General features: G+C 38.2%; 1 protein-coding gene, 1 long non-coding RNA gene and 1 other non-coding gene across 5 annotated transcripts; 2 read left to right on the top strand and 1 right to left on the bottom strand.

Annotated features, from left to right (window-relative positions):
- Positions 1 to 19,712: 19,712 nt before the first annotated feature.
- On the bottom strand, positions 19,713 to 24,786 carry LOC112696578 (serine/threonine protein phosphatase 2A 57 kDa regulatory subunit B' beta isoform). Of its 2 annotated transcripts, XR_011862295.1 has the most exons (3): positions 23,163 to 24,780; positions 20,624 to 21,037; positions 19,713 to 20,192 (listed from the first exon to the last, which is right to left on the bottom strand). XR_011862295.1 is itself a non-coding variant. In XM_025749400.3 (2 exons), exons 1-2 carry the CDS (start codon positions 24,300 to 24,302, stop codon positions 20,714 to 20,716), a joined length of 1,464 nt encoding a protein of 487 aa, XP_025605185.1. In that variant the 5' UTR covers positions 24,303 to 24,786; the 3' UTR covers positions 20,395 to 20,713. The 2 variants fall into 2 exon arrangements, 1 of the variants encoding a protein (XP_025605185.1); XM_025749400.3 differs by lacking the exon at positions 19,713 to 20,192 and having other exon boundaries at positions 20,395 to 21,037; positions 23,163 to 24,786.
- Positions 24,787 to 24,955: 169 nt separating this feature from the next.
- On the top strand, positions 24,956 to 28,270 carry LOC112696579 (uncharacterized). Of its 2 annotated transcripts, XR_011862297.1 has the most exons (3): positions 24,956 to 25,275; positions 25,375 to 25,534; positions 26,891 to 28,270. It is a non-coding gene; the product is annotated as an uncharacterized lncRNA (long non-coding RNA). The 2 variants fall into 2 exon arrangements; XR_011862296.1 differs by lacking the exon at positions 24,956 to 25,275 and having other exon boundaries at positions 25,329 to 25,534.
- A 19,769-nt stretch (positions 28,271 to 48,039) lies between these two features.
- LOC112700559 (small nucleolar RNA R71) lies at positions 48,040 to 48,147 on the top strand. The gene has a single exon (XR_003153465.1). It is a non-coding gene; the product is annotated as a small nucleolar RNA R71 (small nucleolar RNA).
- Positions 48,148 to 72,089: the final 23,942 nt, after the last annotated feature.

The raw sequence follows: 72,089 nt of genomic DNA, 5'->3' as shown, positions 1-72,089 counted from the left end.
TTGAGGAGGATAAAATCTCGCCAAGAACTTGTTTACCACATCTTCCCAAGTTGTCAGACTCTCTGGTGCGTGGAATTACAATCACACTTTTGCAACTCTGTACAACTAACCAGCAAGTGCACTGGGTCGTCCAAGTAATACCTTACAAAAGTAAGGGTCAATCCCATGGAGATTGCCGGCTTGAAGCAAGCTATGGTTATCTTGTAACTCTTAGTCAGAAGATTAATAATAAAAAGGATTTTGTTTGTGAAAAGTAAAAGAGCATGAAAAGAATGGTACTTGTTATTCAATAATAGAGAGCAGGTTGAGGTTTCAGAGTTGCTCTGTCTTCTGAATTTCTGCTTTTATACTGTCTTCTTCTTCCAAAAATGTATGTCCCTTCCATGGCAGGCTGTATGTTGGTGGATCACCGTTGTCAATGGCTACCATCCGTCCTCTACGGTTTCCCGCATGGCTAATCATCTGTCGGTTCTCACTTGTGTCGGAATAGGATACATTTATCCTTTTGTACACTGTCACTGTGCCCAACATTCGCGAGTTTGAAGCTCGTCACAGTCATCCCATCCCAAATCCTACTCGGAATACCACAGACAAGGTTTAGACTTTTTAGATCTCAGGAATGCTGCCAATTGGTTCTAGCCTCTACCATGAAGGTTCTGATGAGTTTGAGTGCTCTGTTGTCAGGAGATGTAGGTCAAACTCGTGGATTAGAAACCCAAGAGATACGCACTCAAGTTGTCGCCCAAGGACTACGTTGAGCTCATGTAGAACGGAAGTGGTTGTCAGGCACGCATTCATAAGTTAGGGAATGAAGATGAGTGTCATGGATCATCACATTCTCCATGTTGAAATACGAGTGAGTATCTTAGAATAGAAACAAACGTGATTGAATAGAAAACAGTAGTAATTGCATTAATCCATGGAAACGCAACAGAGCTCCTCACCCCCACCTATAGGGTTTAGAGGTTCATAATGTAGAAGATACAATAGGATTTGTCAAAATGTCATAAGTTACAAAATAAATATCTAAAAGTAGTTTTTATACTAAACTAGTAACCTAGGTTTACAGAGAATGAGTAACTAGATGCAGAGAGTGCAGAAATCCACTTCCGGAGCCCACTTGGTGAGTGTTTGGGCTGAACTTCCTAGCTTTCACGTGCATGTGCCATTTCTGGAGTTAAATGCCAGCTTGGATGCCAGTTTGGGCGTTTAACTCCAGCTTTGGTGCCCATTCTGGCATTTTACGCCAGAAAAGGGTCGCTGGTGGGCGTTTAAACGCCATTTTGACCCATCAAATCTCGGGCAAAGTCTGGACTATCATATATTGCTGGAAAGCTCAAGATGTCTACTTTCCAACGGAGTTTAGAGCTTGCCAATTCATTTTTTGTAGCTCTTGAAAATTCACTTCGAGTACAGGAGGGTCAGAATCCAACAGCATATGCAGTCCTTTCTTAGCCTCTGAATCAGATTTTTGCTCAAGTCCCTCAATTTCAGCCAGAAAATACCTGAAATTACAGAAAAATACAAACTCATAGTAAAGTCCAGAAATGTGATTTTTGCATAAAACCTAATAAAAATATACTAAAAAGTAACTAAAACTTACTAAAAACTACCTAAAAACATTGCCAAAAAGCATATAAATTATCCGCTTATCACAACACCAAACTTAAATTGTTGCTTGTCCCCAAGCAACCAAAAACAAAATAGGATAAAAAGAAGAGAATATACAATAAATATCAAAATATCAATGAAGCTTAGTTCCAATTAGATGAGCGGGACTAGTAGCTTTTTGCTTCTAAGCAGTTTTGGCATCTCACTTTATCCTTTGAAGTTCAAAATGATTGGCATCCATACCAAGTCAGAATTCAGATAGTGTTATTGATTCTCCTAGTTTAGTATGTTGATTCTTGAACACATCTACTTTATGAGTCTTGGCCGTGACCCTAAGCATTTTGTTTTCCAGTATTACCACCAGATACAGAAATGCCACAGACACATAATTGGGTGAACCTTTTCAGATTGTGACTTAGCTTTGCTAAAGTCCCCAGTTAGAGGTGCCCAGAGTTCTTAAGCACACTCTTTTTGCTTTAGATCATGACTTTAACTATTCAGTCTCAAGGTTTTCACTTGTACCTTTATGACACAAACACATGGTTAGGGACAGCTTGATTTAGCCGCTTAGGCCAGGCTTTTTTTCCTTTGGGCCCTTCTATCCATTAATGCTCAAAGCCTTGGATCCTTTTTACCCTTGCCTTTTAGTTTAAAGGGTTATTGACTTTTTCTACTTGCTTTTTCTTTTTCTTTCTTTTTCTTTATTTTGGCCAAAATTTTTTATTTTTTGTGTTTTTCACTGCTTTTTCTTGCTTGAAGAATCAATTTTATGATTTTTTAGATTATCAATAACATTTATCTTTTTTTTCATTATTCTTTCAAGAGCCAACAATTTTAACATTCATCAACTTCACTATAAAAAATATGCACTGTTCAAGCATTCATTCAGAAGATAAAAAGTATTGCCACCACCTCAAAATAATTAAACTAATTTCAAGATCAATTTCAAAATTATGCACTTCATGTTCTTTTGCAATTAAAAACAATTTTCATTTAAGAAAGGTGAGAGATTCATGGAATCATTCATAGCTTTAACACATAGACACTAAATACTAATGATCATGTAATGAAGACACAAACATAAAGCATAAAAAACGAAAACAGAAAAGAAAATAAACAAGGAGATTAAAGAATGGGTCCACCTTAGTGATGGTGGCTTCCTCTTCCTCTTGAAGAACCAATGGAGTTCTTGAGCTCCTCTATGTCTCTTCCTTGTCTTTGTTGCTCCTCCCTCCTGGCTCTTTGGTGCTCCATGTTGGAACTCAAATCTCTTAAAGAGGTGTTGAGTCGCTCCCAATAGTTGTGTGGAGAAAAATGCATCCCTTGAGGCATCTCAGGAATTTCTTTATGAGGGACTTCCTCATCTTCTTGTTTGCTCCATCCTTTTTTTAGTGATAGGCTCTTGCGATGAATCTCTCCATCTCCCATGACTCGGAGGTGAAAGCCACTGCCTTCCCTTTCCTCTTTCTAGATGTTTCTCCGGCCTTAGGTGCCATTAATGGTTATGGAAAAACAAAAAGAAACGCTTTTTTCACACCAAACTTAAAAGGTTTGCTCATCCTCGAGCAAAAGAAGAAAGAAATGAGGAGAAGAAGAAGAAATAGAGGAGATAGAGGTGTGTGGGAATTCGGCCAAGGGGGTTAAGTGTTGGAGATGTGTGAAATGGAAGGTGGTAAGGAGGGAAATGGTTTGAATGTGAATGGTAAGGTAGGTGGGTGTTGGGAAATAGTGTTATGGAAAGGTGTGGAGAAGAGGGAGAGTGAGGTGGGGTAGGTGGGGATTCTATGGGATCCACAGATCCTAAAGTGTCAAGAAATTCTCATCCCTGCACCTTCCTGGCGTTTAAACGCCCATTGTGTTCCAAATCTGGCGTTAAATGCCAGTTCTACTACCTTTCCTGGCGTTAAATGCCAGGCTGGTGCCCCCTTTCTGGCATTTAATGCTAGCAAGATACCAGACATCCCTTTTTGGCATTAAACGCCACTTTGGCTGCCAATTCTGGCGTTTAACACCCAGAATGCTACTAGACTGGGGGTGTTAAACGCCCATTCTGCTATCCTTACTGGCGTTTAAATGTCAGTAAGCCTGTCCTCCAGGCTGTGCTATTTTTTTATGCTGTTTTTTATTCCACTTTAATTCTGCAGCTGTTTTTATGACTCCACATGATCATCAACATAAGGAAAACATAAAATAACAATGGAAAATGAAATGAAAAAGTAATTAACATAGATAAATAAGATTGGGTTGCCTCCCAATAAGCGCTTCTTTACTGTCAATAGCTTGACATTACTGAGCTTTATAGTTTGCAATGTCTGCAAACCATGGAGCTTCCTGAATGGAAAACAATTGCTCATCCAGAAAGGTTTCAGAGATCTCAGTAGGAGGGAGGGAAGCTCCTGCTACTGGTTCTATCCGGGACAAGTGATCAGCTACTTGGTTCTCTGTCCCTTTTCTGTCTCTTATTTCTATATCAAACTCTTGCAGAAGCAACACCCATCTTATGAGTCTGGGTTTTGAATCTTACTTTGTGAGGAGATATTTTAGAGCAGCATGGTCAGTGTACACAATCACTTTTGATCCTACTAAATAGGATCTGAACTTGTCAATGGCAAAAACCACTGCAAGTAGCAAGCAACTCCTTTTCTGTGGTTGTGTAATTCTTTTGTGCATCATTTTAAACACGGCTAGCATAATAAATGACATGCAGAAGTTTGTCATGCCTCTGTTCTAATACTGCACCAATGGCATGGTCACTGGCATCACACATTAGTTCGAATGGTAATGTCCAGTCTGGTACAGAAATGACTGGTGCTGTGACCAGTTTAGCTTTCAAAGTCTCAAAGGCCTGCAAACACTCTGTGTCAAAGACAAATGGTGTGTCAGCGGCTAGCAGATTGCTCAGAGGTTTTGCAATTTTCGAAAGATCCTTTATAAACCTCCTATAGTATCCTGCATGTCCCAGAAAGCTTTTGATTGGCTTAACATTGGCAGGTGGTGGTAATTTTTCAATTACCTTTACCTTAGCTTGATCCACCTCTATTCCCTTGTTCAAAATTTTGTGCCCAAGGACAGTTCCTTCAGTCACTATAAGGTGACATTTTTCCCAATTTAAAACCAGGTTAGTCTCTTGGCACCTCTTCAGAACAAGTGCTAGATGGTCAAGACAAGAGCTGAATGAGTCTCCAAATACTGAGAAGTCATCCATGAAGACTTCCAGAAATTTTTCTACCATATCAGAGAAGATAGAGAGCATGCATCTCTGAAAGGTTGCAGGTGCATTGCATAGTCCAAATGGCATCCTTCTATAGACGAATACTCCAGATGGACATGTGAATGCTGTTTTCTCTTAGTCTTGAGGATCTACTGTAATTTGGTTGTAACCGGAATAGCCATCCAAAAAGAAGTAGTAATCATGACCTTCTATTCTCTCTAGCATCTGGTCTATGAATGTTAAAGGAAAATGCTCATTTTTTGTGGTTGTATTGAGCCTTCTATAGTCAATATACATATGCCACCCTGTAACTGTTCTTGTAGGAACCAGTTCATTCTTTTCATTATGAACCATTGTCATGCCTCCCTTCTTGGGGACAACTTGGACAAGGCTCACCCTGTGGCTATCAGAAATAAGATAAATAATCCCAGTCTCTAGTAACTTAGTGACCTCTTTCTACACCACTTCCTTCATGGCTGGATTTAGCCGCCTCTGTGGTTGAACCACTGGCTTAGCATCATCCTCCAATAGGATCTTGTGCATGCATCTGGCTAGGCTAATGTCCTTAAGATCACTTATGAACCACCCAAGAGCTGTCTTGTGTGTCCTTAGCACTTGAATTAGTGCTTTCTCTTCTTGTGGCTCTAAAGTAGAGCTTATGATCACGGGAAAAGTGTCATCCTCTCCTAGAAATGCATATTTCAGGGATGGTGGTAGTGGTCGAGCTCAGATTTAGGAGGCTTCTCCTCTTCCTGAGGAGTTTTCAGAGGTTCTTTTGTTTCCTCTGGTTCTTCCAGATCAGGCTGAACATCTTTAAAATTTTCCTCTAGCTCTGATTCGAGACTCTCATACATATTGAACTCTTTCACCAGAGAGTCAATAATATCAATGCTCATGCAGTCGTTTGGGGTGTCTGGATGCTGCATAGCTTTGACAACATTCAACTTAAACTCATCCTCATTGACTCTCAGGGTCACCTCCCCTTTTTGGACATCAATGAGGGTTCATCCAGTTGCTAGGAAATGTCTTCCAAGAATGAGAGTTGCACTCTTGTGCTCCTCCATTTCCAGCACCACAAAGTCAGTGGGAAAGGCAAATGGCCCAACGTTGACAATCATGTCCTCAATTACGCTTGATGGAATTTTAGTGGAGCCATCAGCAAGTTGGAGGCATATCCGGGTTGGTTTGACTTCTTCAGTCAAGCCATGCTTTTTGATAGTGGATGCTGGTATCAGGTTGATACTTGCCCCAAGATCACATAGAGCTGTCTTGGTACAAGCATCCTCTAATGTGCATGGTATCATAAAGCTTTCAGGATCTTTAAGCTTCTCTGGTAAGCTTTTCAGAATGATTGCACTGCATTCTTCAGTAAGGAAAACTTTTTCAGTTTCTCTCCAATCCTTCTTAATACTTAAGATCCCTTTCATGAACTTAGCATAAGAGGGTATTTGCTTAAGTGCCTCTGTAAATGGGATCTTTATTGCAAGAGTCCTGAGATAATCTACAAAGCGGAAAAATTGTTTATCCTGTTCTGTTTGGCGGACTTTTTGCGGATAAGGCATGTTGGCTTTATATTCTTCAACCTTAGTTGCTGCAGGTTTATTCCCTACAGAGGTGGTTGGAAAAGCCTGCTTAAGGGGGTTGTTATCAGCACTTGCAAGTGTGTGACCCCTCATTGGCTTTTGAACGCCAGGATTGGGGCTGGATGGGCGTTTAACGCCAATTTTCCACTCTTTTCTGGCGTTTGGATGCCAGAATTGGGCATCCACTGGGCGTTTAATGCCAATTTTTGCACCATTTTCTGGCGTTTGAATGCCAGAATCATTCCTCTCTGGGCTATTACGGTCCTCAGATAGATTTTGGGTAGTGGCTTGGTCATTCTCTGTCAGTTGTCCCTTTCTTGGCTTCCTACTACTTTAAGTTGAGGTATTCAATGTCTTTCTACTCCTCAAATGAACAACTTGACACTCTTCTGTTATTTGTTTAGATAATTACTGTCTTGTCTGATCCAATTGTGCTTTCATATTCTCGTTAGCATTTTGAGTGTCTTGTATCATCTCTTTAAATTCTGCTAGCTGTTTTGTTAGAGAAAGTAATTGTTGATTGAGTTCAGCAACTTGTTGTATGGGACTAGGTTCAGTGGATACTGCTTTAGCCTCTTCTTTCATGGAAGACTCACTACTTAAGTATAGATGCTGATTTCTAGCAACTATATCAATGAGCTCTTCAGCCTCTTCAATTGTCTTTCTCATGTGTATAGATCCACCAGCTGAGTGGTCTAGAGATATCTGGGCCTTTTTTGTAAGCACGTAGTAGAAGATGTCTAACTGCACCCATTCTGAAAACATTTCAGAGGGGCATTTCCTTAGCATCTCTCTGTACCTCTCCCAGGCATCATAAAGAGATTCGTTATCCACTTGTTTAAAGCCGTGGATGTCCAACCTTAGTTGTGTTATCCTTTTTGGAGGAAAATATTGATTCAGGAATTTGTCTAATAGCTGTTTCCATGTTCTTATGCTGGCCTTGGGATGGTTATTTAACCACCTCTTAGCTTGGTCATTTACAGCAAATGAAAATAGCAATAATCTGTAGACATCCTAATCCACTTTCTTATCACGTACTGTGTCAGTAATTTGTAAGAACTGTGCCAGAAAATCAGTAGGTTCTTCCTATGGAAGACCGGAATACTGGCAATTTTGCTGCACCGTGATAATGAACTGAGGATTTAACTCAAAACTACTGGCTCTGATGGAGGGTATACGGATACTACTTCCATATGAGGCAGTAGTGGGGTTGGCATATGTCCCCAGAGTCCTTCTGGACTGTTCATTTTCACTTTGGTCCATGATGGAGAAAGGGAGATGATGTGAATTGTAAATAAACAATAAATATTTTATATATTTCTCTTTTTTTTAAATACCGAAGTTAAAAGAAAAAAATAAAATAAAATAAACAAAAAATTTAATGTAAGTTTTGAAAATTAGAGAGAGAAAATGGTTAGGAAGTTTTGAAAAAGATATTTGAAAATTAGTACTTGTAAGAAAATAAATAAAAGAAAATATTTGAAAAATATATAATTTTAAAATTTCAAAGATTGAGATTTTCTTAACAAGAAAATACCAAACTTAAAAATTTTCAATCAAATTAAGAAAGTGGAACAAGGAATTTGTAAAAAGAAAAAAGGATTTTGAAAAATTTTATCAAAGATTTTCGAAAAAATATAAAAAGAAATTTTTTTAAAAAATAATTTATTTTGAAAAAAAAATATTTAAAAAGATAGGATAAGATTTTGAAAAAGATATAATTTTTGAAAATGATTTGAATTTTGAAATTTAAAACTAAGTAAGAAAAAATAAAAATTTTAAAATAAAAATCTGAATTTTTTTAAAGGAAAATTCAAAAATTCAGTTAAAATAAAGAGAAAATATATTTTTGAATTTAATGAGGAAAGAGAAAAATGATAAAATGACACCAAACTTAGAATTTTTAGATCAAAACAAAGAAAACAAACAACAAAACTTTGAATGTCAAGATGAACACCAAGAAAAATTTTTGAAAATCTTTAGGAAAATAAAAACACAAATGACACCAAACTTAAAAAATTTTTATACTTTGGACACTAATAATTCGAAAATACATAAGAAAAACAAGGAAAGACGCAAAACAAAAAAACTAGAGATCAAACAAGGAAAATAAAGAAGAACAACTTGAAGATCAAGAAAGAACACAATGTATATATTTTCAAAAAAAAATTTTAAGAAAAACTAAAACATGCAATTGACACAAGACTCAAACAAGAAACAAAAAAAATTTTTTTGAAAAGAAAATAAAGGACTCAAAGTTAGTGACTCTAAACCAAAAAGATAAATTCTTCCTAATCTAAGCAACAAGATGAAATGTCAGTTGTCCAAACTCGAACAATCCCTGGCAACGGCGCCAAAAACTTGGTGCGCAGAATTGCAATCACACTTTTGCAACTCCGCACAACGAACCAGCAAGTGCACTGGGTCGTCCAAGTAATACCTTACGTAAGTAAGGGTCGATCCTACGGAGATTGTCGGCTTGAAGCAAGCTATGGTTATTGATGAGCGGATAATTTATACGCTTTTTGGCATTGTTTTTAGTATGTTTTAGTTAGTTTTTATTATATTTTTATTAGTTTTTAGTTAAAATTCACTTTTCTGGACTTTACTATGAGTTTGTGTGTTTTTCTGTGATTTTAGGTATTTTCTGGCTGAAATTGAGGGACTTGAGCAAAAATCTGATTCAGAGACTGAAAAGAACTGTAGATGTTGTTGGATTCTGACCTCCCTGCACTCGAAGTGGATTTTCTGGAGCTACAGAAGCCCAATTGGCGCGCTCTCAACGGCGTTGGAAAGTAGACATCCTGGGTTTTCCAGCAATGTATAATAGTCCATACATTTCTCGAGATTTGATGGCCCAAACCGGCGTTCCAAATCAGCTCAAGAATGCCCGGCGTTAAACGCCGGAACTAGCACAAGAATGGGAGTTAAACGCCCAAACTGGCACACACCAAGTGGCCCGGAAGTGGATTTTTATGTCATTTACTCATTTCTGTAAACCTTAGGCTACTAGTTCTTTATAAATAAGACCTTTTGCTATTGTATTTTTATCGGGGGATCTTAGATCATCTTTAGATCTTTGAACCTTTTGATCATGTTTTGGGGAGGCTGGCCTCACGGCCATGCCTAGACCTTGTTCTTATGTATTTTCAACGGTGGAGTTTCTACACACCATAGATTAAGGTGTGGAGCTCTGCTGTACCTCGAGTATTAATGCAATTACTATTGTTCTTCTATTCAATTCAGCTTGTTCTTATTCCAAGATATTCATTCGCACTCAAGAACTTGATAAATGTGATGATTATGTGTTGCTCATCATCATTCTCACTTATGAACGCGTGCCTGACAACCACTCCCGTTCTACAAGCAAACAAGGCTTGAATGTTTATCTCTTGGATTCCTTAATCGGATTCTTCGTGGTATAAGCTAGAATTGATGGCAGCATTCAAGAGAATCCGGAAGGTCTAAACCTTGTCTGTGGTATTCTGAGTAGGATTCAATGATTGAATGACTGTGACGAGCTTCAAACTCCTGAAGGCTGGGCGTTAGTGACAGACGCAAAAGAATCAATGGATTCTACTCCAACCTGATTGAGAACCGACAGATGATTAGTCGTGCCGTGAAAGGGTGCGTTGAACATTTTCACTGAGAGAACGGGATTGTAGCCACTGACAACGGTGATGCCCAACATACAGCTTGCCATGGAAAGGAGTAAGAAGGACTGGATGAAGACAGTAGGAAAGCAGAGAGACGGAAGGGACAAAGCATCTCCATTCGCTTATCTGAAATTCTCACCAATGAATTACATAAGTATCTCTATCTTTACTTTATGCTTTATTCATATATCATTCATAACCATTTGAATCTGCCTGACTAAGATTTACAAGGTGACCATAGCTTGCTTCATACCAACAATCTCCATGGGATCGACCCTTACTCGCGTAAGGTTTATTACTTGGACGACCCAGTGCACTTGCTGGTTAGTTGTGTGAAGTTGTGAAATTATGTTTATACCATGGTATTGAGCACCAAGTTTTTGGATTCATTACCGGGGATTATTTGAGTTGTGAAAAGTAGTGATCACAATTTCGTGCACCAGTTATCTTGTAACTCTTAGTCAGAAGATTAATAATAAAAAGGATTTTGTTTGTGAAAAGTAAAAGAGGATGAAAAGAATGGTACTTGTTATTCAATAATAGAGAGTAGGTTGAGGTTTTGGAGTTGCTCTGTCTTCTGAATTTCTGCTTTCCTACTGTCTTCTTCTTCCAAAAACGCATGTCCCTTCCATGTCAGGCTGTATGTTGGTGGATCACTGTTGTCAATGGCTATCATCCATCCTCTCAGTGAAAACATGTCCTCTACGATTTCCCGCATGGCTAATCATTTGTCGGTTCTAACTTGTGTCGGAATAGGATACATTTATCCTTTTGCACACTGTCACTGCGCCCAACATTCGCGAGTTTGAAGCTCGTCACAGTCATCCCATCCCAGATCCTACTCAGAATACCATAGACAAGGTTTAGATTTTCCGGATATCAGGAATGCTGCCAATTGGTTCTAGCCTCTACCACGAAGGTTCTAATCTCACGAGTTTGAGTGCTTTGTTGTCAGGAGATGCAGGTCAAACTCGTGGATTAGAAACCCAAGAGATGCACTCTCAAGTTGTCGCCCAATGACTACGTTCAGCTCATCTAGAACGGAAGTAGTTGTCAGGCATGCGTTCATAAGTTGGGGAATGATGATGAGTGTCACGGATCATCACATTCTCCATGTTGAAATACGAGTGAGTATCTTAGAATAGAAACAAACGTGATTGAATAGAAAACAGTAGTAATTGCATCAATCCATGGAAACACAGCAGAGCTCCTCATCCCCACCTATGGGGTTTAGAGGATCATACTGTAGAAGATACAATAGGATTTGTCAAAATGTCATAAGTTACAAAATAAATCTCTAAAAGTAGTTTTTATACTAAACTAGTTACCTAGGTTCACAGAGAATGAGTAACTAGATGCAGAGAGTGCAGAAATCCACTTCTGGGGCCTACTTGGTGAGTGTTTGGTCTAAGCTTCCTAGCTTTCACGTGCATGTGCCATTTCTGGAGTTAAACGCGAGCTTGGATGCCAGTTTGGGCGTTTAACTCCAGCTTTGGTGCCCGTTCTGGCGTTTTACGCCATAAAAGGGTCACTGGTGGGCTTTTAAACGCCATTTTGGCCCATCAAATATCAGGCAAAGTTTGGACTATCATATATTGCTAAAAAGCCCAAGATGTCTAATTTCTAACGCAATTGAGAGTGCGCGGTTTGTCGCTCTATAAAATTCACTTCGAGTGTAGAAGGGTCAGAATCCAACAGCATCTGCAGTCCTTTTTCAGCCTCTGAATCAGATTTTTGCTCAGGTCCCTCAATTTTTGCCAGAAAATACCTGAAATTACAGAAAAACACACAAACTCATAGTAAAGTCCAGAAATGTGATTTTTGCATAAAAACTAATAAAAATATACTAAAAAGTAACTAAAACTTACTAAAAACTACTTAAAAACAATTTCAAAAAGCGTATAAATTATCCGCTCATCACTCTCCCTTGGAAAGGATTCTAGCCATTTAGATGCTTTGTCCCTAAGAGAGAAGGGGAACAAGAGCAATCTATAGGTGTTGGGATGAATACCATCAGACTTCACAGTATCATATATTCTTAGGAAAGTGGTTAAGTGTTGATTAGGGTATTCTTGGGCGCCTCCTCCAAATGAGCAATTGTTCTGAACAAGGGTAATGAGTTGAGATTTCAATTCAAAATTATTGGCATGTATGGTTGGTTTTTGGATGCTACTTCCACAATTTTCTGGATTTGGATTAATGTAAGAGCCTAGATCTCTTCTTTTCTGCCCAGCATGGTTTGCTGCACCTTTTCTTGCATGATTATGCACCTCCTCTTCATGATGGTTCTCCATGTCCTCCTCCATGCTCATCTCTAAGTTCTTCTCTTCTTCCTCTACACCAACAACCTTCTTTCCTCTTACTTCCCTCCTTAATCTAAGGAATGTCCTCTCAGGTTCAGATTCAAAGGAGGTTGAAGCTCCTCTTCTTCTACTTATCATACAATCAGCAGAGTACACAAGCAAGAGAAAAGTGAACAAATCACTCTTGTTAAGATTATTATTAGTGTGAGTGACGCAATTTTTCCAATAGTTAGTGGATTAGTTGAACAAGAATGTAAATAACTAAGGAAATAAAACAAAGGAAAATAAAAAAATTGCTGAGGCTGGAACTAAATAACAGAAACGAAAAATTAAACACAACAAAAGAAAATTACTCAATCTAGTTATTCTCTAATTTAATCATTGTCAATACAAAATCAATCCCCGGCAACGGCGCCATAAACTTGATGCACGAAAACTTGTATCACTATAAATTCCCCTTGGCAATTATACCGAATTGTCGTCAAGTAAAAACTCACAATAGAGTGAGGTCAAATCCCACAGGGATTGATTGGTTGAGCAACTTTAATTAGAGGAGTGTTCTAGTTGAGCTAAGCAAAGTTGAGTTGAGAATTGCAGAAAATTAAATGGCGAGAAAGATAAATGACAGGGAATGTAAGTGCTGAAAGTAAATAGCAGAATCTTATGGGAATTTGGAGAGATGAACATCAAAGTAAATAGCAGAAATTAAAGAGAATGGGTAAGATCAGAAATGGGAAGTTTATTGGGCTTAGGAGATGTTGCATTCTCCAGATCAAGTTCATTTTCATTTCTTCCTCAATCAATGCATTCATTGATCTCCTTGGCAATCTTAAGTGATTGGATCCCAATTCCTTGGTAATCCAATCTGTCTAAGCTTGAACAATTGCCCAATTACTTGATTTAATTGCTCATGGGAAGAGATGAAGTATGGTCACTGATTATACCACATGCATTTCCAAATCAAAGTGTTGGTAGGATTATATGTCACTATATCCATCCAAACCTCAATCCAGTCCATCATGAGAAAGCGTTTCTAGCATGATCTCCTCATTCCTCTTCCAAGGTTCTGTGGAGATCCAATTATGAATAGCGACTTTTCCAAGACAACTACCCAATTGGATGAAGATCGAAAGCTTTCTAGTAAAATCAAGGGAAAAGAAAAAGAAGAAGAATGAAAACTACAATTGATCCATCAAATTACAACAGAGCTCCCTAACCCAATGAAAAGGGGTTTAGTTGTTCATAGCTCTGAAAATGGAAAGCAAAAATGAAGAGTGCATTGTAAAATAAACTAAATTGCAGAGAAAGTAAATATACAGAGTTTTTACAATTTTTTGATCCTCCATATCCCCATTCCCCTTTCTAGTTCAAAACTGCTCTTATATATACTACTCCTCTGATCCTCTATTAGCTCTGCAAGTCTTGGATCTGGGCCTTTGATCTTTACTTGAAGCAGTTACAGTCTTCAGTGGGCTTAGCTTTGTTTGCAGAAAGAAGTTAAGTCAGGCATGGTTCGCGTTTAGTCAAGGCATTAGTGGTGTTAACGTTAAGTATAAATCCTGGTTCGAAGACGTTAGTGACACTAACTTTGTCACTAACGTCCCAACCCATTTGAGCCACATTAACTCAAACGTTAGTGGCACTAATGTGACCACTAACGTAGCCTTTCATAACCTTCGATAGCATTATAGGTGCTAACTTTGCCAATAACGCTACAATCTTGTTAAGGTTTCAGAGATGTTTATCTTCCGGATTAACTTTTCTTATTAACTATTTTAATCATGTAATATTCAATTCATGGCAAACTATATATGACTAAACCCTAATATCTTAGTAATTTAGCCTCCTTTAACCTATCTAAACCCTAATATCTTAGTAATTTAGCCTCATTTAACCTAGTTAACTGCCAATTCCTTGGTCACTTAACTTCAATTAAAGGGTTAAGTTCAATTCTAGTTTATGTGCCACAGAAACCCTAATTACCCAAATATAAGAGAATTATATGTCATATATCCCGTTAAGTCTAGATAATTAGTGATTTAGGAGAAATTGTTTTCAAGCTGCTGTTCAAGTAAATTACTTTTCCAAGGTTCACAAGAACTCAATTAGAATAAGGGTTATTCTTCCGATCTACCCAAATCCTTAAGATGAAGAACGAAAACAAATTCTTGAATTTGAAATCAAAACATTAATTAAAATAGAAGAGTAATAATATTATCCATAGAATAAATAGAGCTCCTAACCATAATAGTGGAGGTTTAGTTGCTCATGGCTTAGAGAGAAAACTAGGATTCAGAAAAATTGTAAAGTGCGGAATGAGGTGCGTAAAAGAGAAGAGAGCCCAAAGAGCTGAATCTTTTCCCTTTTATATCTAATCCTAATAAATGTAAAATATATTTTCTAAAACTAAATAATATATTTTCTTATTTGTAACTAAAATAATGTTTTAATCAAAATAAAAATACAATCTTCGATTCCTCCTATCAGGCGTAGGGACCATTGAAATCTTGAGGATTGGTGCCTAACTTGGGCTGAGCCAAGTTAGCGCCACTGTGGCCAAGTGGACTTGTGAATTTTTCTTTCATATGGCTCCTAACTTGGGAAATTCCAGGTTAAGTGCCACCTTGGCTGCACGAATATGAAGGATTTTGTGATCATGGTGCCTAACATGGGAAATTCCAAGTTAAGCGCCACCTTGGCCGTACTTCCACGGAAATAAGTGTATACTATTATATATCGTTAAAAAGCTCCGAAAATTGGCTTTTCAATACGACTGAAACCGCATCAATTGAACCTCTATGGCTCAAGTTATTCTTGTTGGAGTGCAAGGAGGTCAGGGTTGACAGCATCATTCACTTTCTTCCTTTTCTTTTACACAAACCTTGTCAAATCCATCCGAATGCTACCTGAAATAAACCAAATTGCACACGACTCAAAATAGCATTTATAATGGCTCAAAGGTACTTAAATCTTCATTAAACATACAAATTCAAATGCAAATTCACTAGGAAAAGATAGAAAAGATGGTCACGCATTAGTAACCTCTTATGAAAAATTTAAATGAAATGTTTTAATATGAAAGAAAGACTAAATTATGCTCTTATTCCCTCTTTTTTTCTGATGTCTATTCCCACTAGAGTCCCCTTCCCTTTTTGTTTTTTGCTTTCTCCCCTATTTATTGAATAAGAAAAGAAAAAAATACATTATTGCACACCAGTACTCTCCAAGTCGTTTGCATCTAGTGGGTGAAAAATTTGTTAATGTTCTCTCTATTCTTTTTTTCTGGCCAATTTAGTTTGTCTGGCCTTTTTGCTGTTCATTGAATCTCCATCATAATAATGTTAATAGGTTTGATTTGCATATTGTTGAGTGGGATATGTCGAAAACCACATTTGGGTTTCAATCATTTTTGTTGAAGTCTAGCAGTGAGTCTTGAGCCTTTGCTTTTTGGTCTTGAAGGTCGTGTTTGGTATGAGATACTAAGACTGAGACTGGGGGATTGAGATTGAGTATTGTGTTTGGTGGCCAGAGATTAAAACTAAATTTTAATTTTGGAACATAAAATTTCAGTCCCTTCAGTACTTTCAAAAAATACAGACACAGAGACTAAAACATTAATATCATTTATTTCCAAAATTACCTTGATCTAATTTTTCAAATCCCAAATCTAATCCCACATTCCCTCTTCTGCCCACACCTTGACTCCTTCTCCTCCAACTTTATCTCCATCTCCATTGCCACCACCAACTTGGCCTCCACCTCCGACTGCATCTCTCTCTCTCAGTGACAACCTCTACATTTAGTGATTTAAGTGGCTTCAACTGCTTCAACTAAGTGACTCTTCACACACAATATCGATTTCAATGGCCAGAATCGCTGGTGGTTCTTGTTCGTGTTGCATCCCTCGAACAGGCACGAAAACTAGCTGCGCACAATGGAAGAGGACGAATTCTTTGACTTTGCGAGTGCATTCAGTGTTTTGAATTGGTTTCTGTGAATGGACATATGCATACGGAGGTAGAGGTGCTCTGTGAGAGTCTCTACAATATTGAGCTCCACGATCTCGCCGAGGACGACTCTGCCTCCTCCGACCGTATCCTTCTCCTGCCCAACCTCGTCTTTATAAGTAGTAGTCAGAGTTTGCTACGAGTTCGAAGTTAGATCAAAGTTATTAGACTCAAAAAATGTGCTTTGTCTATGAGAGAGATTATGAGAGTCGAAAGTGAAAAGGGATGGATGGATAGGGATCTGGTGAGAGGAGAGAGAGGGTGGGAGAGAATTAATGAGTGAGTGAGAGTACAAAGTTCAGAGAAGGGAAGGGGAGAGTAATAAGGAGGTAGAAGGAAAAAAAAGGGGTATTTAAGTAACTTTTTTGTTTCACTCTCTATATTTATATTAAATCAAACAAGATACAAAAACATAACTCAGTCATATACAATTTACACTAAAACATAATATAAAGACTTAATTTAGTCTCTGACTTTTAGTTCTATCTCTCGATCTCTGTCTTTTAGTCTTTGTCTCTCAAATTGTATTTCTTCCAAATGCAACTAAAGAGTACTGGGCTATTGATTAGCAAAATTCTTTTTCTTTCTTTTTTTGTACTAATAAAATTGAAAGATTTTTTTCTTTGCACAAAGCATAATAAACACAAAATTATTAACTTGTATTAACATCGATGATCGATCTCAAATGCCTCCTTACCCGTATATTGAGGATCTTGAGTAAACTATTTTTTCTCTTATAAACTATTATAAATACATGAAAATTACAACTTTTTTAAGTTTTTAATAATTTTTTCATCAAATACTTTAATTAGTATTCTTACACTTATTAACAAGACTTATTTCTATAACTCAAAAAGTTATCCAATAATTTTAAAGGTTTAATAAACGAATACTCAAAACATTTATTCAGATTAATTTTGTTAGAAAATTTTAAATTTTTAATTAATTACACAATAAATATTTTAAAAAGTTTAAATGTTTAAACAATTAAACTTATTAGGGTTTACAAGTTTTCACAAATTTTTGGCTTGCAAAAACCTTAATTTTAATTGAGTATAATATATATATCTGGTGACGTATTTTTTTTTTATTATTTGTTATCTTTTGATCACTGTGCCATACTTATAAACAATATTAGAGAAACGGCCCACTACAAGAAAGTCGCAAAATACTGGCGGTTTTTTTATGATTAGCGGCGGTTTTAAACACTGGCGGCTTTATGGACGGTCACGGTTATGGGTGCGGGAATTAAATTTGGCAGCGATTTTCAGCAACCGCTGGTATAACCGCCGCTAAATCAATATTTCGCGACAATCGTTCAAAAAACTGTCGCCAAATGCGAGTGACACGATTTTCAGCATATTTACCGGCGGTTCTAAAACCGCCGCTATTTACTTTAATGTTTTACTACCCATAAGCTATATTTCGAATATCAATCCTTGGTAATTCGAATCAAATAACTCCAATTTACTAATAACCTTGCTAATTCGACTGAAACTGATTCTATTTAGTACCATAATGTATACTTTGAATTAAATCAATTCGATTTACATAGATATATACATGAGAACATCTACGTTAACATTTTTATTTTAGGACTTGAGTAATATTAGTGACTTTTTGGTTTATTTAGGTATTTTATCCTATATTTTAATTTATAAAATTAATAAAATATAACTTGAGTTTGAAACTTGCAACAAAATAATCAATAGGCTGAATTTAAAAAAAATAAAAATAAATGAAAAAGGAGAATATTAAACTCATGGTATCGAATTTGAAATAAGAAAGTTTTATCAAATGAGCTACTTGTCATCTATAAAGATATACTACAAATAATTTTATAAAATATCATGCCCCTCAAAAGATCCGCCCCTTAGCAATAACCGTATTAATAATATAGCGTATTTGTGGAAGAATGGAAAGGAAAACGGTGTGGCGACTAAATATAATTTTTATCATAATCGAAGTCAATCTGCTATAAAAAAATTAAGGGTAAAATATATTTTTTGTTCTTGAAGTTTGATAAAAGTTTTAAAAATATTCCTAAATTTTATTTTGTTTCAATTTTGTTCCAAAAGTTTTTTATTTGTATCAAATATACCCCTGACGGCTAATTTTTTAAAAAATTTAAAATCAATTCAACAAAAAATTTTATAAGAACAACCCTCAATACATGCAAATCAAACATAATTTTCATACATTATTGTTAGATTGGTCTTAAATTTGTTTGAAAATTTAGCCGTCGAGGATATATTTGATGCAAATCTAAAACTTTTGGAACAAAATTAAAACAAAATAAAACTTAGAGATATTTTTGAAACTTTTACTAAACTTTAGAGACAAAAAATATACTTTATCCAAAAAATAATCATACTCGTGAGTCCTCAATTCCCATCCCATTCGCAACTGCATCAAAGAGTGAAGGACTTTTAACTGATTAAATTCTTATAATATCGTGAGATCCATTATTTTTACTATTTTAACTCTTTAAATTTAAAATTTATTATACTAATCTTTAAAATTTAGTTTTAAAAATTATGGTAGTCTTTGGACTTTTTTGGTATTGAATCAACACATAAAATACTAAGTTAATTCTGATTTGTCATGTTAAAAATAGAATTAAGTGACATTATTTTGTGTTGGTGCTTAAACAAAGCAAAATCAAAGTCCTTTTGGAGAATAAAAAAAGATAAATGATTAGCACAACACATAGACTATTATTCATCTTTTTGTTTTTGTCTTATTTAAACGCCAAAATGAAACGACACTTTTTAGCTTTGGTAAGTTAAATCCAGCTTAGCACTTTGTTCCCGACTCATTGCGAAAAAGAATTCAAAGACTAATATGATACACACAGATGGATCTCGATGATCAATATAATAAATTTTAAAGTTAAAAAACTAAAATAATAAAAATTATGAATTTAAAGGACTACTTTTAAAATTTAATCTCAATATCTCATTTTAAAAAGAAATCAACATGGTGCGGACAAAGTTAGGCCCTCATCATCATGTCCCTTTTTCTTAAAAACTAAAATAAAAAAGTATATTTTTTATCATTAAAATGTTAAAAATTTTAAAAAATATCCCCTAAATTTGACTTTGTTTCAATTTTATTTTAAAAGTTTTCGATTTATATCAAATATACAATCCAACAATAATGCATGACAACTATATCTAACTTATTTGTATTGAAGGTTGTTCTTGTAATATTTTTGCTAAATTTGTTCTAAGTTTTTGAAAAATTAGCCATCATGGATATATTTGATACAAATTAAAAATTTTTGGGATCAAATTGAAACAAAGTAAAACTTAAAAATATTTTTAAAACTTTTTACAAACTTCAAGGACAAAAAATATATTTTATACTAAAATAAAATAGTCCAATTTCATTATCTATGCATTATACAATTTTATTTCCTAAAAAAAAATCCAAACTTCATTATCTATGTATGTAGTGGAGAAATGAAAATAAAGTATGACCCATAGCCACTACTAACAGTGAGTGAAGATGAAGCAGATCTAATTTGAAAGCCCAGATCTTAAACTAAAGGTTGTTGAACCGTTTGCGAAGGGCAATGGGCAGAGTGGAGAAGCACCACAGAGGGTAAGAGGAAGCGCTACCCCCCGGAGGAGGAGAAAGTTGAGTCAGTGCCAGTTGTGCCGATGGTTAATGAAAGTTTCATTATTGATGGAGAGCTTCCAGACAAAGAGAGAAGACACTGAGGACAGATTGGGGGAAGTGAACTTTGTTTGAAAGGGTATTTCTGGAATATAAAAACTTATAAGATTACCACCTCAATGTTAAGTAATGCACATTACCTGCAAAATTTAAATTACCATTAATATATATTAAGTTATTAACTAAACAAGGCAGTCTTTAAAAAGAGTCAGGTAATTTAAATCAAAATTACTAGTAATCCAGATGGATTTATCATTTGTTACTGCAAAGTGCCTCCGGTTAGAATTGCAAATCCTCAGACCGCAGAAAATTTTAAGGAATGCAAAAGCAAAATCAAGCACAGACAGAAAAGGTAATCATTTTTTTCCACGTGGGAAAGAAATTTTCCATATTTCTGTGTAAGGGACAAAAAAATACTAGCATTCCATAAAACATTCTTAATCTGCTAACATCTTCCAATACATTTTTCTTAGTTACATTAATCACTGCTTACTTCTTCCACTTGATGATTTATCCAACTGAGAAATGAAAAGGAGAACAAAAAAAAAAATAAGGGGAGAAAGAAAGAAACCAATAAATAATGGCACCAAAATGGCAAGGAGCAGATTCATAATCCTTCATCTACCCAATTCACAGTCCCAGTTAAACCAGTCAAGTTTGGCTAAACTGTGACCATATCCAGTGGTCCGTTCTGGGCAGCTGCCTCTGCCAATTTTTTCCAGTTCAATTCTCGCTGCTGCTCCACTTCATGGGCTTTAGCCTCTCTCTCTGCATGCTGCCTCTGGCACTCCTCAACCAATTCAGCGTCCATTTCAACAAACATCTTCCGAACATTCACCGTCAACCCATGAACTGCCTGGTTCCAATGACTCTTAATATTTTTCTCCAATGCTTCATATATTATGGGTAGCACTACAGTCCTGTTTTGAGCAATTAAGCTGACAATATGCTCATTATTCCAGAGGAAGAGGGCTCGTTCTGCAACCTGCAATGCAAGTGTGCCTAAGAGAAGAGATCTGTGCGATATTTAAATCTATTTTACCAACAGATCATACAATTTAATACATGATTCGGGAAAAAGGAAAGCAAGAGAAAATGCTCCAATCAAATCACTATACTGATTGTGACTCAAGAAATATAATATGCAAAGATAATCACATAATCAGTTCAGGATTTTTACGTTAAACACAAGAAACCAATGAAAAACGATCCATCTTGCAGTGACTATGACAATCTTGTTAAAGTATAAAACCGTTCATATATTACCTCCCTCCCTCTGGCCTTTCCCACCATGTTTAAAAAGTACAAGCATCACTTACCAGTTACCACCTAACAAGAAGACCTTTTTTTTGTCCAATAAGGTAAAAAGCACAGGAGCAACTAAACATCTCCTGCTTTCTGGTAACATTGATTATGTCCTCTCATATTACAGGATTATGCATTTAAAAGCATGTTCAATTTATTTATTATATTCATTAGTTGATATGATTGCACGCAAATTACAAAACATGAACATATTTTGTTCGGATTCCTTTTAAGAAAATAAAGGAAAGAACGAAAATTAAAAGAGATCAAGAAAACAAACCAAAGACACTCTCAAGAAGTGGTGTGCGCCAAACAAAAAAAAAAATATCTTGGTACTAGATGAAAGGTTTGGTGGTTACAATGGAGTATATGCTAAATTTATTAAATCAGGACATGCATTGCACGACCTAATAAATCGACAGCGCAAGGACTGTAACACTCGAAACAATAACCAGCAGAAATTCAACTCCAATAAATCGCCTTTGCTTTTTTGATTTCTAAAGTATCATCTCATGGACCTCAACAACACAATAATAACAGTAAGAACAATGACAATAACAGTATAATAAAAAAGCGAAGCAAAGCTGTAACCCAGATTTCAAAAACAGTGCATAAGTCAAACCAGAAACTACACTATAACAATTACTGAACTGATAATTTATATTATAGTCAAAAGCATCACCCATTAAACATTAGGCTACAGTTGGTAAGTGTTTCAGGATAGAAAATGAAAAGATACTTAGACAATGGAGACCAGACTAGACAAAAAAGTTGTGTCTCTGTCCGCGTCCTTATAGGAAATCGGGTAAATTTTGTCCTAAGATGTAGCCATTTTTCTTGTATTGTTATCTATCTGCTCCAAACAAATTTGTGTTCAAAATCTCATCGTACTTGGTCTTAAGATAATCATCAAATAGAGCCTTAAATCAATACACACTTACATATTCATAAAGTTTAATCCTAGCAAGAAGTCATAAGTTAAATTCCAATTCTGTTTAAGATAGCCAGTTTAAGGTTCTGTTGTAAACCAAGAACAAAATTAATATAAATCCACGGACATGCAAAAACATGTTCCTCTGAACCTTTTTTTTTATTAGGAAAAAAAAGAACTATATTGGGATGAAAATAGAAAGTTAAAAGAAGATTGTAAGAAAATGGATCCTCTATAGTCTTTTAAAAAACAAAACTAGCCGTAGAACAAACCATGAATGAAGCATAATTTTTCAATCTCTCAACATATCTAAGAGGGAAATTCTTCTAAAAAGACTATGTTCGTTACACCAAACACCCAATCCTATCCTTACATAACTTGCTTGTTTGAAAATCAATTATTGCATGTGCATGCATGAATTACTAGTTTTACATTTGTTGTTTAGGGTTGAAACCAAATAAGTCAGAGAAAACAAAGGGCATCTTGCCATATTGACAGATATTGTCCAATATAATTTTTATTGCCTTTCCATATCAAACAACTAATCATTTACACAATTAAAATTCAAGAACTATTCATAACAGGAAAGAAATGGAATTTATATAATCACAACATAGCTTAAGACTAATGGGATAGGACTTCAATTAAACTGTACTGATTCTGCATCTGAAACTTACACTAACCTTCTAATTACACCATACTTGTCTCCTGACCTATCTTCACATAGAAAGTAGCAGTTCAACAAAAAGCACTCCCTATTCCCTATTTACTATAATGTTAAAGAAAGGAAAAATGGGAAAAGCAAAAAAAAATAAAAAAAAGCTTGAATTGTATCAATCTCAGTCAATAACATGACAAAAACAGTTCCACTTACCTGAAAGTGAGAACTATTGAGGCAGCGGGAAATCTGTCTAAAGAGGGGAACCATGCAGCGTTGGAACTCCGCAGCCTGTGTGGCCTCCAACACCTCCTCCAATTCCCCAAGGAAGAGAACCTCCTTCTGGCAATTCGTGACAGGCCAATACTTCAACAGGCCCCTAATAACCGTATCCGCGAGCTTGAAATCCTTCTCGACAAACTGCAAGATACAGTACGACAACTGCTGATGGTACATGCCAACAGACTTAGGCTTATGTAGGGGCAAAAGCGCCCTAACAAGGAACAACTTGTGTTCCTCCTTCATGGGCAGCGCAAACCCATTAATGATGCTGCCAAGAATCTCCAGAAGCTCCCCAATACCACTATGTCTCTCAGTCTCATATATAAAACGATAAAAAATGTTGTTAATCGCCTTCCTAATGAAGGGCCTGTGAACCATGAATTTCCCATATATACGATGCAATATTGTTTTCAAATACTCACGCTCTCTAGGGTCCTCGGAACCAAACAAATCAAGCAACTTAAGCACGAATGAATGATCAATGTACCGTTTCGCAACCTTGGTATCAGTATCAGAAGAAACCACGTACCGAAGGAGAAGTTCGTAGACGAGCTGCAAGTGCGGCCAGGCCGCGTCCATAGAGGGCTCCTCCTCCTCTGGGTCATTGTTCTCTGCCCCGGTGTTCTCGTGCGACGCCGGTGGAAGGCACCGGAAAATGTTAACCGATATCATCTTTATCATCTCCTCCTGGCAATTCTCCGTGATCTTTCCAGAACCCGATTGGATAAAATCTACGAGCTCCATCAGCGTTTGCCGCTTGATCTCCTTCTCCCGAACGTTCTTCAACGTGTCGGAGAAGTCCAACAAGAAGCAGCAATTCTGGAGCTTCCGGAGGAACAAGGTCTGCCGCTCCGAGACCGGCACATCGCGGAACGGGGGCAACGGTTCAATAGTGCCGGAAGGCGGAGGCATCGTCGGAGCCGCGGCAGCGCCGGCCGGAGGGGCAGCTCCGCCGCGAGAAGCATGGTTGACGACGACGCCGGCGGCGTTAGGCAACGGATTGCCGTCGGGAGCACCGAAGTCATCTGATTTGGAGGGCTTTTTCGGCCCTCTCTTCATGATTCTATTGAACATTTTGTGATGAAAAAATTGAAACCCTAACCCTAAGGTGTTTTTCTGAGAAGCGAATTCAGGAGGAGGTGGTGGTGGTGGTAGCGATGGTGATTGGATTGAGAGAGAGTGAAGTGAGTGGAGGCATGGAAACAGGGTTGTAGGATCTTCCTAATCCATGAACAATTCTTATTGTGCTCCCAATATTTTCGCATCACAACCCAAACGGCGACGGATCTGACAAAACGGTGGGAAATGCAAGTGATGGAAAGTGGTCGAGTAGGGGCGGGAATAAGAGTGGTGAAAGGATCACCGGAATACCGGCGATTGATCGGTCGGAGATGTGTTCCGGCGACGAATCACAGAAGGAGCGTGTAAGAGAGAGAAAAAGAGTGTGCCTATGTGTGTGTATATGCGCGCGTGCGTGTGACCAAGGTTTGGACTTTGGAGAATAATTAAGGAAAGATAAGAGAGATTCCAAAGGACGTGATTAAAGTGATTTGATTATAGACATTAGACAGATTAATTAGATTATAACAAATGATCAGGCATGGTTTTGAAAATTGGCCGGTCGGACCGGTTTGACTATGAACCGGCAATTTTAATGATTCGGTTTTTTATATAAAATCGACAATTCAAAAACTGAGTACAAATTGTTAACCAATCAAGAACTAGACGGTTAGAATAGATCTAGATCCGGCTGATTCACACTCATTAAAAAAAAAAGAAGAAAGGCATGCGTGAAGCTCTAGAGCCCATCTCTTTCTTTCTCCTCACAGAAATCAGAGCAAGCTTAAGCTTCTCTCTTCTAAAGAAAAATGGAAACCCTAGCCTCTACCACCACCGCAAGCCGCAAGGCCTCTACCACCACCGCAAGCCGCAAGGAGTGAGCCACTGCCACCGTCCGTCGCAGTCAGTGGCTTTTCTCCGTTTGTCTGTTCGTCGGTGTTCTCCAAAGAAAAACCCCTGTTCGTTCTCACAGTTTCACCAGTTGCAGGTGCGCAACTTCTTCCTCAACTCCTCCTCGTGACCTTGTGAGATATTCACTCTTAGACCCAGAAAGCTCTAAGCCTCCATCTCTTCTCTTTTCATCAAGATGCGTTGCCTCTGTTCCACTTCTATCGCGCTGCCTCTGTTCTACCAGGCTCTCCAACCGTCGTTTGTTCCAGTTTCGTCGCCTATGTCTTCTAGTTCGAGTTCCTCATTTGTGCTCCATCTCTCCCTCATTTGTGTTTGAGTTCCAGCCCTAGTGGAAGGTGATTTTTGCGGTTTTTTCTTTAATCATCACTATTTTAGATTTCTTTGTTCTTGGAATTTGGTTTTATTTCTGGTTAGGATTGGTGATTTGAATCTTTTACTTAAAAATTATTTTTTGATGCTTTGATTTTCAAGTTGCTGGCTGCTTCAATTTGAGGGAATTGTGAATTTTGGTTTATGTTGTGATTGAAGGTTCTTCGGTTTGGGTATTCTTCACTTTCCTGAAAGCTTAGCTTTTAATTCTTTGAGCATACACGATATCAAAGTATTGTTTTCAACAATGGTGATTTTTAGATTTGCTTTTTGGTTACTTTATTTTAAATGTTTCTATTGGTGTTGTTGTGTTGTTGCTATGATTTAACTATTCTTTTGATTCTCTCTTTTTTTTTTTAAATGCTCAGTTAGTGCTTGGTTGATTGACGTTGCTCACTGATTGTATTTGATGATAAATTTTAAATTGATAACTCTATTATTTCTTTACTGCCTGTTTTGTAGTTAAATTTTATTGAAGTTTCTTGAATTTGCACTGCCTATTTTACTGATTCACGATTCCTTCATTGCTTTTTTGTTGTTAATTATTGTAATAAGCTTTGTTAAAATTTGATTGAAAACTGTTAATCTTTCTTCATTTTTTACTATTCTAACTTGTGTTCTTATTAAAAAATTTATAATTGGTGATCTTTTAATTTATTATATGCTTCATGTTTTCATTGTTCTATTCTTATGAAGAAAAAAAATTGCAAATAATGATTGTATGATTCATGTTTTGATTGTTCTGTTATATAAAAAAAATTCTGTTTTCTTCCGTGTTGGATTCTTTTTGTTTCAGGCTCTATTGTGTGTTTGTTGTGCAACACAACACTATTTTTTTTGTTTTACTTTTTGACTTAGCTATATTAAAGTAATATTCTTTGTCTTTAACTTGTGCCCTATAATTTAATCTAGCTATTTTTAATGGAAGTAAAATTAAGTTAATTGTCAACAAATTTACAGCAAGTTTTGGCATATTTTTAAGATTAATTATATTTAGTTGGTAATATTTTATGTTAGGTAAATTTGAGAGATATTTTAGGATTTTATTTATAATTAATTTATTATTTTATTATAGAATAATTTTTTCGGTTGAACCAAATTGATCGGTTGGATCAATAAACCAGTAACTAGAGCGATTTGATGACCGATCTAATTTTCAGAACCTTGGATATAGGGATGGAAACGGTCCCTGATGCATGTGCATCATGTTGTGTTTTCTATACTTTATCATACAAGAAATTAATACTTAATGCCTAATTATGGAGATGTTTTGGTGCTTAAGTCGTATATTCTTTGATTGCTTGATTTGACGGATTTTGTAGGAAATGAATGAAAAAGAAGTAAAAAGCACAAAACGACCTCAAAAAAAGAAAAGATAAAATTTTCTGGCATGCTTTGAAGCTTCGGATAACGCTTTGAGCCTTAGGCCACACTTTTAAAAGATTGGCCCTTTAAGAAAGTATGGCATATGAAGCGTGCCAAAGAATGAATAAAGGAAGACATGCATGAGGCGTTATGAAGCAAGTATTGGAGCCCAGGATCGAACCCTTGCATTTGCACAAGAGAAGTTCATGAAGATTTTGCAAACTTTACCTCTTTATACTCCAACATGAATAACTTGTACTACAAAGCTCCAAATGAGATTATTTTAGTGTCATTGGAAAGTAGATTTCAAGAACTTTTCAACCATATATAACACTTTATATTGAACACTGGATATGAGGTTGAAATCTACCCCGAAAAACACAAGGTGAGCATAGCACCAACATAGAAGGAGCTAGCAGATCTTTCCAATGATATATGATAGTCTATGGTGCTATTCCCTTTGGGCTATGAACAAAGAGCAACAAAGTGATGGTTATATCCTCAAGTGCCCATAGTGGCGCCTAAAACACCCAGAAAGCTCATTTTGTACGTTTCAAGCGCCCACACCAGCGCCCAAAATGCCAAGCAAGCCTAGGATCCTCACAAGAGGCGTTTCAAACGACCAAAACCAACCCCCAAACGCCCTCCCTCATCACACCTTCCAGGAAGCAGGTTTGAGCTTCCAATTTGGCGTTTCTAGCGCTAGCTTTGTGCTTTCAAGAAGTCCCTATCTAAGCACGCAAGATCAGCGTTTCAGGCGCTAGGGAAAGACAAAAAAGAATGAAGTGATGGAATGTTCAAACGCCTTCGAAGACCCTTGTCCTTGTGCCAATGCCCAGCCTTTCTAGCACCGTTATTGGCGCCTAAAATGCCTAGGAACCTCACAAGAGGTGTTTCAAATGCCCAAACCACGCCCCAAATGCCAAGACCTTCCAGGGACATGAATTTTGTGCTAGAAGACGCGTTTTAAATGCCCACTTTCATGTTTCAAACGCCCAACTTCAAGTGACCTCAGCAAGTCCACGATTATCAACCAATTAAGGCCACAAGAATCATCTAAAAGTAGTTAGAAAATTTTCATTTAATTATAAATTTGAATTTCATTTAATTTTGTAATTGAAGATAGCTTATAAATAGGGCTTTAGTTTTATCATTAGAGGACACACCACTCGGAGAGGGGTCTTCGAACTCTTCTCTGCTCACTCATTTACTTCTCCTCTTCCATTTTCTTTCATACCCATTTTGTAATTTATTTAGTTATGAGTCTCTAATTTCCAACATGGGGAGAGGAGCTGTGTTTCATTTCAATGAATTTATTTTATTACTTTTCTTCTTAATTCAAGCATTGTTCATCTAAGAGAGAGTCTTTATGCTTCAAAAATCTAATTCTATCGAGAGAGGGATTAGATATATTCGAATTCCATGATGAGCTTGAGAAAAGATTTATGGTAATTCAGTTTGATGTTCTAGTCTCATAATTCTCTTGATTGATAATCCAGAGCTTGATATATAAGATGTAATCACTTTGAATCAAGATTTTGAGGGTTGTGTGACTTGGGATCTGTAATTGTTCTTCACCTCTTCTCATGAACAATAGATCAAGATATTGACAATTGATAATGTTAAGAGAAATTGAATTACGAAGAGATTGAAATTCAATTACTTATGATCTGCCATAGATCTACTCTACATGATTGAGAGGAAAGTGAGAACTATTGATTCAAGAGAAATTAACATCTTGAATCCCTAATTTCTCTTATTCTTAGTTTTAACGATTTACTTTCCTGGACTTTACTTTCTTACACTTTTCTTTCTTGCACGTTACTTTTGCGTATTTTACTTTTCTTGCTCTTTAATTTTCCAACACTTTATATTCTTGTCATTTACTTTCTTGTTCTTTATAACTTCTATTTAATTTTATGTCATTTACATTTCTTGTTTGCTTATCACTCAAAATTGATCTGTCTAACTAGAATAATCAATCAACTATTACTTGTTTAATCCTTTAATCCTCGTGGGATCGACCTCACTCATAGTGAGTTATTACTTGATTACGACTTGGTGCACTTGCCGGTGGATATTGTTCATCAAATTCTGTATCAAGTTTTTGGCGCCATTGATGGGGATTAATTATGATTAACAAATTGCCGATTGATTAGTTACCTAGATTAAACATTTTTTCTCTTTTTGTTTTGTTCATTTAATTTCTTTTGTTTCTTTATTTTCTATTGCTAGTTAACCGTTTGTGATATTGCCTCATAAGAAATTTCTTCAATTATGACAAAGGGGAGTTCAATTTCTTTTTCTCTTGGTGATTGTGTTGTTTGATATAGAGATTTTCAAAGAAGAATGGTGTATACATCGAATTACATGGGATACTTTCCACTACCACAAAATGATTCATTTTACTATGCTAATTGTTGCTGGGAATATCAATAAGAAATGATGGAGTTTGAGTAATCAAATGAAATTGGATACTTCCCAGAGCCACAATATGATTCATACTCTTATGAGTGGAGAAACTACCCAAATGGTGGCTGGAAAAGTCAAAATCAAAGAGATTTTAATGCCCCACATTCTGTCCATCAAGAACCATCATCACTTGATCGTGCATTGAATACATTCATGCAAGATTGTACAACCTCACCTCATGATTTTTCATATCAAAAGCCTTCATTACTTGACTTTACCTCACCACAAAATTCACTTCACTTATTTCATTACCCACAAAACTCATTCCACAACTTCTAAAACAACTTCAATGCACCTCCAGTGAACACACAAAATACTCACCTTAATGCTCCAAATAACTTTCATCAATTATAATCATACCCTACATAACCATCTCAAGAATCCCAAAGGCTTTCTACTCTTGAACTTGCATTAGAAAAATTCATAAAAAGTCAAGAGACAATCATGAGAAATTGAGAGGCATTCATAAGAAATCTTGAGGTACAATTAGGACAAATTGCAAAACAACTCTCTGAAAGATCCACCAATGCCTTTTCTAGTGACACAATCCCTAACCTAGAGGAGTTTACATTTCAATGAAACAGAGAGTTGCATGGAGGGTGATTTAATTGAACCACCAATTAAAAAAGTTCTTGATGAAGAGGACACTCCAACCATCACATAACAACCAATTCCTAAAATAAAAAAGTGAAGGGAATTAAGGAAAGTACAGAAAAGAGGATTGTGACTAAGGAACAAAAGACAACATCCATGAAAAAGAGAAAGTCAACTAAAAGCAATTCAATCCCTTCCCCAACAAGCAAAGTAAATCAAGCTAATAACAAAAGAAAGCTTGTTAAAAGGATGTCAAAATAGGGGACATCAATTTTCTCCTGTTCTCCCCTAAAGTCATTTCTTTTAACCAATTGGAAGAAGAGGAAGAAAAGAACCAACATGTCAAGCTAATGACATTAAAAGAGCACTTGTTGGGAGGCAACCCAACCGTTGGTAACAATTTCTTGCTTTACTTAGTTTTACTTTCAAATAATTTGGCATGATTGCATAGAATAAGTTTGGTGTCGCCACTTACCTTTCATTCAAAGTATCATGCACAACCCACTTATTAATGCAATCACATTGTCTCTGTTCCTTTGGCCTTCATTGTTATTTTTAATTTTGCTTGCTTAAACACATGCATTCCTCACATTTTTTCTTGAAGACATTCATGATTAATCATAAATTCCATCACCAATGTTTTATTTGTTGATTGAGGATAAGTAATCATTCTAAGTTTGGTGTGGGAGGAAAGGAATAGGAGAAAAATAACAACAATGATGATAAAAATCTACAAGGTGGTTAAGTTCCTTTTCGTCTCATTTGTTTTCTGTACATTCAATTGCATGATTGTCTTCTATTTCTTCTATATGCATGTGTGCTCTTCCTTCTATAAGCATAGTTTGATTTGAATTATAATATGTTGCTTTTACATTATAATTATCATCTTGAAATTTGTAAGTCAAAGAAATTAAAGTATCATGATTGGTAGTGCGAATTCCCACACTTCCTACAACTGAACTAGCAAGTGTACTGGGTCGTTGATAAACACCGATTTTGTGGTTTATCTTATACTTATTTTAGGGAATTTTATCATTTTTTTCACATTTATTCAATAAAATAGCATGGTTTTGTAATTCTCCCTTGAATTGTGCTTAAGTGTAAAAAACATACTTTTTAGGCCCTTAAATTGGTCATTTTAACTCACTTTAACTCCATCCGATGCCTTGATATGTTTGCTGAGTGATTTCAGGTTCATAGGGCAAGTATTGGATGGAAGAAATGAGAAAAAAAGCATACAAAGTAGAGAATACATAAAGAAACCAAGATTGGGAATGCATCGATGGGCGCACACGCGTACAAGGCGTGCGCGCGCAAAAGTGAGTTCGCCTAAGGACGCGCATGCGTACATGCCGCGTCCGCGCAGATGAAGAATTAGCCAATCGACGCGCACGCGCACATGGCGCGTACGCGCTGATACTCGCACGTGACTCACTTAAAGGCAAAACGCTGGGGGTGATTTCTGAGCAGGTCAGGCCCAATTCCAACATGTTTCTGAGTGTATTTCATGCAGAATTGAAGCCCAAGTAAAGGGGGAACAATTGGTTGTAGCATTAATATTATATAGCTTAGTTTCTAGAGAGAGAAGCTCCATCTTCTCTCTAGAATTAAGTTAGATTACGTTTATTTCATCTTAAATCTAGTTCCAATTTCATGTTCTCATCTTGTTTTCTCTACAATTTCATGTTTCTATTCTTGATTCTTCTTAGTTTTCATGTTAATTCCCCTTTTTGCTATCTTTTGTGATGATGACTCTTGTTGGATTTGGACCTTTCCTTTAATGCAATTTAATGTTTGAGGTTCTTTTATTGTTGATTTGAGTTGTGATCTCATTTTCCTTGCAATTTATAGTTGTTAGATTTCACTAATTCTTGTCATTTATTATGCTTTCCTTTTGTACCCACCAAGTGTTTGATAAAATGCTTGGTTGGGCTTTAGAGTAGAATTTTATGCTCTTGGCTTGGGAAGGTAACTTAGGAACTCTTGAGTTGCTAATGTCCAAGTGATTGATGATTGGGAGCCATTAACCTTAGATCTCACTAATTGAATTGGTGGAGAACTAAGACTTATGGACTTGGATTGACATAGCTCATTTGACTCTCCTTTATTAGTTAGAGGATGACTTAATAGGGTTGATCCTTGCCAATTCTCATGTTGTGGTTAGTGATAAGGATAGAGATCCTTGACCACCAACCCTTGCCAAGGCCTTTTTGTTATTTGAATTTTCTTATCATTTACTTTTCATGTCTCTTATTCCAAAAACCCCAAAATACTCCTTCATAGCCAATAATTGACCACTTCATTGCGATCCTCGTGAGACGACTCGGAGTCCAAATACTTCGGATAATTCTTATTTGGGGTTTGCTACTTGTGACAAAACCAAATTTAATTTGATTCGAGGATTGACTATCAGTTTGGACTATACTAATAACAGAATTATTTTGTGGAATTCCGAACCGGTATAAATCCTTTGTATCAAATTAATGGCACCGTTGCCGGAGAGCGCAATGGTGCTATGTTATTGGCTATTGTATATATTGTGAATATCTTGATTTTGGTTTGTTTGTTAGTTTTTGCTAGTTGTAGGATTTTGTTCTCTTTGTTTCTTGTTAGCTTTTGTTTTTATTTTCTTTTTCACTATGAATTCTCATGACTTTGGCTATGAGTGTGATTCTAACTATGTTGTAGGAGATGGAAATTACAATGACAACATGCATCAAGGATTTGGAGATCAAAGGTGGGAGAAGTCCCAAGCTTATGGACAACCTTCTTGGCAATAACCTCCTCCAGCTTCTTATGGGTACAATTCAAATCTTGATGCATACCAATCTAATGTATGTGATGACCCTCATTGTGGTTGTCAACCGCAATCATCATATGCATATGAACCCCCTCCTCAATATAGCCCTTCACCATACTCACAAGCCTCATACCACCATTCACCTCCAGATGATCCCAACCCATATCTACCATACCAATCACCATATGAACCATCTCTAGAGCCACCACCACTCCAACACCCATACTCCCATGAACCACAAAGTCCATACACACTACCTCAAGAATTTCACCAATATGAACCACCTTCTAATTACAACAACCTTCCCTCAAACAATGAACCCTCTCTTCCACCATCGCCTCCCGATGAAGCCCCCATGCTAGAATTGTGAGATCTTGAATCTCATCTCTTGAAGCGACAAGAGGAGGATGAAAAGAAGTTTGCGGAGTTAAGAGCAAAAATGGCTATCATAGTAGAAGCCATTGGTAACATAGTCTCATCCCGCCTAAGCTTATGCGATCAAGGCACTCCCATTGTTGAATGTGGAGAAGCACCCAAGGAGCTTAGTGAGGGAATGGACTTGAAGCTCCAAGGTGAAGAAGAGAAGTTAAAGCAAGAAATGCAACAAAAGGAGGAGGTAGAGGTTATTGAACCAAAGGAAGTAGTGGTTGGCACCTTAAGATATGTTGAGTACATAGAGGAATCACAAGTTGAAGAACCTTCTTCCATGGAATTTGAAGTTGATGTTGAGGAGGAAAGTGCACAACCTCCAAGGCACAATGTGATTGAAGAATTGGAAGAAGTGACCCAAGAAATAGGTCCTCCTATTTATGATGATTCTGCATCAACATATGATCCTTTTGAGTTTGAAGAGTCCTTCCCTACTATGCTTGGAATTGATGATGATGTAGATTTTACTAAACCTCCTATCTATGATTTGAGTGATGGGGAAGAGATTAAAGGCATTGGTGAAGAAGAACTTGAACTTGAGGAAGCTTGGCAAGAGGAGGAACTTGAAAAACTTTGCCAAGTGGTGGAACCCTCTAGGAGAGGATGGATGGGAGTAGAGCGCGCCTTGTCAATATCATTGGGAACTCTTCCACCTAGGTTGTCATCCAATCCTTCATTTGAGTGGGTAAAACTTATAACTCTTAGCTTTATTATCTCACTTGAATTTGGTTTGCTTGAGACGAATGGACAACTTAGGGCACTTTGTGGAATTAAGCGTAAGAGGAGGATGTTTAGTGATTGGCGTTGTAAGTCTAGGCTCATTATGGTTGAAGCTTCAAGGAGCAAGGGTTGGACTAGTGCTCAATTTGATGGGTCTAGGAGGTTAGTTTGATTTTTCCATGAGAATTCATCTCTCTTGCCACTCGGAGGAAATCACCATGATCAACTCAAGGATGGGTGTGAGAACAAAGTGTGGGATCCCGGATGGCACAAGGAATATCAACTTTGGGAGCCCATGGTTTGTGAAGAACTCCATCAAAACTTGGAGATAGTAACTTTGAATGATGAAGCACAATGGAAGTCCAAACATTGGTGGATATTCAAGGATGGAGTCAAGCACAAGCCAGCTTGATAAGAGCTCCCCATAAGTCCAACTTAAGGACAATAAACAAAAGTACTAAGTAGGAGACACCCCACCATGGTAACATCTTTTCTTTTTTGTTTTTGTAAATATTGCTAATAATTAGTTTAATTTTATGTTTTGTTTGGTTAGATATGTTCATTTGGGAGTTTAGTATGTTAAATAAGGTTTTATGATGTTTTGGTAGTTGTTGGAGGTTTGGAATGCTTGGTTTGGTGCAAAAAACATAGAAAAATTTTGAAAAACAGAGCACCATCCACGCACACGCACACTCCACGCGTACGCGTGACCCAAGTAATTTCAACCATCCACGCACACGTGTCATGCACGCATACGCGTGGATTGAGTTTTTCCACTTTCCATACATTCACCCAAGAGTTGTGCCTGAAGTGTGCCAACTTTGTGCCCCAGGGCACGCGTACGCGTACCTTGCGCGTACGCATCATTGCCATTTCATCAATCCACGCTTACGCGCACATGACGCGCACGCGTGGATTGCCCTGTTTCACCCACCTTCTTTTCTTCTCTTCTTTCCATTTCTTTCCTTCTTCTCTTCTCTTTCCACCCATCAATCATCACCCAACACTACCAAACACTTCTTTTAATTAGTTAGTTAATTGTTTAATTAGTACATTTTCATTTTGTTTTCTATTTTTCTTTATAAGTGTTGGATTATTAATCTTGTTTACTATTTCTTGCTGGTGATTATTGATGAGATGTTATTTTAACATCATTATTTTTAATTTTCATTGTTGGATGTCTTTGTTGAGGTTATATTTTATCACTTGATTTTGAGTTTTCATGTTTAAAATTTGTGAACACCAAGTGAATGTTACATTGTCTTTAAGCTTCTTAACTCTTTTGAATTGCATGTTTTGGCCACCATGCATTCATCATCCATTGCTAGGCAATTGTATATTATCATTGCATTTTTTAGGAGATGCTTGTTTGTGGTTTACCCTTATGCACATCACTTGTTTCATGCATTGAGATTGTAGAATTGTGAAATTGGATCGAAAGCTTACCTAGTAACATATTTTTGAGCTTTCTTAGCTTTATGGACCATGTTTGCTATGTGATTGATTTTGACTTTTATATTCTTTTCCCTAAGTTTCATAGCATCCATGTATTTCACCTCTATGTCACTTAGGTGTTGCAACAACTTCAATAGGTGTCATTGATGGTGTAAGTTTCATATGCCATTATGTTTATTAAGTTCACTTACACATCAATCAATGTCCATGCATTATCCAATTTCACAATTGCTTGATTTTTGCTTGAGTGCTTTTATGCTTCTTCACTACTTGTTTGGTTGCCTTAACCTACAAGTCTTTTGAAGTACTTCAAGCACACTAGAATGAGTGAAGTGCATACTTCTTTTGCGTAATTGTGACATGGCTTTTAAATACTAGGGTGTGAGTTCTAAACCGCATGCAAGTTAGGACCCACATGCCTATTTTTCATCAATGTCACATTAACTCACTCACTCAATTCTAGTGAATTACCTCATTCCAACAATCCATGCTTCCTTGCTTGTGCATTTACTTGTCTTATTATCTCCTGTATTCTATTTTCAGGATAAGTCATCATAAGCAAAAATGGAAGTAGGAAAAGGACATGCAGCAACCGGTTGACCCACCAGCTGGAGGTGGCAACTAGGAAGGTCGCCATACCCCTTTGCTCATCTTTGAGTGCACCGAGGACGATGCAAATTTTTAAGTGTGGGGAGGTCATCCGACCACTCGGCGTTTTTGGGTAACAAATTTCTAATCCCAACACTTTTGCATTTCACTTTTAGGTCTCTTAGGATTTTTGGTTGCATTGCATATGTATATATTAAACTTAGTCAAAATAATGAAATTTTTCAAGAATTTTATCTATAGGGCACCCCAATTGATTGAAAAAAAATATTTTTTAGAACTTGCTTGAATTATATATTTTTTGGATCATGTTCTTGAGCTAAGAACACAAGCATGTGAGATTTGAGCCGCAATTATGTGGTTACATCATACATAACCACTTATTTTCATTCTTGTGTGCATTATTCTCTTCCTATGATTGTAGTCTTTGATTTTTTTGATTTTTTATGTCCATTATTTTGTGTATACATGCATTTATATGATTGAGGCCATTGTTTAAATAGCTCACTTACCCAAATAGCCTACCTTTTATCTTCCATTGTTAGCCAATTTTGAGCCTATGCTTAACCCATTTGTTCATAATTGTAGCACATTACAAGCCTAAGTGAAAAACAATAAATGTCCCTTATTTGGATCTTTGATTAGTTTAGGCTAGTGAGAGTGTTTATCAATTGATTTTGGGAGAGTTGGGAACATTGGGTAGAGATAAAGGTGTGTTTGTGTTTTTGTTGAAAAATTTTGGGAATTAGGTATATACTCATGTATTAATCATGTGTAAACCATATGAATTGATGTTCTTTATATATTTTAGTTTGAAAAGAAGAAAAAATGAGAAAAACAAAAAAAATATATATAGAAAAGAAAGAAAAAAGAAAAGCAATAAAAAGGGGACAAAAGGCCCAAAGTGAAGTTCAATAAGAGTCAATGCATATGTGTGGTGACCAAAAATAGAATGCATAAATGTGTGAAAAAGTGAAGAATGGGTAGTTAGGTTAGCTTTGAATTGTATAGGTTGTTATATTGGTTAGGTGGGAAGCTTAGTGATGATTAGATTTTTAACAGTTTAGAATTTTCACTAATGGAATCTCGTTGAAAGTATAGTTTCTAAGCCAACAATAATCCTTTCATGCAAAATTTGTTTGTCACTAAAACAAACCCATAAATTTATAAACCGAAGTATTGAACCTCGGGTCGTTCTCCCTAGGAATTACAATAAAGTGTCTTGTTATTGGTTATGAATTATTTTGGGGGTTTTGATAAGAGGCATATAAGATAAATGGCAAGAAAGTAAACTAATGGCTAAAAAGGTCTTGACAAGGGTTGGTGGTCAAGGATCTCTATCCTAATCACTAACCACAATATGAGAATTGGCAAGGATTAATCTCATTAAATCATCCTCTAACTAGGAGTAAAGGAAAGTCAAATGAGCTATATCAATCCTAGTCCATAAGTCCTAACTCATTAGTGAGAACTAGAGTCAATGGATCCCAATCATCAATTACTTGGACATTAGTAACTCAAGAGTTCCTAAGTTACCTTTCCAAGCCAAGAACATAAAACTCTACTCTAAAATCCAACCAAGCATTTCATCAAACACTTGGAAGGCACAAAAGGAAAACATAGTAAATCAACAACAAGAACAAAATCTAACAACAATTATTGCAAAGAATTAATAACAACAAATCAAAAGGAACACAATTATTATGATTTACCTTGAATTGAATTGAAAGAGAAAGGAAGGAACAAAAGTAGATCTACAACAAAACATAAGAACAACATAAAGGAAATTACAACAAAAGAATGGAAGAAAGATGAATGTAACTACAAGGAATTGAGAGATAGAAGTAGAAGAAAGCAAAGATTAAAACCTAGATCTAAGAACTAAACCTAATCCTAATCCTAGAGAGAAGTGAGAGCTTCTCTCTCTAGAAACTAACTCTAACTACTAAACTAAGCTAAACTAAACTAATGGTAACTAACTTCTAAAGTATGAAAGTATCCCCATTCTCCCTTCAATCCTTGGCTTAAATAGCATCAGAAATGAGTTAGATTAGGCCCACAAGGCTTTAGAATTCGCTGGCCACGTATTGCTTTAAGTGGACCATATGGCAGCAACAACGCGTGCGTGTACAGTGCGTGTACGCATCACCATACGTGTAGCAACTATTGCCAATCTTATATCGTTTCGAAGCCCCGGATGTTAGCTTTTCAACCCAATTGAAACCGCATCATTTGGACCTCTGTAGCTCATGTTATGGCCGATTAAGTGCGAAGAGGTCGGCTTGACAGCTTTTGCGTTTCCTTTATTTCTTCATGAGTTCTCCATTTCTACATGCTTTTCCTTCATTCCCTTGGTCCAATCCTTGCCTCCTAAATCTGAAATCACTTAGCAAACATATCAAGGCATCTAATGGAATCAAGGAGAATTAGATTTAGCTATTTTAAGTCCTAAAAAGCATGTTTTCACTCTTAAGCACAATTAAAGGAGAAGTTATAAAACCATGCTATTTCATTGAATAAATGTGGGTAAAAGGTCATAAAATCCCTTAAATGAAGCATAAGATAAACCCTACAAATGGGGTTTATCAACCTCCCCACACTTAAACCAAGCATGTCCTCATGCTTAAACCAAGAATGAAGTAAGGGTATGGCATTTATTCAATGGAAACTACTAAATGCAATCTACTTATATGCAACTATATAAATGAATGCAATTGCTTGGTCAAAATAAATCAATTCCCAAGAAGCATATATGCACAAGGGCTAAGGACTAGCAAGTCTAATCCACAATTGAATTGAGTTATTAAATATTTTTACAAACTTGCATGAAAAGTGATACTTATAGATGGAAACATGTAATTGAGCATCAAACCCTCACCGGATGTGTTTGCGCTCTATTCGCTCAAGTGTTTAGGGTTGATTCTCTCAATTCTCCCCTAATCATGCTTTCTAAGATTTGTTCTTCTTCTAACAATCAACATATATTTCATGCATGCATACATGTATCATGAGGTCTTTTCCTTAGGTTGTAATGGGGTTAGGGTCAAGGTAGGATGCATATTTGGTTAAGTGAGCTTGAGATTTGAATCTTTGATAAGCTTAGACTTCCCACCTAACCTATGACATCCTATACAATTAAGTTCTAACCCAACTACCCATTTTTCACTTTTTCACATATATTTCCTTTTCATTTCACAACACTTATGCATTGACCCTTATCGGACTTTACTTTGGGGCATTTTGTCCCCTTTTTATTTCTTTCTTTTTCTATTTTTTCTTTTCCATATTATTTTTTTTTCTTTTTCTCTTTTGTTTTTCTCATTTTTTCTATATACAAGAACCTCAATGCATAAGGTTTTACATTTGATCAATACATGAGTATGTACCCAATTCCCAATATTTTCAATAACAATACAAAACTATCCTTTTATTCACCCAATGTCCCAAGATTCCCACACTTAAATGGTACTCACACACACTAGCCTAAGCTAATCAAAGATCCAAATTAAGGACTTTTATTGTTTTCCGCTTTAAGGCTTGTAATGTGCTAAATTAAGAACAAAGTGGGTTAATCGTAGGCTCAAATTTGGCTAATAAAGGAAGATAGAAGGTAAGGCCATTTGGGTAAGTGAGCTAATGAAATGATGGCCTCAATCATATAAATGCATGAATACACAAAATAATGGACATAAAGAATCAAACAATTCAAAGATTACAATCATAGAAAGAGAATAATGCACACAAGAAGGAAAATAAATGGTTATAAGATGTAACCACACCATTAGGCTCAAATCTCACTTGCTTGTGTTCTTAGCTCAAAAATTCATGTTCCACAATATATATATGTGACTCAAGCTATGGTCATCTTGTAAATCTCAGTTAGGCGGATTCTAATGATTATGATGGTTTTCAAATATAAAATAAATAAAGCATAAAATAGATATAGAGATACTTATGTAAATTATTGGTGGGAATTTCAGATAAGTGTACGGAGATGCTTTGTCCCTTCTGAATCTCTGCTTTCCTACTGCCTTCCTCCAATCCTTCATACTCCTTTCCATGGCAAGCAATATGTAGGGCGTCACCGTTGTCAATAGCTACTTTCCATACTCTCAGTTAAAATGGTCCAAATGCTCTGTCACAGCACGGCTAATCATCTGTCGATTCTCGATCATGTCGGAATAGAATCCATTGATTCTTTTGCGTCTGTCACTGCGCCCAACAATCGCGAGTTTGAAGCTCGTCATAGTCATTCAATCCCTGAATCCTACTTGGAATACCACAGACAAGGTTTAGACTTTCCGGATTCTCAAGAATGGCCACCAAAGGATTCTAGCTTATACCACAAAGATTCTGATTAAGGAATCCAAGAGATACATGCTCGGTCTAAGGTAAAACGGAAGTGGTTGTCAAGCACGCGTTCATAAGGATGGATGATGATGAGTGTCACGGATCATCACATCCACAAGGTTGAAGTGCAGCGAATATCTTAGAATAAGAATAAGCTTGAATCGAATAGAAGAACAATAGTAATTGCATTAATTCTCGAGGTACAGCAGAGCTCCACACCTTAATCTATGGTGTGTAGAAACTCCACCGTTGAAAATACATAAGTGATAATGGTCCAGGCATGGCCGAATGGCCAGCCTCCACAAATGGACTATGAATTCGAAAATAGGGAAAAGGACTTGGTCAAAGACTGACACTAGTACAATAGTAAAAAGTTCTATTTATACTAAACTAGCCACTAGGGTTTACAAAAATAAGTCTAAGTGTAGAAATCCACTTCCGGGGCCCACTTTGGTGTGTGTTTAGGCTGAGCTTGAGCTTTGCACGTGCAGAGGCTTTTCTTGGAGTTAAACACCAAGTTGTAACGTGTTTTCGGCATTTAACTCTGGGTTGTGAAGTGTTTCTGGCGTTTTAATCCAGAATGCAGCATGGAACTGGCGTTGAACGCCAGTTTGTGTCCTCTAAACTCGAACAAAGTATGGACTATTATATATTCCTGGAAAGCTCTGGATGTCTAATTTCCAACGCCGTTAAGAGCGCGCCGTTTAAATTTCCGTAGCTCAAGAAAATCCATTTCGAGTGCAGGGAGGTCAGAATCTAACAGCATCAGCAGTCCTTTTTCAGCCTGAATCAGATTTTTGCTCAGGTCCCTCAATTTCAGCCAAAAAATACCTGAAATCACAAAAAAACACACAAACTCATAGTAAAGTCCAGAAATGTTAATTTTGCATAAAAATTAATGAAAACATCCCTAAAAATAGCTAGATCTTACTAAAAATCACCTAAATACAATGTCAAAAAGCGTATAAATTATCCGCACATCACAACACCAAACTTAAATTGTTGCTTGTCCCCAAGCAACTGAAAATCAAATAGGATAAAAAGAAGAGAATATACTATAAATCTCAAGACATCAATGAATATTAGTTTTAATTAGATGAGCGGGACTTGTAGCTTTTTGCCTCTGAACAGTTTTGGCATCTCACTTTATCCTTTGAAGTTTAGAATGATTGGCATCCATAGGAACTCAGAGTTCAGATAGTGTTATTGATTCTCCTAGTTAAGTATGTTGATTCTTGAACACAACTACTTTTATGAGTCTTGGCCGTGGCCCTAAGCACTTTGTTTTCCAATATTACCACCGGATACATAAATGCCACAGACACATGACTGGGTAAACCTTTTCAGATTATGACTCAGCTTTGCTAAAGTCCCCAGTTAGAGGTGTCCAGAGCTCTTAAGCACACTCTTTTGCTTTGGATCACGACTTTAACCACTCAGTCTCAAGCTTTTCACTTGGACCTGTGGTGCGCGAAATTGTGAACAATACTTTTTCACAACTCTCATAATCTCCGGTAATGGCTCCAAAAATGTGGTAGCTCAATACCATGGCATTACACAACTTCGCACAACTAACCAGCAAGTGCACTGGGTCGTCCAAGTAATAAACCTTACGCGAGTAAGGGTCGATCCCACGGAGATTGTTAGTATTGAAGCAAGCTATGGTCATCTTGTAAATCTTAGTCAGGCAAACTCAAATAGTAATGGTGATGAACGAAAATAACATAAAAGATAAAGATAGTGATACTTATGTAATTCATTGGTAGGAACTTCAGATAAGCGCATGAAGATGCCTTCCCTTCCGTCTCTCTGCTTTCCTACTGTCTTCATCCAATCCTTCTTACTCCTTTCCATGGCAAGCTTAAGCAAGGGTTTCACCGTTGTCAGTGGCTACCTCCCATCCTCTCAGTGAAAGCGATTGCATATGCTCTGTCATAGCATAGCGGAATTCATCTGTCGGTTCTCAATCAGGCCGGAATAGAATCCAGTGATTCTTTTGCGTCTGTCACTAACGCCCCGCCCTCAGGAGTTTGAAGCACGTCACAGTCATTCAGTCATTGAATCCTACTCAGAATACCACAGACAAGGTTAGACCTTCCGGATTCTCTTGAATGCCGCCATCAGTTCTGGCCTATACCACGAAGACTCTGATCTCACAGAATGGTTGGCTCGTTTGTCAGACGAGCACTCGGTTGTCAGGCGATCAACCATGCATCGTGCAATCAGGAATCCAAGAGATATTCACTAGGGCCTTGATCGCTTGTAGAACAAGAGTGGTTGTCAGTCACCTTGTTCATGGGTGAGAATGATGATGAGTGTCACGGGTCATCACATTCATCAAGTTGAAGAACAAGTGATATCTTGGACAAAGAACAAGCGGAATTGAATGGAAGAACAATAGTAATTGCATTAATACTCGAGGTACAGCAGAGCTCCACACCTTAATCTATGGTATGTAGAAACTCCACCGTTGAAAATACATAAGCATAAGGTCTAGGCATGGCCGAATGGCCAGCCTCCCAATGATCTAAGATAGCATACAAAATGAAGATAGCTACCAAAGTCCTTTAATACAATAGCAAAAGGTCCTACTTATAAGAACTAGTAGCCTAAGGTGTACAGAAATGAGTAAATGACATAAAAATCCTCTTCCGGGCCCACTTGGTGTGTGCTTGGGCTGAGCAATGAAGCAAATTTCGTGCAGAGACTCCTCTTGGAGTTAAACGCCAGCTTTAGTGCCAGTTTGGGCGTTTAACTCCCATTTGGGTGCCAGTTCCAGCGTTTAACGCTGGGATTTCTTGAGGTGACTTTGAACGCCGGTTTGGGCCATCAAATCTTGGAAAAAGTATGGACTATCATATATTGCTGGAAAGCCCAGGATGTCTACTTTCCAACGCCGTTGAGAGCGCGCCAATTGGGCTTCTGTAGCTCCAGAAAATCCACTTCGAGTGCAGGGAGGTCAGAATCCAACAGCATCTGCAGTCCTTTTTGGTCTCCGAATCAGATTTTTGCTCAGGTCCCTCAATTTCAGCCAGAAAATACCTGAAATCACAGAAAAACACACAAACTCATAGTAAAGTCCAGAAAAGTGAATTTTAACTAAAAACTAATAAAAATATACTAAAAACTAACTAGATCATAACAAAAACATACTAAAAACAATGCCAAAAAGTATACAAATTATCCGCTCATCACAACACCAAACTTAAATTGTTGCTTGTCCCCAAGCAACTAAAAATCAAACAAGATAAAAAGAAGAGAATATGCAATGAATTCCAAAAACATCTGTGAAGATCAGTATTAATTAGATGAGCGGGGCTTTTAACTTTTTGCCTCTGAATAGTTTTGGCATCTCACTCTATCCTTTGAAATTCAGAATGATTGGCTTCTTTAGGAACTCAGAGTCCAGATAGTGTTAATGATTTTCTTAGTAAAGTATGATGATTCTTGAACATAGCTATTTATTGAGTCTTGGCTGTGGCCCAAAGCACTCTGTCTTCCAGTATTACCACCGGATACATACATGCCACAGACACATAATTGGGTGAACCTTTTCAGATTGTGACTCAGCTTTGCTAAAGTCCCCAATTAGAGGTGTCCAGGGTTCTTAAGCACACTCTTATTTGCCTTGGATCACAACTCTTTATTTCTCTATATATATATATATATATTTTTTCGTTTTTTTTTTCGATTTTTTTTTTGAATAGCTTTTTCTTGCTTCAAGAATCATTGTAATGATTTTTCAGATCCTCAGTAACATGTCTCCTTTTTCATCATTCTTTCAAGAGCCAACATTCATGAACCACAAATTCAAAAGACATATGCACTGTTTAAGCATACATTCAGAGAACAAAAATATTGCCACCACATCAAAATAATTAAACTGTTATAAAATTCAAAATTCATGCAATTCTTCCTTTTTCATTTAAACACATTTTTATTCAAGAAAGGTGATGGATTCATAGGACATTCATAACTTTAAGGCATAGACACTAAGACACTAATGATCACAAGACACAAACATGGATAAACATAAGCACTAAAATTCGAAAAACAGAGGAATAAAGAACAAGGAAATCAAAGAACGGGTCCACCTTAGTGATGGCGGCTCTTTCTTGCTCTTGAAGATCCTATGGGGTGCTTGAGCTCCTCAATGTCTCTTCCTTGTCTTTGTTGCTCCTCCTTCATGATTCTTTGATCTTCTCTAATCTCATGAAGGATGATGGAGTGTTCTTGATGCTCCACCCTTAGTTGTCCCATGTTGGAACTCAATTCTCCTAGGGAGGTGTTTAGTTGCTCCCAATAGTTTTGTGGAGGAAAGTGCATCCCTTGAGGAATCTCAGGGATTTCATGATGAGTGGGATCTCTTGTGTGCTCCATCCTCTTCTTAGTGATGGGCCTTGCCAAGGTAGAGGACTTGTCCACCACCTTATAGAGTTCTTGGGCTATAACCTCATGAACCTCTATTTCTTCTCCAGTCATGATGCTATGGATCATGATAGCCCGGTCTATGGTAACTTCGGACCGGTTGCTAGTGGGAATGATTGAGCGTTGTATGAACTCTAACCATCCTCTAGCCACGGGCTTGAGGTCATGCCTTCTCAATTGGACCGGCTTTCCCCTTGAATCTTGCTTCCATTGTGCGCCCTCTTCACATATGACTGTGAGGACTTGGTCCAACCTTTGATCAAAGTTGACCCTTCTAGTGTAAGGATGTTCATCTCCTTGCATCATAGGCAAGTTGAACGCCACCCTCACACTCTCCGGACTAAAATCCAAGTATTTCCCCCGAACCATAGTAAGATAATTCTTTGGATTCGGGTTCACACTTTGGTCATGGTTCTTGGTGATCCATGCATTGGCATAGAACTCTTGAACCATCAAGATTCCGACTTGTTGAATGGGGTTGGTAAGAACCTCCCAACCTCTTCTTCGGATCTCATGTCGGATCTCCGGATATTCACCCTTTTTGAGTGAAAAGGGGACCTCGGGGATCACCTTCTTCAAGGCCACAACTTCATAGAAGTGGTCTTGATGCACCCTTGAGATGAACCTATCCATCTCCCATGACTCGGAGGTGGAAGCTTTTGCCTTCCCTTTCCTCTTTCTAGAGGTTTCTCCGGCCTTGGATGCCATAAATGGTTATGGAAAAACAAAAAGCAATGCTTTTACCACACCAAACTTAAAATGTTTGCTCGTCCTCGAGCAAAAGAAGAAAGAAGAGAGTAGAAGAAGAAGAAGAAATGAGGAAGAGGGAGATGGTGGTGTGTTCGGCCAAAGAGGGGGAGAAGTGGTGTTTAGGTTGTGTGAAAATGAAGGGTTGAAGAAGGGTATATATAGGAGAGAGGGGGGTAATGGTTCGGCCATTATGGGTGGGTTTGGGAGGGAAAGTGGTTTGAATTTGAAGGGTGAGGTTGGTGGGGATTTATGAAGGATGGATGTGAGTGGTGAAGAGAAAGATGGGATTTGATAGGTGAAGGGTTTTTGGGGAAGAGGTGTTGAGGTGATTGGTGAATGGGGGAAGAAGAGAGAGAGTGGTGGTGGGGTCCTGTGGGGTCCACAGATCCTGTGGTGTCAAGGAAAAGTCATCCCTGCACCAAATGGCATCAAAATTCACGTTTTGAGCCAATTCTGGCGTTAAACGCCGGGCTGGTGCCCATTCCTGGCGTTTAACGCCAGGTTCTTGCCCTTTCCTGGCGTTTAACGCCAGTCTGGTGCCCCTTTCTGGCGTTAAACGCCCAGAATGGTGCCAGACTGGGCGTTAAACGCCCAACTGCTAGGCTTACTGGCGTTTAAACGCCAGCAGCATCTTCCTCCAGGGTGTGCTGTTTTTCTTTCTGTTTTTCATTCTGTTTTTGCTTTTTCAATTAATTTTGTGACTTCTCATGATCATCAACCTACAAAAGAGATAAAATAACAAAAGAAAATAATTAAATATAAAACATTGGGTTGCCTCCCAACAAGCGCTTCTTTAGTGTCATTAGCTTGACAGAGGACTCTCATGGAGCCTCAGAAATGCTCAGAACCGTGTTGGAACCTCCCAACACCAAACTTAGAGTTTGAATGTGGGGGTTCAACACCAAACTTAGAGTTTGGTTGTGGCCTCCCAACACCAAACTTAGAGTTTGACTGTGGGGGCTCTGTTTGGCTCTGTTTTGAGAGAAGCTTTTCATGCTTCCTCTCCATGATGACAGAGGGATATCCTTGGGCCTTAAACACCAAGGACTCTTCATTCACTTGAATGATCAACTCTCCTCTATCAACATCAATCACAGCCTTTGCTGTGGCTAGGAAGGGTCTGCCAAGGATGATGGATTCATCCATGCACTTCCCAGTCTCTAGGACTATGAAATCAGCAGGGATGTAATGGTCTTCAATCTTCACCAAAACATCCTCTACAAGTCCATAAGCTTGTTTTCTTGAGTTGTCTGCCATCTCTAGTGAGATTCTTGCAGCTTGTACCTCAAAGATCCCTAGCTTCTCCATTACAGAGAGGGGCATGAGGTTTACACTTGACCCTAAGTCACACAAGGCCTTCTTGAAGGTCATGGTGCCTATGGTACAAGGTATTGAAAACTTCCCAGGGTCCTGCCTCTTTTGAGGCAGTTTCTGCCTAGACAAGTCATCCAGTTCTTTGGTGAGCAAAGGAGGTTCATCCTCCCAAGTCTCATTTCCAAATAACTTGTCATTTAGCTTCATGAGTGCTCCAAGGTATTTGGCAACTTGCTCTTCAGTGACATACTCATCCTCTTCAGAGCTCATGAATGGCAGAAGTAAGTCCAATGGAATCTCTATGGTCTCATTTTGAGCCTCAGATTCCCATGGTTCCTCATTAGGGAACTCATTGGAGGCCAGTGGACGCCCAGTGAGGCCTTCCTCAGTGGCGTTCACTGCCTCTTCTTCCTCCCAAAATTCGGCCATGTTGATGGCCTTGCACTCTCCTTTTGGATTTTCTTCTGTATTGCTTGGGAGAGTACTTGGAGGGAGTTCAGTAATTTTCTTGCTCAGCTGACCCACTTGTCCTTCCAAATTTCTAATGGAAGACCTTGTTTCAGTCATGAAACTTTGAGTGGTCTTGATTAGATCAGAGACCATGGTTGCTAAATCAGAAGTATTCTGCTTAGAACTCTCTGTCTGTTGCTGAGAAGATGATGGAAAAGGCTTGCTGTTGCTAAACCTGTTTCTTCCACCATTATTATTATTGAAACCTTGTTGAGGTTTCTGTTGATCCTTCCATGAAAGATTTGGATGATTCCTCCATGAAGGATTATAGGTGTTTCCATAGGGTTCTCCCATGTAATTCACCTCTTCTATTGAAGGGTTCTCAGGATCATAAGCTTCTTCCTCAGATGAAGCTTCCTTAGTACTGCTTGGTGCATTTTGCATTCCAGACAGACTTTGAGAAATCATATTGACTTGTTGAGTCAATATTTTGTTCTGAGCCAATATGGCATTCAGAGTATCAATCTCAAGAACTCCTTTCTTCTGACTAGTCCCATTGTTCACAGGATTTCTTTCAGAAGTGTACATGAATTGGTTATTTGCAACCATTTCAATCAGTTCTTGAGCTTCAGTAGGCGTCTTCTTCAGATGAAGAGATCCTCCAGAAGAGCTATCCAAAGACATCTTAGACAGTTCAGAGAGACCATCATAGAAAATACCTATGATGCTCCATTCAGAAAGCATATCAGTGGGACACTTTCTGATCAATTGTTTGTATCTTTCCCAAGCTTCATAGAGGGATTCTCCTTCCTTCTGTCTGAAGGTTTGGACTTCCACTCTAAGCTTACTCAATTTTTTGAGGTGGAAAGAACTTTGCCAAGAAGGCATTGACTAGCTTTTCCCAAGAGTCCAGGCTTTCTTTAGGTTGAGAGTCCAACCATGTTCTAGCTCTGTCTCTTACAGCAAAAGGGAATAGCATAAGTCTGTAGACCTCAGGGTCAACCCCATTAGTCTTGACAGTGTCACAGATTTGCAAGAACTCAGCTAAAAACTGATGAGGATCTTCCAGTGGAAGTCCATGGAACTTGCAATTCTGTTGCATTAGAGAAACTAATTGAGGCTTAAGCTCAAAGTTGTTTGCTCCAATGGCAGGGATAGAGATGCTTCTCCCATAGAAATCGGGAGTAGGTGCAATAAAGTCACCAAGCACCTTCCTTGCATTGTTGGCATTGTTGTTGTTTTCGGCTGCCATTTGTTCTTCCTCCTTGAAGAGTTCGTTCAGGTGCTCTAAAGAGAGTTGTGCTTTGGCTTCTCTTAGCTTTCTCTTCAAGGTCCTTTCAGGTTCAGGATCAGCCTCAACAAGAATGCCTTTGTCTTTGCTCCTGCTCATAAGAAAGAGAAGAGAACAAGAAAATGTGGAATCCTCCATGTCACAGTATAGAGATTCCTTTAGGTGTCAGAGGAAAAGAAGAGTAGAAGACAGAAGTAGAAAATTCGAACTTATCAGAGAAGATGGAGTTCGAATTTTGCATTAAGGAATAGTATTAGTCCATAAATGGAAGGAAGTGAGAAGGAGGGAAGTAATTTTCGAAAATTAAGTGAAAAATTTTGAAAACATTTTTGAGAAACATTACTTAATTTTCGAAGATGAAAATGGAAAAGAAATCAAGTGATTTTTGAAAAAGATTTTGAAATTAGAAATCAAAAGGATTTGATTGAAAACTATTTTGAAAAAGATGTGGTTAAGAAGATATGATTGATTTAAAAAAAAATGTGATTAAGAAGATATGATTTGAAAAACATTTTAAAAAAGATTTGGTTTGAAAATTAGAAACTTGACTAACAAGAAAAGATATGATTCAAACATTAAACCTTTCTCAACAGAAAAGGTAACATACTTGAAATGTTGAATCAAATCATTAATTGATAGTAAGTATCTTTAAAAATGGAAAGAAATTGGTTTTGAAAAAGATTTGATTGAAAAATTGATTTGAAAAAGATTTGATTTTGAAAAGATTTTGAAAACTAATAAAAAAAATTTGATTTGAAAACAGAATCTTCCCTTCTAGCCATCCTGGCGTTAAACGCCCAGAATGGTATCCATTCTGGCGTTTAACGCCCAAAATGCTACCCTTTTGGGCGTTAAACGCCCAACCAGGTACCCTGGCTGGCGTTTAAACGCCAGTCTGTCCTTCTTCACTGGGCGTTTTGAACGCCCAGCTTTTTCTGTGCAATTCCTCTGCTGTATGTTCTGAATCTTCAATTCTCTGTATTATTGACTTGAAAAGACACAAATTAAAAATATTTTTGGATTTTTAATAATAAGGAAAAATCAAAATGCAACAAGAATCAAATAACAATGCATGCAAGACACCAAACTTAGCAGTTTGTATACTACTGACACTAACAAAATGGAAATGCATATGAGACACACAAAACACTCAAGTCAATAGAATTTCAAAGATCAGAGCAAGTAAATCATCAAGAACATCTTGAAGATCACTAAGACATATGAATGCATGCAATTGACACCAAACTTAGGATGAGACACTAGACTCAAACAAGAAATATTTTTTTGATTTTATGGTTTTGTAATTTTTTTTTTGTGTTTTTCGAAAATTAAGTGGAAAAAGATATCAAAATTCTTAATGAGAATTCCAGGAATCAGTGCAATGCTAGTCTAAGACTCCGGTCCAGGAATTAGACATGGCTTCACAGCCAGCCAAGCTCTCAAAGAAAGCTTCGGTCCAAAACACTAGACATGACCAAAGGCCAGCCAAGCCTTAGCAGATCACTGCTCCAAAAGCAAGATTGATAAGAAATCAACAAGCTCTTGTGGTGATAAGTTGAAACCTCGGTCCAATGAGATTAGACATGGCTTCTCAGCCAGCCAGATTTCAACAAATCATCATGAAACTCTAGAATTCATCTTCAAGAATTTCGAAAAAAAAAAAATAAATACCTAATCTAAGCATCAAGATGAACCGTCAGTTGTCCAACCTTGAACAATCCCTGGCAATAACGCCAAAAACTTGATGTTGTTGCCGGATCTTGGCACTGATGTTACCAAAAGCTTGCTCAAAACTAGAACAATCCCCGGCAACGGCGCCAAAAACTTGGTGCGCGAAATTGTGAACAATACTTTTTCACAACTCTCATAATCCCCGGTAATGGCTCCAAAAACGTGGTAGCTCAATACCATGGCATTACACAACTTCGCACAACTAACCAGCAAGTGCACTGGGTCGTCCAAGTAATAAACCTTACGCGAGTAAGGGTCGATCCCACGGAGATTGTTAGTATTGAAGCAAGCTATGGTCATCTTGTAAATCTTAGTCAGGCAAACTCAAATAGTAATGGTGATGAACGAAAATAACATAAAAGATAAAGATAGTGATACTTATGTAATTCATTGGTAGGAACTTCAGATAAGCGCATGAAGATGCCTTCCCTTCCGTCTCTCTGCTTTCCTACTGTCTTCATCCAATCCTTCTTACTCCTTTCCATGGCAAGCTTAAGCAAGGGTTTCACCGTTGTCAGTGGCTACCTCCCATCCTCTCAGTGAAAGCGATTGCATATGCTCTGTCACAGCATAGCGGAATTCATCTGTCGGTTCTCAATCAGGCCGGAATAGAATCCAGTGATTCTTTTGCGTCTGTCACTAACGCCCCGCCCTCAGGAGTTTGAAGCACGTCACAGTCATTCAGTCATTGAATCCTACTCAGAATACCACAGACAAGGTTAGACCTTCCGGATTCTCTTGAATGCCGCCATCAGTTCTGGCCTATACCACGAAGACTCTGATCTCACAGAATGGTTGGCTCGTTTGTCAGACGAGCACTCGGTTGTCAGGCGATCAACCATGCATCGTGCAATCAGGAATCCAAGAGATATTCACTAGGGCCTTGATCGCTTGTAGAACAAGAGTGGTTGTCAGTCACCTTGTTCATGGGTGAGAATGATGATGAGTGTCACGGGTCATCACATTCATCAAGTTGAAGAACAAGTGATATCTTGGACAAAGAACAAGCGGAATTGAATGGAAGAACAATAGTAATTGCATTAATACTCGAGGTACAGCAGAGCTCCACACCTTAATCTATGGTGTGTAGAAACTCCACCGTTGAAAATACATAAGCATAAGGTCTAGGCATGGCCGAATGGCCAGCCTCCCAATGATCTAAGATAGCATACAAAATGAAGATAGCTACCAAAGTCCTTTAATACAATAGCAAAAGGTCCTACTTATAAGAACTAGTAGCCTAAGGTGTACAGAAATGAGTAAATGACATAAAAATCCTCTTCCGGGCCCACTTGGTGTGTGCTTGGGCTGAGCAATGAAGCAAATTTCGTGCAGAGACTCCTCTTGGAGTTAAACGCCAGCTTTAGTGCCAGTTTGGGCGTTTAACTCCCATTTGGGTGCCAGTTCCAGCGTTTAACGCTGGGATTTCTTGAGGTGACTTTGAACGCCGGTTTGGGCCATCAAATCTTGGGCAAAGTATGGACTATCATATATTGCTGGAAAGCCCAGGATGTCTACTTTCCAACGCCGTTGAGAGCGCGCCAATTGGGCTTCTGTAGCTCTAGAAAATCCACTTCGAGTGCAGGGAGGTCAGAATCCAACAGCATCTGCAGTCCTTTTTGGTCTCCGAATCAGATTTTTGCTCAGCTCCCTCAATTTCAGCCAGAAAATACCTGAAATCACAGAAAAACACACAAACTCATAGTAAAGTCCAGAAAAGTGAATTTTAACTAAAAACTAATAAAAATATACTAAAAACTAACTAGATCATAACAAAAACATACTAAAAATAATACCAAAAAGTATACAAATTATCCGCTCATCACAACACCAAACTTAAATTGTTGCTTGTCCCCAAGCAACTAAAAATCAAACAAGATAAAAAGATGAGAATATGCAATGAATTCCAAAAACATCTGTGAAGATCAGTATTAATTAGATGAGCGGGGCTTTTAACTTTTTGCCTCTGAATAGTTTTGGCATCTCACTCTATCCTTTGAAATTCAGAATGATTGGCTTCTTTAGGAACTCAGAGTCCAGATAGTGTTAATGATTCTCTTAGTAAAGTATGATGATTCTTGAACATAGCTATTTATTGAGTCTTGGCTGTGGCCCAAAGCACTCTGTCTTCCAGTATTACCACCGGATACATACATGCCACAGACACATAATTGGGTGAACCTTTTCAGATTGTGACTCAGCTTTGCTAAAGTCCCCAATTAGAGGTGTCCAGGGTTCTTAAGCACACTCTTATTTGCCTTGGATCACAACTCTTTATTTCTCTATATATATATATTTTTTTCGTTTTTTTTTTCGATTTTTTTTTTGAATAGCTTTTTCTTGCTTCAAGAATCATTGTAATGATTTTTCAGATCCTCGGTAACATGTCTCCTTTTTCATCATTCTTTCAAGAGCCAACATTCATGAACCACAAATTCAAAAGACATATGCACTGTTTAAGCATACATTCAGAGAACAAAAATATTGCCACCACATCAAAATAATTAAACTGTTATAAAATTCAAAATTCATGAAATATGCATTTCTGGGAGAAGGTGATACCTTTCCTGTAATCATAAGTTCTACCTTAGAGCCACAGGAAGAGGAAGCACTAATTCAAGTGCTAAGGACACACAAGACAGCTCTTGGGAGGTCCATCAGTGACCTTAAGGGCATTAGCCCAGCCAGATGCATGCACAAGATCCTATTGGAGGGTGACGCCAAGCCAGTGGTCCAACCACAAAGGCGGCTGAATCCAACCATGAAGAAAGTGGTGCAGAAGGAGGTCACTAAATTACTAGAGGCTGGGATTATTTATCCTATTTCTGATAGCCCCTGGGTAAGCCCTGTCCAAGTCGTCCCTAAGAAGGGAGGCATGACAGTGGTTCATAATGAAAAAAATGAACTGGTTCCTACAAGAACAGTTACAGGGTGGCATATGTGTATTGATTATAGAAGGCTCAATACAGCCACCAGAAAGGATCATTTTCCTTTACCATTCATAGACCAGATGCTAGAAAGACTAGCAGGTCATGAATACTACTACTTCCTGGATGGATATTCAGGTTATAATCAAATTGCAGTAGATCCCCAGGATCAAGAGAAAAAGGCATTCACATGTTCCTCTGGAGTATTTGCATACAGAAGGATGCCATTTGGCCTGTGCAATGCACCTGCAACCTTTCAGAGGTGCATGCTCTCAATTTTCTCTGATATGGTGGAAAAATTTCTGGAAGTTTTCATGGATGACTTTTCAGTATTTGGAGACTCATTCAGCTCCTGTCTTGACCATCTAGCACTTGTTCTAAAGAAATGCCAAGAGACTAACTTGGTTTTAAACTGGGAGAAGTGTCACTTTATGGTGACTGAAGGAATTGTCCTTGGGCACAAAATTTCGAACAAGGGAATAGAGGTGGATCAAGCTAAGGTAGAGGTAATTGAAAAATTACCACCACCTGCCAATGTTAACGCAATCAGAAGCTTTCTAGGGCATGCAGGATTCTATAGGAGGTTTATAAAGGATTTTTCAAAAATCGCCAAACCTCTGAGCAACCTGGTAGCTGCTGACACGCCATTTATCTTTGATAAAGAGTGTCTGCAGGCATTTGAAACTCTGAAAGCTAAATTGGTCACAGCACCAATAATCTCTGCACCAAACTGGACATTGCCATTTGAACTAATGTGTGATGCCAGTGACCATGCCATTGGTGCAGTGTTGGGACAAAGGCATGACAAGCTCCTGCACGTCATTTACTATGCCAGTCGTGTTCTAAATGACGCACAGAAGAACTACACAACCACAGAAAAAGAGCTATTTGCAATGGTTTACGCCATTGACAAGTTTAGATCCTATTTAGTAGGATCAAAAGTGATTGTGTACACTGACCATGCTGCTCTTAAATATCTACTCACAAAGCAGGATTCAAAACCCAGACTCATAAGATGGGTGTTACTTCTGCAAGAGTTTGATATAGAAATAAGAGACAGAAAAGGGACAGAGAATCAGGTAGCAGATCACCTGTCCCGAATAGAACCAGTAGAAGGGGCGTCCTTCCCTCTTACTGAGATCTCCGAAAACTTTCCGGATGAGTAACTCTTTGCCATCCAGGAAGTGCCATGGTTTGCAGACATTGCAAACTACAAGGCAGTGAGATTCATACCCAAAGAATACAGTAGGCAGCAATCAAAGAAGCTGATCACGGATGCAAAGTATTATCTTTGGGATGAGCCATATCTCTTTAAGAGATGTGAAGACGGAGTAATCCGTAGATGTGTGCCTAAAGAAGAAGCGCAGAAGATCCTATGGCATTGCCATGGATCCCAGTATGGAGGACATTTTGGAAGTGAGCGAACAGCCATAAGAGTCCCCCAATGCGGCTTCTACTGGCCTACCCTCTATAAAGATTCCCGAGTGTTTGTACTTAATTGTGACAGTTGCCAAAGATCTGGTAATCTACCTCAAAGTTATGCCATGCCTCAACAAGGGATCTTAGAGATTGAGTTGTTTGATGTATGGGGTATTGACTTCATGGGACCTTTCCCACCATCATACTCAAACACTTATATTCTAGTGGCAGTGGATTATGTATCCAAATGGGTGCAAGCTGTTGCGACACCCACTAATGACACTAAGACTGTGTTAAAATTCCTCCAGAAACACATCTTCAGCAGATTTGGTACCCCTAGAGTACTAATCAGTGATGGGGGCACTCATTTTTGCAATAAACAGCTCTCTTCTGCTTTGGTTCGTTATAGAGTTAGCCACAGGGTGGCCACTCCATATCACCCACAGACTAATGGGCAAGCTGAAGTCTCAAATAGAGAACTCAAAAGAATTCTGGAACGGACTGTAATTAACCGTAGAAGGGATTGGGCAAGAAGCTTGGATGATGCTCTGTGGGCATATAGAACAGCATTCAAGACCCTTATAAGGACCTCTCCATACCAGCTTGTGTATGGAAAGGCATGTCACTTGCCAGTGGAACTGGAACATAAGGCCTACTGGGCAACAAGATTCCTGAACCTTGATGCCAAGTTAGCTGGAGAAAAATGATTGCTTCAGTTAAATAAGCTAGAGGAATTTAGACTCAATGCTTTCGAGAATGCAAAAATTTACAAAGAGAAAGCAAAAAGATGGCATGATAAGAAATTGTCATCCGGAGTCTTTGAGCCGGGGCAGAAAGTTCTGCTATTTAATTCTAGGCTCAAATTATTCCCCAGGAAATTAAAATCCCGGTGGAGAGGTCCATATGTAATTACAAGTGTATCACCATATGGATACGTAGAGCTTCAGGATAATAACTCTAACAAAAAGTTCATTGTTAATGGACAGAGAGTTAAACATTATCTTGAAAGCAATTTTGAGCAAGAATGCTCAAAACTGAGACTTGATTAAAGCTCAGTAATAGTCCAGCTAACGACATTAAAGAAGCGCTTGCTGGGAGGCAACCTAGCCATTCACAAAGTTATAAGAGAATTTGGAAGTTCACCGGTGTAAAAAAGCCAGTGAGAAACATTTTGGGCGTTGAACGCCTAAAAGAAGCACCCACTGGGCGTTCAACGCCAGTAAGGGTAGCCATCTGGGCGTTAAACGCCAGAAAGGAGCATCTTCTGGGCGTTGAACGCCAGAAAGAAGCACCTTCTGGGCGTTTAACGCCAGATTGACAGCGTCCTGGGCGTTCAGAAAAACGCCCAGTGACAAAGGACTTCCTGGTGTTCAACGCCAGAAAGAAGCAATAGCTGGGCGTTGAATGCCCAGGAGAAGCAACAATTGGGCGTTAAACGCCCAAAACATGCAGCAGTTGGGCGTTTAACGCCAGGATGGTGGGTAGGAGGTAAAATTCGTTTTTTCTTTACAAATTTTCTAATTTTTTATGTTTCAAATCATGATTTCTTGCATAAACATGTTTCAAAATGTCATCCTTCAAATCAAAATAGTTTTCTAAGAACCCTAATTTCTAAAATCCCTTTTTTTTTTCAAAAATAATATAGCTTCATACATAAACATAAACCTTTTTCCAATCCAATCCAACTCTATTTCCAATTTTTTCAAACTTAATTATCTTTTAAAATCTTTTTCAAATTATAAATTTCAAATTTATTTTTAAATATCATTCATATCTTTTTAAATTATATCCTTTTCTTATCATATTTATCTTTTATCTTATATCTTTTTCTTATTTTCGAAAACCCACCCCCTCCCTTTATATCCACTTTCGGCCCCCCTCTCATCATCCACTATTCCACACTTGCTCTCCTCCTATCCCTCTTCTCTCTTTTCTTTTGCTTGAGGACAAGCAAACCTCTAAGTTTGGTGTGCTTATCCGTGATCACAAAATTATACCCACTTTGATCATGGCTCCTAAAGGAAAACAACCCAACCCAAGAGGCAAGAAAGAGAATATTCCAAAGCCACTTTGGAATCAAGGGAAGTTCTTAACTAAAGAACATTCAGACCATTACTACAAAATAATGAGTCTAAGATCAGTGATCCTGGAAGTCAAGTTCGATCTGAAAGAAGATGAATATCCGGAGATCCAAGAACAAATTCAAAACAGGAACTGGGAAATCCTAGCTAATCCTGAAACGAAAGTGGGAAGGAACATGGTTCAGGAGTTCTATGCTAATTTATGGCAGACAGACAGGCAAAGAATAATTGGAGCTGCCCTCTATGACCATCGGACCTTAGTCAGAGGAAAGATTGTTCATACCCATCCTGACAAAATCAGAGAGATCTTTAAGCTTCCTCAACTGAAAGATGACCCAGACTCCTTTAATAGGAGAATGATGAGGGTAAACAAAAGCCTGGACAAGATTCTAGAGGATATATGCATCCCTGAAGCTAGGTGGACCACCAGCACCACTGGCACCCCAAATCAACTCAAAAGAGAAGATCTCAAACCAGCTGCCAGAGGCTGGCTGGACTTCATTGGGCGTTCTATATTGCCCACCAGCAACCGTTCTAAAGTTACTGTTAAAAGAGCAGTGATGATTCACTGCATCATATTGGGAAAAGAAGTAGAAGTCCATCAACTGATCTCGTGTGAACTATACAAAATAGCAAACAAGAACTCCAAGGATGCCAGATTGGCCTATCCAAGCTTAATTTCTATGCTCTGCAGAGATGCCAGAGTGAAGATGGGAATAACTGAGTATATCTCAGTTGAGAGGCCAATCACTAAAATATCAATAGAAAGACAACAGCTGCAGGATGATCCAATCAAGAGGAGAGCACAAGAAGTCCTCCCAGAACTTTCTCAATTCGAATATTGGGAACATCTTGAGGCATCTATTTCCAAATTGCAAGAAGCTATGAACCAAATAAAGGAAGAACAGAACAATCAAAGTAGCATGCTTTGCAAACTGCTTAAGGAACAAGAAGAGCAAGGGCGTGATTTAAGGGAGCTGAAGCGCCAGAAATTAATCCTTGAAGGACTAAGCACCCCATAGATCAGAGGAACATCCACTTCCCAAAACACAGGTTGTTGAGTTCTAATTTTAGCTTTAACTCTGTGATAGTGTTATTATAGAAATTTACCTTAGAAGTTATACAGTAGTAGTAGTAGTAATTAGCATATCTATTCTGGTTTTATTTCCAATTAAGTTATAATTTATTTTTCTCATCATCATCAGACATGAATAAAATAGTAGATTTTTAGAATCAAGAAGTAATTTATATTTTTCGAGTTCTTAATAATAAAAATTATAATTAATTATATGTGGTAGCAATACTTTTTGTTTTTTGAATGAATGCTTGAACAGTGCATATTTTATCCTGAATTTGACGAATGTTGGCTCTTGAAAGAATGAGGAACACAAAAAATATTATTGATGATCTGAAAAATCATGAATTTGATTCTTGAAGCAAGAAAAAGCAGTGAAAAAAAATTACAAGGAATCATTGGATCAAGAAAAGGAACAAAAGCCAATAGCCCTTAAAACCAAAAGGCAAGGGTGAAAAGGATCCAAGGCTTTGAGCATCAATGGATAGGAGGGCCCAAGGAAGTAGTTCTAGGCCTAAGCGGCTAAATCAAGCTGTCCCTAACCATGTGCTTGTGGCATGCAGGTCCAAGTGAAAAGCTTGAGACTGAGTGGTTAAAGTCGTGATCCAAAGCAAAAAGAGTGTGCTTAAGAGCTTTGGACACCTCTAACTGGGGACTTTAGCAAAGCTGAGTCACAATCTAAAAAGGTTCACCCAGTCATGTGTCTGTGGCATTTATGTATTCGGTGGTAATACTGGAAACAAAGTGCTTAGGGCCACGGCCAAGACTCATAAAGTGACTGTGTTCAAGAATCAACATACTACACTAGGAGAATCAATAATACTATCAGAATTCTAAGTTCCTATAGATGCCAATCATTCTAAATTTCAAAGGATAAAGGGAGATGCCAAAACTGTTCAGAAACAAAAAGCTACAAGCCCTGCTCATCTAATAAGAATCTGAGCTCCATTTAAAACTCTAAGATATTATTACTTCTTAATTTCTTTTCATCCTATTTTATTTGTCTAGTTGCTTGAGGACAAGCAACAGTTTAAGTTTGGTGTTGTGATGAGCGGATATTTTATACGCTTTTGGGGGTAATTTCATGTAGATTTTAGCATGTTTTAATTAGTTTTTAGTAGAATATTATTAGTTTTTAGGCAAAAATCATATTTCTGAACTTTACTATGAGTTTTTGTATTTTTCTGTCATTTCAGGTATTTTCTGGCTGAAATTGAGGGAGCTGAGCAAAAATCTGAGTGAGGCTGAAAAAGGACTGCTGATGCTATTGGATCCTGACCTCCATGCACTCAGAATGAATTTTTTGGAGCTACAGGAGTCCAATTGATGCTCTCTCAATTGGGTCAGAAAGTAGACATCCAGGGCTTTCTAGCAATATATAATAGTCCATACTTTGCGCGAAGATAAACGACATAAACTGGCGTTCAACGCCAGTTCCATGTTGCAAATTGGCGTCCAGCGCCAGAAACAAGTTACAAGTTGGAGTTCAACGCCAGAAACAGGTTACAACCTGGCGTTGAACGCCCAAAACAGCCCAGGCATGTAAGAAGCTTAAGTCTCAGTCCCAGCACACACCAAATGGGCCCCAGAAGTGGATTTCTGCACTATCTATCATAGTTTACTCATTTTCTGTAAACCTAGGTTATTAGTTTACTATTTAAACAACTTTTAGAGACTTATTTTGCATCTCATGACATTTTCAGATCTGAAATTTATACACTTTGACGGCATGAGTTTCTAAACTCCATTGTTGGGGGTGAGGAGCTCTGCAGCGTCTCAATGAATTAATGCAATTGTTTCTATTTCTCCATTCAAACGTGTGTGTGTTCCTATCTAAGATGTTCATTCGCGCTTAATTGTGAAGGAGGTGATGATTCGTGACACTCATCACCTTCCTCAATCCATGAACGTGTGCCTAAAAAACACCTCTGTTCTACATCAGATTGAATGAGCATCTCTTAGCTTCCTTAATCAGAATCTTCGTGGTATAAGCTAGAACTGATGGCGGCCACTCTTGAGGATCCGGAAAGTCTAAACCCTGTCTGTGGTATTCTGAGTAGGATTCAAGGATTGAATGGCTATGACGAGCTTCAAACTCACGATTACAGGGCGTGATGACAAACTTAAAAGGATCAATGGATCCTATTCCAACATGATCGAGAACCAACAGCTGATTAGCCGTGCTGTGACAGAGCATCTGGACCGTTTTCACTGAGAGGATGGGAAGTAGCCACTGACAATGGTGACACCCTACATACAGCTTGCCATGGATGGAACTTTACAAACAATTGAGTTGAATATTACATTGCAGAAATTCAGAGGACAAAGCATCTCCAAAACTCCAACATATTCTCCATTAATAAAGTAACAATTACTTATTCCAAACACTTTTACTTCTTACAATTAAATCCAAATAACCTTATTGGCATCCTGACTAAGATTAATAAAATAAATATAGCTTGCTTCAAACCAATAATCTCCGTGGGATCGACCCTTACTCACGTAAGGTATTACTTGGATGACCCAGTGCACTTGCTAGTTAGTTATACGGATTGCAAATTCGTGCACCAATATGTGAACGGACCTGTGCTCGCGAATGGTTTTGTACATAGTGACAGCAGTATTTCTGGTGGATCTAAGGGTATAGCTGTAGCTGTGGATGATGAGGAGGAAGAGGATCCTAAGATAGAGATAGAGCAGGATGAGGAGATGGACGAGCCTCACGGCGATTCTCCAAACGGCCACATGTAGATATAGTTTGACAGCAGTAGGAGCATTCTTTTGATGACACTCTAGTCTGATGTTATCTGTTAGTTAGTCTCTCAGTTGTGTTACTACACCCGAGAGCTAGGAGCTATATAGTGGTTAGGCTAGCCTGGGTGCCAGTTTAGCAGCTTTTTGTATGGGCCAGGCCCTGGGAGTATCGTGTATATATTAGCTACGTAGGATGATGAGGATGTAAATTGACTTGATCTTGTGTAAACGCAACATGTTTTGTTATAGTGTACATGATGTATATTATCTGTTATATTTCTATATTTTCCTATGCTCCCTTTTATTGCCCTCAATGTATGCTTGTTTATTTTATCTCTTCACCGCAACGAATAAAAAAAAGTTACTCGTAAAATTGGCATCGTTCTAACAAGGAACAGAATGATATATTAAATAATAGTTAATATTTAGGAAGGATAAGTTAGTAACACTTAGCTTCTTGTATGACCATGGCATACTGGAAGTTGGGTCGTTACACTCATCAATGAACTGAATACATGGATTCAGTAGACATTGCCTCAAAAGAAACTGGATCTCAGAAATTTTTTAATACCTTGCACCATAGGCACCATGACATTTAAAAAGGCTCTGTGTGACCTAGGATCAGGTATCAACCTCATACTACTCTCTGTAATGGAGAAACTAGAGATCTTTGAGGTACAAGCTGCAAGAATCTCACTAGAGATGGTAGACAAATCAATGAAACAAGCTTATGGACTTGTAAAGGATGTCTTATTGAAGGTTGAAGGCCTTTACGTCCCTGCTGACTTCATAATCCTAGACACTGGGAAGGATGAGGATGAATTCATCATCCTTGGAAGACCCTTCCTAGCCATAGTAATGGCTGTGATTGATGTGGACAGAGGAGAGTTAGTCCTTCAATTGAATGAGGACTACCTTGTGTTCAAGACTCAAGGATCTTCTTCTGTAAACATGTAGAAGAAGCGTGAAAAGCTTCTCTCAATACCGAGTCAGACAGAGCCTCCACACTCAACATCTATGTTTGGTATTGGGAGGCCACAATCATGCTCGAGCACCTGTGAAGCTCTGTAAGAGCTTCCTGTCAAGCTATTGACATTAAAGAAGCACTTGTTGGGAGGCAACCCAATTTTATTTATCTATATTAATTACTCTTTCATTTTATTTTCCATTGTTAGTCTACGTCTTCTTTAGGTTGATGATCATGTGGAGTCACAAAAATAACTGCAGAATTAAAGTAAGAATCAAAAATAGCAAAAAATAGCACACCCTGGAGGGCGAGTTTACTGGCGTTTAAACGCTAGTAAAGCTAGCAAAGTGGGCATTTAACGTCCAGTCTGGCACCATTCTGGGCATTAAACGCCAGAAATGGCACATAGACTGGCGTTTAACACCGAAAAAGGGTGTCTAGCGTCTAGCTGGCGTTAAACGCCAGTAAGAGTAGCAGAATGGGCGTTAAACGCTAGAACTGGTAGCCAAACTGGCGTTTAACGCCAGAAATGGGCAGCAGCCTGGCGTTCAATGCCAGAAATGCCACACAGAGGGCAATTAAACGCCAGAAAGGTGCAGGGATGAGAAATCCTTGACACCTCAGGATCTGTGGACCCCACAGAATCCCTACCTACCCCAACTCATTCTCACTCCTCTTCACACCTTTCCATAACACCCTTCCCCAAACACCATTCACCTATCAAATCCTACCATCTTCCCCATAACCTCTTCACCACTCACATCTATCCACTATTTCCCACCATATAACCTATCTACCCACACCCACTCAAATTCAAACCAGTTACCTCCCAAACCCAACCCCTCTCACACGGATTCCCTCTCCCTCTTACCCTATATATACCCCTCCTTACTCCTTCATTTTCACACATCACAAACACTCCAAACCCCCCTTGGCCGAACCACTCCTTTCTTTCTACTTCTTTCTTTCTTTTTTTGCTAGAGGACGAGCAAACTTTTTAAGTTTGGTGTGGGAAAAAGCACTGCTTTTTGTTTTTCCATAACCATTAATGGCACCTAAGACCACTTCTATGAAGTTGTGCCCAAGAAGAAGGTGATCCCCAAGGTCCCTGATGAGCGGATAATTTATACGCTTTTTGGCACTATTTTTAGTATGTTTTTAGTACATTTTAGTTAGTTTTTAGTATGTTTTTATTAGTTTTTATTTAAAATTCACTTTTTTGGGCTTTAATATGAGTTTGTGTGTTTTTTTGTGATTTCAGGTATTTTCTGGCTGAAATTGAGGGACCTGAGCAAAAATCTGATTCAGAGGCTGAAAAGGACTGTAGATGCTGTTGGATTCTGACCTCCCTGCACTCGAAGTGAATTTTCTGGAGCTACAGAAGCCCAATTGGCGCGCTCTTAATTGCGTTGGAAAGTAGACATCCTGGGCTTTCCAGAAATGTATAATAGTCCATACTTTGCCCGAGATTTGATGGCCCAAACCGGCGTTGCAAACCGAGATTTGACTGAGAACCGACAGATGATTAGCCGTGCTGTGACAGAGTGCGTTGAACATTTTCACTGAGAGGATGGGAGGTAGCCATTGACAACGGTGAAACCCTACATACAGCTTGCCATGGAAGGAGCCTTGCGTGCTTGAAGAAGAAGATAGTAGGAAAGCAGAGATTCAGAAGATAGAGCATCTCCAAAACCTCAACCTGTTCTCCATTACTGCAAAACAAGTACTTATTTCATGTTCTTTTACTTTTTACAATCAACCCTAATAATTATTGATATCCTGACTAAGAGTTACAAGATAACCATAGCTTGCTTCAAGCCGACAATCTCCGTGGGATCGACCCTTACTCACGTAAGGTATTACTTGGACGACCCAGTGCACTTGCTGGTTAGTTGTGCGAGATTGCAAAAGTGTGATTGCAATTTCGTGCACCAAGTTTTTGGCGCCGTTGCCGGGGATTGTTCGAGTTTGGACAACTGACGGTTTATCTTGTTGCTTAGATTAGGACTATTTTATTTTTGTTGGTTTAGAGTCTTTTATTTGATTTTAGTTTCATATTTTAAGTTTGGTGTCTTTTGTGCTTTTATTCACTTAAAAAATTTTTCAAAAATTTGTTCTTGGTGTTCATCTTGACCTTCAAAGTTTTCTTGGTGTTCATCTTGACATTCAAAGTTTTCTTGTTTGTTCTCTTTGTTTTGATCTAAAATTTTTAAGTTTAGTGTCTTTTTGTTGTTTTTCTCTTTCCTCATTAGAATTTAAAAATAATAAAAATATCCTTTCCTTATTTTACTCATAATTTTCGAAATTTTGCATTAATTTAGTCAAAGATTTTCAAAATCATATCTTTTTTTTAGTCAAGTCAAAATTCTAATATCAAATATTGATCTTTTCAAATATTTTTCAAAAATCAAATATTTTTAATTGCAATCATATTTTCAATAATATCTTTTTAATTAACTAATTGATTTAGTTTTCAATTTGCTTTGATCTTATTTTCTTTTAGTTTTCGAAATTTTACTTTTTTCCTTTCGGTCATTTTTAATAAAAAAAAATTAATATCCGTATCATCTCCCTTTCTCTATCATGGATCTAAGTGGAATTGAGCAGTCCAGAAGGACTCTGGGGTCATATGCCAACCCCATTACAGCTGCATATGGGAGTAGCATCTGTATACCTCCCATTAAAGCAAGCAGCTTTGAGCTAAATCCTCAACTCATTATCATAGTGCAGCAAAATTGCCAGTATTCCGGTCTTCCACAGGAAGAACCTACTGAGTTTCTGGCACAATTTTTACAAATTGCTCACACAGTACGTGATAAAGAGGTGGATCAGGATGTCTACAGACTATTACTGTTTTCATTTGCTGTAAAAGATCAAGCTAAGAGGTGGTTGAATAACCAACCTACAGCAAGCATAAAGACATGGAAACAGTTATCAGACAAATTTCTGAATCAATTTTACCCTCCAAAAAGGATGACACAGCTAAGGCTGGACATCCAAGGCTTTAAACAAGAGGATAATGAATCCCTTTATAATGCCTGGGAGAGGTATAGAGGTATGCTAAGAAAATGCCCCTCTGAAATGTTTTCAGAGTGGGTATAGTTAGACATCTTCTACTATGGGCTTACAGAAAAAGCTCAGATGTCTCTAGACCACTCAGCTGGTGGATTTATACATATGAGGAAGACGATTGAAGAGGCTCAAGAGCTTATAGATACTGTTGCTAGAAATCAACATTTGTACTCTAGCAATGAGTTCTCTACAAAAGAAGAAGTTATGGCAGTAGCCACTGATCCTAATCCTCAAGAACAGATGGTTGAGCTTAATCAGCAATTACACCTGATGACAAAACAGTTAGCAGAATTTAAAGAGATGCTCCAAGAAACTAAAATTGCTAACAAGAACATAGAATCACAGTTGAATCAGGCAAAACAGCAGTTATCTAAACAGATAACAGAAGAATGCCAAGCAGTTCAACTGAGGAGTGGGAAGACATTGAATAACACTGCTCAAAGTAGCAAAAAGCCAATAAAGGAACAATTGACAGAGGATAACGAAACCACTGTCCAAAATCCCTCTGGGGACAGTAAGAGCCCAGAGAGGAATACTCTTGGCATTCAAACGCCAGAAAGGGGGGGGAGCTGGCGTTAAACGCCCATTCCCTGCCCAGTTCTGGCGTTCAAACGCCAGAAAAGGGGGAAAAGTTGGCGTTAAACGCCCATTCTTCACCCAATCCTGGCGTTTAAACGTCAATGGGGAATCAGACACCTGAGAGTGCTGATAGTAACCCCTCTAAAAAGGCTTCTCCAACCACCTCTGTAAGGAATAAACCTGCAACAACTAAGGTTCAAGAATATAAAGCCAAGATGCCTTATCCTCAGAAACTCTGCCAAGCGGAACAGGATAAGCAATTTGCCCGCTTTGCAGACTATCTAAGGACTCTTGAAATAAAGATTTTGTTTGCAGAGGCACTTGAGCAAATACCTTCTTATGCTAAGTTCATGAAAGAGATCTTAAGTCATAAGAAGGATTGGAGAGAAACTAAAAAAGTGTTTCTCACTGAAGAATGCAGTGCAGTCATTCTGAAAAGCTTACCAAAAAAGCTTCAAGATCCAAGAAGTTTTATGATACCATGCACATTAGAGGGTACTTGTACCAAGAAAGCTCTATGTGATCTTGGGGCAAGTATCAACCTAATACCTGCATCCACTATTAGAAAGCTCGGCTTGACTGAAGAGGTCAAACCAACCCGGATATGTCTTCAACTTGCTGATGGCTCCATTAAATACCCATCAGGCATAATTGAGGACATGATTGTCAAGGTTGGGCCATTTGCCTTTCCCACTGACTTTGTAGTGCTGGAAATGGAGGAGCACAAGAGTGCAACTCTCATTCTAGGAAGACCTTTCCTAGCAACTGGACGAACCCTCATCGACGTCCAAAAAGGGGAATTAACCCTGAGAGTCAATGAGGATGAGTTCAAGTTGAACGTTGTCAAAGCTATGCAGCATCCAGACACATCAAATGACTGCATGAGCGCTGATATTATTGACTCTTTGGTGGAGGAGGTCAATATGACTGAAAGTCTTGAATCAGAGCTAGAGGATATCTTTAAAGATGTTCAGCCTGATCTGGAGGAACTAAAGGAAATAAAAGAAATTCTGAAAATTCCTCAAGAAGAAGATAAGCCTCCTAAACCCAAGCTCAAGCCACTGCCACCATCCCTGAAATATGCATTTCTGGGAGAAGGTGACACTTTTCCAGTGATCATAAGCTCTGCTTTAAATCCACAGGAAGAGGAAGCACTAATTCAAGTGCTAAGGACACACAAGACAGCTCTTGGGTGGTCCATAAGTGATCTTAAGGGCATTAGCCTAGCAAGATGCATGCACAAGATCCTATTGGAGGATGATGTTAAGCCAGTGGTTCAACCACAAAGGCGGCTAAATCCAGCCATGAAGGAGGTGGTGCAGAAAGAGGTCACTAAGTTACTAGAGGCTGGGATTATTTATCCTATTTCTGATAGCCCCTGGGTGAGCCCTGTCCACGTTGTCCCCAAGAAGGGAGGCATAACAGTGGTTCATAATGAAATGAATGAACTGGTTCCTACAAGAACAGTTACAGGGTGGCGTATGTGTATTGACTACAGAAGGCTCAACATAGCCACCAGGAAGGATCATTTTCCTTTACCATTCATAGACCAGATGCTAGAGAGACTGGCAGGTCATGAATATTACTGCTTTTTGGATGGCTATTCAGGTTACAACCAAATTGTAGTAGATCCTCAGGACCAAGAGAAAACAACATTTACATGTCCTTCTGGAGTATTTGCCTATAGAAGAATGCCTTTTGGTTTGTGCAATGCACCTGCAACCTTTCAGAGGTGCATGCTCTCTATCTTCTCAGATATGGTAGAGAAATTTCTGGAAGTCTTCATGGATGACTTTTCAGTATTTGGAGACTCATTCAGCTCCTGCCTTGACCATCTAGCACTTGTTCTGAAAAGATGCCAAGAGACCAACCTAGTTTTAAACTAGGAAAAATGTCACTTTTTGGTGACTGAAGGGATTGTCCTTGGGCATAAAATTTCAAACAAGGGAATAGAGGTGGATCAAGCTAAAGTTGAAGTAATTGAAAAATTACCACCACCTACCAATGTTAAAGCAATCAGAAGCTTTCTGGGGCATGCAGGATTCTACAGAAGGTTTATAAAGGATTTTTCAAAAATCGCCAAACCTGTGAGTAATCTGCTAGCTGCTGACACGCCATTTATCTTTGATAAGGAGTGTCTGCAGGCATTTGAGACTCTGAAAGCTAAGTTGGTCACAGCACCAGTTATCTCTGCACTAGACTAGACATTACCATTTGAACTAATGTGTGATGCCAGTGACCATGCCATTGGTGCAGTATTGGGACAAAGGCATGGTAAACTTCTGCATGTTATTTATTATGGCAGCCATATTCTAAATGATGCACAAAAGAACTACACAACCACAGAAAAGGAGTTACTTGCAGTGGTTTATGCCATTGACAAGTTCAGATCTTATTTAGTATGATCAAAAGTGATTGTGTACACTGACCATGCTGCTCTTAAATATCTACTCACAAAGCAGGATTCAAAACCCAAGCTCATAAGATGGGTGTTGCTTCTGCAAGAGTTTGATATAGAAATAAGAGACAAAAAAGGGACAGAGAATCAAGTAGCCGATCACCTGTCCCGGATAGAACCAGTAGCAGGAGCATCCCTCCCTCCTACTGAGATCTCTGAAACCTTTCTGGATGAGCAATTATTTGCTATTCAGGAAGCTCCGTGGCTTGCAGACAGTGCAAACTATAAGACTCAAGGTTCTCCTTCTGTAACCATGGAAAGGAAGCATGAAGAGCTTCTCTCAAAACAGAGCCCCCACAGTCAAACTCTAAGTTTGGTGTTGGGAGGCCACAACCAACTTCTACGTTTGGTGTTGAACCCCCACATTCAAACTCTAAGTTTGGTGTTGGGAGGTTCCAACATGGCTCAGAGTATCTGTGAGGCTCCATGAGAGCCCACTGTCAAGCTACTGACATTAAAGAAGCGCTTGTTGGGAGGCAACCCAATGTTATATTTATTATTTTCCTTTGTTATTTTATGTTTTCTATAGGTTGATGATCATGGAAAGTCACAAAATCAATTGAAAAAGCAGAAACAGAATGAAAAACAGCACACCTTGGAGGAAAACTTGCTGGCATTTAAACGCCAGTAAGGGCAGCAAATGGGTGTTTAACGCCCAGTCTGGCACCATTCTGGGCGTTTAACGCCAGAAAGGGGCACCAGACTGGCGTTAAACGCCAGGAATGGGCATCAAGCTGGCGTTAAATGCCAGAAATGGGCACCAGCCCGGCGTTTAACGCCAGGATTGGCAGAAGGAGCATTTTTGCTCGTCACTTGGTGCAGGGCTGAATTACGCTTGACACCTCAGGATTTGTGGATCCCACAGGACCCCCAGCAAACCTTCTAAGTTTGGTGTGGTAAAAGCGTTGCTTTTTGTTTCTCCATAACCATTTATGGCACCTAAGGCCGGAGAAACCTCTAGAAAGAGGAAAGGGAAGGCAAAAGCTTCCACCTCCAAGCCATGGGAGATGGAGAGATTCATCTTAAGGGATGCACTTTCCTCCACAAAACTATTGGGAGCAAATCAACACCTCCCTAGGAGAATTGAGTTCCAACATGGGACAACTAAGGGTGGAGCACCAAGAACATTCCATCCTCCTCCATGAAATTAAAGAAGATCATAGAATCATGAGAAAGGAGCAACAAAGGCAAGGAAGAGACATTGAGGAGCTCAAGCACTCCATAAGATCTTCAAGAGGAAGAACAAGCCGCCATCACTAAGGTGGACCCGTTCTTTAATCTCCTTGTTCTTTATTTTCTATTTTTCAAATTTTTATGCTTATGTTTATCTATGTTTGTGTCTTATTACATGATCATTAGTATCTTAGTGTCTATGCCTTAAAGCTATGAATGTCCTATGAATCCATCACCTTTCTTAAATGAAAAATGTTTTTATTACAAAAGAACAAGAAGTACAGGTTTTCGAATTTATCTCTGAAACTAGTTGAATTAGTTTGATGTGGTGACAATACTTTTTGTTTTCTGAATGAATGTTTGAACAGTGCATATGTCTTTTGAATTTGTTGTTTAAAGAATGTTAAAATTGTTGGCTCTTGAAAGAATGATGGAAAAGGAGAAATGTTATTGAGGATCTAAAAAATCATCAAATTGATTCTTGAAACAAGAAAAAGCAAAAAAAAAATAATAATAAAAAGAAAAAAAAGAAAAAAAAGAGAAGAAGAAAAAGCAAGCAGAAAAAGCCAATAGCCCTTTAAACCAAAAAGCAAGGGTAGAAATAAAAAGTAATCCAAGGCAAAAAGAGTGTGCTTAAGAACCCTGGACACCTCTAATTGGGGACTCTAGCAAAGCTGAGTCACAATCTAAAAAGGTTCACCCAGTTATGTGTCTGTGGCATGTATGTTTCCGGTGGTAATACTGGAAGACAGAGTGCTTTGGGCCACAGCCAAGACTCATAAAGTAGCTATGTTCAAGAATCATCATACTTAACTAGGAGAATCAATAACACTATCTGAATTCTGAGTTCCTATAGATGCCAATCATTCTAAATTTCAAAGGATAAAGTGAGATGCCAAAACCGTTCAGAAGCAAAAAGCTACTAGTCCCGCTCATCTAATTGGAGCTAAGTTTCATTGATATTTTGGAGTCTATAGTATGTTCTCTTCTTTTTATCCTATTTGATTTTCAGTTGCTTGGGGACAAGCAACAATTTAAGTTTGGTGTTGTGATGAGCGGATAATTTATACGCTTTTTGGCACTATTTTTAGTATGTTTTTAGTACATTTTAGTTAGTTTTTAGTATGTTTTTATTAGTTTTTATTTAAAATTCACTTTTTTGGGCTTTACTATGAGTTTGTGTGTTTTTCTGTGATTTCAGGTATTTTCTGGCTGAAATTGAGGGACCTGAGCAAAAATCTGATTCAGAGGCTGAAAAGGACTATAGATGCTGTTGGATTCTGACCTTCCTGCACTCAAAGTAGATTTGCTGGAGCTACAGAAGCCCAATTGGCGCGCTCTTAATTGCGTTGGAAAGTAGACATCCTGGACTTTTCAGCAATGTATAATACTCCATACTTTGCCCGAGATTTGATGGCCCAAACCGGCATTGCAAATCAGCTTCAGAAATCCCAGCGTTAAACGCCGGAACTGGCACAAAACTTGGAGTTAAACGCCCAAACTGGCATAAAAGCTGGCGTTTAACTCCAGAAAAAGTCTCTACACATGAAAGCTTCAATGCTCAGCCCAAGCACACACCAAGTGGACCCCGGAAGTGGATTTTTACGTCATTTACTCATCTCTGTATACCCTAGGTTACTAGTTCACTATTAATAGGACCCTTTGATATTGTATCTCTACCTCATGACACATTACACGTTTCTTATTGTATCTTCTACGGCATGAGTCTCTAAACCCCATGGTTGGGGGTGAGGAGCTCTGCTGTGTCTTGATAGATTAATGCAATTACTACTATTTTTTATTCAATCATGCTTGCTTCCATTCTAAGATATCACTTGTTCCTAAACCTGATGAATGTGATGATCCGTGACACTCATCATCATTCTCAACTATGAACGTGTGCCTAACAACCACCTCCGTTCTACCTTAGATTGAGTAGATATCTCTTGGATTCCTTAATCAGAATCTTCGTGGTATAAGCTAGAATTGATGGCGGCATTCAAGAGAATCCGGAAGGTCTAAACCTTGTTTGTGGTATTCTGAGTAGGATTCAAGGATTGAATGACTGTGACGAGCTTCAAACTCCTGAAGCCTGGGCGTTAGTGACAGACGCAAAAGAATCACTGGATTCTATTCCAACCTGACTGAGAACCGACAGATGATTATCCATGCTGTGACAGAGCGCATTGAACATTTTCACTGAGAGGATGGGAGGTAGCCATTGACAACGGTGAAACCCTACATACAGCTTGCCATGGAAGGAGCCTTGCGTGCTTGAAGAAGAAGATAGTAGGAAAGCAGATATTCAGAAGATAGAGCATCTCTAAAACCTCAACCTGTTCTCCATTACTGCAAAACAAGTACTTATTTCATGTTCTTTTACTTTTTACAATCAACCCTGATAATTATTGATATCCTGACTAAGAGTTACAAGATAACCATAGCTTGCTTCAAGCCAACAATCTCCGTGGGATCGACCCTTACTCACGTAAGGTATTACTTGGACGACCCAGTGCACTTGCTGGTTAGTTTTGCGAGATTGCAAAAGTGTGATTGCAATTTCGTGCACCAGTCCCCTTCAAGCTCAAAAAGAGCAAATATCCAGAGATCCGACAAGAGATTCAGAGAAGAGGTTGGGAAGCTCTCACCAACCCGATCCAACAAGTCATAATCTTAATGGTTCAAAAGTTATATGCTAATGCATGGATTACTAAGAACCATGATCAAAGTGGGAACCCGAACCCAAAGAATTGGCATACAATATTTCGGGGGAAATACTTAGATTTCAGTCCGGAAAATGTGAGGTTGGCATTCAACTTGCCAATGATGCAAGGAGATCTTTATCCTTTCACAAGAAGGGTCAACTTTGATCAAAGGTTGGACCAAGTCCTCATGGACATCTGTGTAGAAAGAGCCCAATGGAAGAGAGACTCCAAAGGCAAGCCGATTCAACTGAGAAGGCTTGACCTCAAACCCATAGCTAGAGGATGGTTAGAGTTCATCTAACGCTCTCTCATTCCTACTAGCAACCGATCCGAAGTAACTGTGGATCGGGCTATCATGATCCATAGCATCATGATTGGAGAGGAAGTGGGATCATACCTCTAGAACTATACAAGGTGGCCGACAAGCCCTCCACTTTGGCAAGGTTAGCCTTTCCTCATCTTATCTGTCACCTATGCAATTTAGCTGAAATTGTCATAGAGGAAGACATCCTCATTGAAGAGGACAAGCCCATCACTAAAAAAGAGGATGGAGCTA

The sequence above is a fragment of the Arachis hypogaea genome, chromosome 6 (assembly GCF_003086295.3).
Source record: "Arachis hypogaea cultivar Tifrunner chromosome 6, arahy.Tifrunner.gnm2.J5K5, whole genome shotgun sequence".
Taxonomy (NCBI): Eukaryota; Viridiplantae; Streptophyta; class Magnoliopsida; order Fabales; family Fabaceae; genus Arachis; species Arachis hypogaea.
The sequence above is the reverse complement of the archived record's forward strand: the minus strand, read 5'-3'. Positions and strand labels throughout refer to the sequence as shown.

Excerpts from the sequence above, each read along its gene's own strand:
- LOC112696578 (XM_025749400.3), bottom strand. The coding sequence starts at position 24,302 with ATGTTCAATAGAATCATGAAGAGAGGGCCGAAAAAGCCCTCCAAATCA. Across the intron at positions 21,038-23,162 it reads TCAATAGTTCTCACTTTCAG|GTTGCAGAACGAGCCCTCTT; the intron begins GTAAGTGGAACT and ends CTTGCATTGCAG.